Below are 72,089 nucleotides of genomic sequence, written 5' to 3'. Positions count from 1 at the left end.
TAATAGTTCCTAAAATATTTCATTTTTCTAGGAGAGGGTGCTAGCATCCTACAGATGGATGGATAAGAGATAGATGTCAGCTCAAGGCAGAGAAATACCCAATACTCCTGCCTTCTATGTTACCCACAATAACAGTCCTCCTGAAAGGCACAAAGCCACACAGCCAGCTTCCGTGCACAAAGAAGGCCTAAAACCCAGTGCCTCCTGATTTCTTTACCACATCGTCACCACTACACCAAACTGGGTCACCCAATTGCCTTGGCTTTCATGACCCACTAAACATAAACTACGCAGAGTTTGCCAAGGAGCCTAAACCGTAATTGACTGGCAATAATTCTGTGTGAGGTAGCCTTGATTTTCTCAGTTAATGCTGCAAAGGTGGGAAGCTGGAGAGGTAATTACTCAATCAGCGTTTTTCCAAATAGTCAAGTAGATAATCACTATCTCCGGGCTGTATGAAGAATGGAATGGGAAGAGGCTTAGCTGAAGGTAAAGAGAAGGAGAAAGTGAGTTATAAAAAGAAGAGAAGCGCGAATAGGATATTTCTTGGGCCAAATGCCAGGTCCCCTATCGACAAGGAATAAAATGAAGCTAATTCAGGGGTGTCCAAACTTGGGAACTTTAAGACTTGTGGACTTCAACTCCCAGAATTCCCCAGCCAGCAGAGCTGGCTGGGGAATTCTGGGAGTTGAAGTTCACAAGTCTTAAAGTTCCCAAGTTTGGACACCCCTGAGCTAATTAATCGTTTTTACCAGCTGAACGAACAGCTGCCAAATGGAAAATCCATAAAGCGTTGGTTTTGCTTTATGAACGACCAATCTTTGATCAAGAATATTACCGTGCAAAATAATGGCATTTATTTTTACCCCACTTTTGAAATAAAACAAGCCATTTGTTCTTGGCAAGCTATCTTTGCTCTGTTCCTGAATCGTTTTGTAAGCTCATTTGAGAGACATCCCTAGGTATCCATTGATGTGCCAGAACAACCCAATCACTGCAGGAAGCAGCTGGTCTCACAATCCTGGAGCTTCAAATAATAAAAAAAAATATGTAAATGTGTGTGTGAATGCAACCTATTTAACTCCCGTGGAGAAAAAAAACAATAATTAAGTTGGCACTTGTGGGTAAGATAGTCATTTATAGAGTAACAACCAGTTTGGTTTTATTTTTTACCAAACATGATTTCATTTTTAATTTTAAAAATGTTGGGACATTTTAACTCGCTCATAATTTTTGAGGTCAGGATGCTTTCTTCTCATAAAAACTATGAACTGCCACAATTTCTTGCAGAACAGTTATGACAACATGTCTTCTGAATGGCATTTTTTCCAGCTCTGTGTGTGTGTGTATGTGTCTGTGTGTGTCTCTGTGTGTCTGTGTGTCTTTAACAGTTTTTTTATAGGGACAGGGGCCATAGAGGCTTTATTTATTGTGCTGGTTTATTTATTTATTCAGGGTATGGCATATCATACATGTACTTATAATATATATTAGCATTCCACCTAGATTAAACACAATAAAATATAAATGTTAAAAAGATCTATATTCAGATATCGATGTCTACGCTGTTGTGGCCCGCCAGCGGCCAGCAGAACTGGCAGCAGAGTCAGACAGTGAGGAGGTTGGGGAGGAAAATGGGCCAGTCCCAGAAGGTTGGGGAAGGCTCAGACGTGGGCTCTGCGTCGGAGGCAGAGATGGGGCCAAGGCCGTCTGGCAGTTCTCAGCTGCCTTTGGAGCTAGACAGCAGTGAAGCAGAGGAACAGCTGGAGCCTATTCCCAGTGTGTGCATGCGCAGAGCTGCCAGAAGAAAAGAACAGCTAAGAAATCAGGGTCGACTTGGGAGTAAAGCCACCGGTGGATGGTGAAATGGCCCCTCCAATAGGAAATAAAAGAGGAGCTAAAGGGGAGTGGGCTTTTGCAGGATTTTGTTCTTTTGTTCATTCATTCATTTGTTCATTCATTCATTCATTCATTTCCGGAGTGTGAAGATCTGTCCATGAATCCCAAATTCTTTCCTTGCAAAGCACTGCGTTTGGAAAATATTTACATGGCAGCTTTCCAAGCTAGATGCGATCTGTGGTCATATATTCACCTTTGAGAGATTGTTTACCAGGCCTTTGCTGAATGTGAATGAGAGGAATTCACATTCGTTTAATAAAAGGACTTTTGTCGGGACCAGGAATCTGCTTCATGCTTTTTGGGGAAGCCTAGGTCAGAACACATGCCTGGGTGTCAAACACAAGGCCTGGAGGCCAGATCCGGCCAACAGGGTGTTTAGATCTGGCCTGTGGGGCCCCCCTAGAAACAGCAAAGGACTGGCCCACAGTGCCTTTGCCAGGAAAACGGAGCTCCCAAGCTCCATTTTCACTGGCAGAGGGTTGCAGGAAGCAGTTGTAGCTGAAGACAGATCTTGGGAGCCTATTTTCGCTGGCAGGGCCACCACAGCCCCCCCGACACAAGTGACGTTGAGCTGGCCACGCCCACCTCAGTCCCCCGAGGTCAAATGCAACCTTGATGTGGCCCTCAATGAAATTGAGTTTGACATCCCTGGTCTGCGCCATCTAACCATTGAACTGCAGCATCAGATCCTAGACCGGTATTTGCCCTCACCTTAGAGCTGATCATGTTGTGATCTTAGCTTGACGTGGGACCCTACAGTCAATCTGAGGGAAGGATACTGTACCCCATTCATACAGAGAGTCCCAGTAGACGCAGTGTGAGGTGCAAATCCTATTCAGGATTGTCCATTGCTGGTGTGGTCGTTCAAAACTTGGCACTTTTTCCTTAGAGTCATTTATTTGTCTTCCTGCATTGGTGGTGCAGCTCCAGGGGACATTTTGTTCCTCTTACCATGTACAAGAATATTTACAGGAATTGAAAACAGAACGATCTGTCCCAAACATCTGAGTAGAAAGTGTCTTCTGCAGGGGCTTGGACAGGGACGAGGGCATTGATTTACTCTCCAAAGAACCAGAACAAGCAGGATAAGAACTAATGGGTGGAAGCGTGTTAAAGAGAGATGCAACCTAGAAGTAAGGAGAAATAGCAATAGCAATTGCACTTAGAGACTTATATTCATCCCCATAGTGCTTTACAACACTCTCTGAGCAGTTTACAATGTCAGTATATTCCCAACAATCTGGATCCTGATTTTACTGACCTCAAAAATATAGAAGGCTGAGTCAACCTTGAGCCGGTCAGGATCAAACTCCTGGCTGTGGGCAGAGTTTGCCTGCAATGTTGTATTTTAACTGTTGTACCATCATGGCTCTGAAAATCTTCTGACAGTAAGAACAATTAATCAATGGAATAGTTTGGCTCCCTGAATTGTGGATGCTTCCACACTGGAGGTTTTCATTAATAGACTGGACAATCCCTTGACCGAAATTGTTGAGCTGGCGTTTGGGCTAGAAGATCTTCAGGGTCTTCTTCCAGCCCTATGATTCAATTGTCTATGTTCCCTCTTGTGTCTTGAAAGTTTCTTTCACCAGTTTTTCCCCCAGAGCTGTTTTCTAGCAACCACCCACTCCAGAGGTGGTATTCAGCCAGTTCTGACCAGTTCTGGAGAACCGGTAGTGGAAAGTTTGAGTAGTTCGGAGAATTGGCAAATACCACCTCTGGCGGGCTCCGTCCCCATCTATTCTCTGCCTCCCATGTCCCAGCTGATCAGCGTCCCAGCTGATCGGCTGGCTCTTCTTCTGTTGCCCTTTTGCCCTGCACAAGAGAATGGAGCTGGAAAGCAGGTTAGTGGGGTGGGAAGGGAAAGGAGATTTTACGGTATCCTTCCCCCAGGAGTGGGGAGGGAATGGGGATTTTGCAGCATCCTTCCCCCGCCATACCCACCAAGCCACGCCCACCATGCCCATAGAACCGGTAGTAAAAAATGTTGAAACCCACGACTCTATTACTTAACTAGCAAATTCTCTTTCTTCCTCCTCCTCAGCTTTCACTAGGAAAGAGATAAGAAGGGTTTTGGCTGAGTTACTTTGGTGTGTGCTTAAATTTTTTCTTCATCATGGTGTGGGCTTTTTTGAGGTGAGTGTCATCCCTCTGCATAGATCTTGAGTGATACATCTCCCTCTGAGTCTTTTGCTCCACTTTCTCAGAGTGAGGCTTCCTTAAAGGTCTTCAGGCTGCCTCTTTCTGATCCTGTTTACTTTGAGGTGAAGCACATTTGGGCCTTTGCTTCTTTTCTCCTCTCCCAAGGAAGCCTCCAGCAGATGCCTTCATCAAGGGGGGGGGGGCTTCAAAATTTTTAGCAAGGGGTTTGTTAAGTCCTCGAGGCTACGACGCCATTGACTATCATTGCCGGCCCCTGATTGGTTGAGACGCGAGCAGCCAGCTGGCGGGGGAAGATGCAGCCATTCTATTGGTTCAGCGTCTGACAGCTCTGGTATAAAAAGGGCTGTCAGCTGTCAAATGTTGCTGTTTGAGGTTCGAGGTTTGTCTTGCATTTTGCCGGGTGAAACTGTTAATAAAGGTTGTGCTAGCTTCAACCTGCCTTGCCTCAGTTCCTGCCTGCCTCGTTCTCCCTACAGAACAGGGTTCTCTGCCCAGTTGTTGGGTGGGGGTGGCCATAGTGGCCGTGGCCTAGTTGGCCTCCTGCACCACATTGGGGGGGATTTTTGCCCTCCCCAGCTCCAAAGTCTTTCTTCAAACCCCCAGGAGGGCAACAACGTCCTCCCCAGGCTCCGGAGACCCTCTTCGGGCCCATTTCTGGCCTTCCCAAACTTCCGGAAGGCCTACTTTCCGCCCTCCCTGAGCCTCTGCATGTGCCCTGCACTTATCTGCACCCAAAACCGGCCACGTGGGGACTCCTGGGAGGGGCAGGGCAGGGTGGGCAGGGCCAGCCAGGAGTGGGATTGGGGGTTCTTCGAACTGCACAGAATCTTAGTTGGAGGTTCTCCCGAATCCCCGTGAACCCCCAGCAGCCCACCTCTGCCTTCACCCCTTTTCTCCCTCTGGAGTCAGAAAAAAAGTTATTGCCCGCTCCAATGGCCCAGCATGTCACAATGGTGAATCTCTCCACACACCAAATTCCTGCAGAGTCTCTTCAAAGTCTTAGCCCGGGGTGAAGGATAGAAATGTGCTTCTCCCTAGTCCCAAAGGTGCTTTTTCAGGAGGCAACTGCACTTTCTTGGTTTTTGTTTTGAAGACATTTCGTTTCTCGTCCAAGAAGCTTCTTCAGCTCTGACAGGATGGTAAGGAATGGAAGGATTGCTATTCCTTGCAGACAGCTGGTTGTTTGGATTCTTTTAGAGGGTCGTTGAAGCACTTGGAGATTTATCTGTGTCCTGAGGGTCACTTGAGTAGTGCTCCTGGTTCCTGTGGTCTCCAATTTCTACTCCCACACCATTCAAAGGGTGTTCATCCCAAATTATATAGCTAACAGTCTGTAGAGATTGTCAGTCATCCAGCTTGTCCATTCCCTGCTATCCTGTCAGAGCTGAAGAAGCTTCTTGGATGAGAAGCAAAATGTCTTCAAAAGAAAAAACAAGAAAGTTCAGTTGCCTCCTGAAAAAGCACCTTTGGGACAGCCATGACTTGGATGACTGACAATCTCTACAGACTTCTGTCTCTCCATATTTCTTCCTCTTATTTCTTTTTAGTTCAAACGAGCAGCATCTCCCACAGAAAGTAAGGAGGTGGGTTTTCCCCATGGTTTTAGAGCAGACTTAGCAACTTTAAGACTTGTGGGCTTCAATTCTCAACATGGTTGGCTGTAGAATTCTGGGAGTTGAAGTCCACAAGTCTTAAAGTCGCCAAGTGAGATTGCTACCTCCATCCTCCCTCTCCAATCAACAGACATCTGCCCACCTGCATCTTCTTCTCTTCTTCTCCTGAATCATGCCCACCCAGCCACAGCCAGTCTGGCCACAAAACCTATAAGTCATAATAATTATTCATTATTTGCTTTGTTGTACAATGGCTTTTTCCCCCAGTGTCTTTCTAAAACAAAGCTTTACACCAGACCTCATCACACCATTAATCCATTCCGGTATTATTTTGATGTTTCTGCTATTGAGATAAGTAATTTACATGCAAGAAGTAAGAACTTAGTAAGTTTTTCTGTTTTTTTTTCTCCTTAGACCATCGCTTTTTTGTTCAGAGTAGCAGTAGCAAACCTAATTTTGGAGAGAATCCAATCTTTTGTTCAGTTATGTGCGACCTTTTATTAAACACCTTCTTACGAAAATCTAAAACTTTATCACATGCCCACCAGAGGTGGAAAAATATTCCATTTAATTTACAGCCTCGCAGCAACCTACTGTGAGGCTGCATTTAGAAGTTATTTGTAAGATTAATGGCATGGATGTATTTCCTGAATAGATGCTAATAAGAATCCCTCATGTTGCCAGAGAAATTGTCAAGGATGATCATCGAATTGTTTCTCTATGTAAAAGTCTCCGGTTTCCTTAAGAAAGATAGACTTCATCATCGTTTATTTCAAATAAAAACTGATATATTTTTTAAATGATTTTTTTAAAAAAAAAGATGTTTACAGATACCCATCTTCTTTACCACAATCTTGCCTCACAAGGAAATGTTACAAATGATACAGTCATTAAACCATCATGCCCCTACATCAGTGTTATGTAACTCTAGCATCTTTAAACTGTGTGGACTTCTACTCCAGGATTTTTTTACTTACGTCAGGGGTGTCCAAACTTGGGAACTTTAAGACTTGTGGACTTCAACTCCCAGAATTCCCCAGCCAGCATGGCTGGCTGGGGAATTCTGGGAGTTGAAGTCCACAAGTCTTAAAGTTCCCAAGTTTGGACACCCCTGACTTACGTATTTAGTTAGTTTGTTTGTCAAACATCTACAAGATAACAGGTATAAGAATAAACATGGACCGTGAACGAAGGAAATGAGTACAAATAAATGGGGGCAGTAGGACAGGGACGGTAGGCACACTGGTGCGCTTATGCACCCCCTCTTTACGGGCCTCTTAGGAATGGGGTGACGTCCATGGTAGACACTTTAAGGTTGAAGCTGTGAGGGTTAGAGGATGTAACAATGGAGTCCACACAGCTCCAAGTTGCTGAGGTTGAGAAAAAAGGCCACCTTATTGGGATTTAGCCTCACTCTACCCAATGCTTATGGGAGGACCGTCCACAAGGCTAGAAGAGTAGGGGCCTGCCAGATCTCAGGGGGAATGGCATTTCACAGGGCAGGGGGTTCTTCAGAGAAAGTATGTGCCCAAACTCCCATCGGATGACAACACTTAAAGATCGTGATGCACCCAGCTATCCAGTCTGGTGTCACAGGTTGATATACTCAAAGAGAGGTAGTCTCACAAATAATCTGGCCTCCTTGTGTCAGAAAGAAACTGGATATTTGTGAGCTCATTTAAAAAGCACTGTCATATGGGAAGTACCAGTTTTATCTTCAGAAGGTAGGTAGTTGGCAAGTAGATAGGAATAGATAGGTAGGTAGGTAAGTAGATCGATAGACAAACAGACAGACAGGGATGGATGGATGGATATAGATGGATAGATAGTTATAGATGGATAGATGAATGGATGGATAGATAGATAGATATCAAGGGATAGATGCAGAGAAGAGCAACAAAGATTATTAGGCAGCTGGAGGCTAAAACATACAAAGAATGGTTGCTGGAATTGGGTATGTCTAGTTTAATGAAAAGCTAGGGGTGACATGATAGCAGAACTCTGATATCGCAGAGATTGCTACAAAGAAGAGGGAGTCAACCTATTCTCCAAAGCACCTGAGGGCAGGACAGGAAGCAATGGGTAGAAACTAATCAAGGAGAGAAGCAATTTAGAACTGAGGAGAAATTTCTTGACAGAACAATTAATCAGTGGAACAACTTGCCTCCAGAAGTTGTGAATGCTCCAACACTGGAAGTTTTTAAAGAAGATGTTGGATAACCATTTGTCTGTAGTGGTATAGTGGTTTCCTGCCTGAGCAGGGGGTTGGACTAGAAGACCTCCAAGGTCCCTTACAACTCTGTTTATTCTATTCTATTCTATTCCATTCTAGATATAGTTAGATAGGTAAGATAAACAGAGAGATGATGTGTAGATGGATAGATAGATATTTATGATAAATGATAGAGATAGACAGACAGATACATTTCAAAGAGAAAGATGTCTGTTTGCAAATTCCATCACTTTGGTTGTAATATTGAAATGACCTCAGCCCATGCTTGGCATGGCTCTTTTGGCTGTAACTGTGGTTCAACTAGCTCTCTTGTTCAATGCTTTCAGTTGCACGGTTCTGTATTGAAACTGAACTACGTTATCAGTGGAGTTAAGGGAGAAATGCCTGGAATCTGTCTTGGAGACTTTTTTTCCTCCGTTATTGGCTCTTTACTCATTATGGAAGTAATTCATTGGATGAAGGCCTATCGGGAAGAGAAAGCAGAAGCTGCAAATTCTTGCCCCAAAGCTGAGTATCTTCCATTGGAACTCGGAGTTTTGTGGCCACTACTACTTGAAGAGGAATAATATTTCCTTGAAAACATTTTGCTTCTCATCCCAGAGGCTTCTTCAGTTCTGAAGCTTGTTAGATGAGAAGCGAAATGCTATGGATCCTGGAATCCCCTTTTGCGACCTTTTGACAAGCAAGTGAAGTCAACGGGGAAAAGGTGTTCACTTTACAACTGTGTTACTAAATAAGTGCAGTGATTCACTTAACAACTGTCTCGAGAAATGTCATAAAGTGGGATAAAACTCATGGACTGTCTTGTTTAACAACAGAAATTATGGGCCAAATTGTGGTTGTAGGTTGAGGGCTACCTGTACTAAGGACAGAGAACAGTCCTTAGAGTTTTCTCCTCTCCTTTCTTCTTTGCTTTGGTCCCTTCCCTTCCCTCCCTCTCCTCCCCGCCCTTCCCTTTCCACTTCCATCCCCCCTTCTCCTTCCTTTAGTCTCTTCCATTTTGGCAAACCTGGAACCAGCTGTTTTTTATATATCAATTCCTTCCACCTCCGGAAATAAGAATTTCCACAAGTCAACATCATCAGAAATTAATTCTAGTTATACTGTCTTCACTTTATATGGCTGTTTACCTTTTGCAGCCTGCTGTCCTTCTACACCCTTAGTAAGTTAGCCACGCCAATGTATTTTGACCTACAAGCTGGTATCAAATATTCCTATTAATGTCATTCTTGAATTTCAGCCATCATGCTATATTTATATTTGGATATTACAGCTGATGCTTTAAACTATTGTAGAGAGATATTTTAAATACAAACAAATACAATGATCTAGCCAATTTCTGAACGTGAGAAAAACTCAACTCCTAATAAGTGCATGGCAATGTGCAAATAAATGTTTTAATAAATAATAAATTAACAATAAATTAATAGTAAATATAAATAAATAAATCAACCAACCAGCCCATGGAAATATCAGATCCAGCGCAAATAGAAACTAGCAAAATGGAAAGAAAAGAAAAAATACTGCGCTCTGCATCATCTTAGATGCCATATAATTCATTCTAATTGGAAAAATAAATGAGAAAATTAAAACTAATCCAAATTTTATTAAGACACATCCTGACAATCAAGGCTTTTGGGGGGGTATATATTTTATTTGCAGTTTTCCTTTTACAACAACATATTTTGTGGACAATGTAATGACTGGGTCAAGACATTTTTACACAGTGCCAACAACAATAATAATGTAATTACATATACATAGTTTTTGTCTTCCAACTTCTAACCTTAATAAACTCTTTTAAATTATGAAATATTATCTGAGGTGGTATTCAGCAGATTCTGACCAGTTCTGGAGAAGCAATAGTGGAAATTTTGAGTAGTTCGGAGAACCGATGAATACCACCTCTGACTGGCCCTGCCCCCATCTATCAGGAGGAAATGGGGATTTTGCAGTAACCTGCCATGCCCACAAGCCATGCCACCCCCACCAAGCCATGCCCACAGAACTGGTAGTAAAAAAATTTGAATCCTACCACTGATCAATATATATAATACTATTTTCCCAATTAATGTTCATGAAATAAATAGAAGTGGTTCTGATTAGGATAGGAGTGTGGAAAACCGGGGCTCAATCTTCCCGGTTAGGCCAGAGGCCTTCTCCGGGGGCCGATTTCATGAGATGGAGAGTGAAGACACCACACAGGATTCCTCGGGATGAAGCCACGCCCAGAGTTGCCTCTGGGGACCTCTTTTATTGGTAAACAAGGAAGGGCAGAGTAAAGGGTACATACATAGGTTTAACACTACCATATTTGGTCACACTTCCTGTAATACGTTTACTACCATATTTGGTCATGCTTCCTGTAACAGGTTTAACACTACCATATTTGGTCATGCTTCCTGTAATAGGTTTACTACCATATTTGGTCATGCTTCCTGTACAAACATTCTATTGGTTCCTGGTGTCATGTTTACATTGGCTGCTCATCCTGGCATTGTGGTGATGAGATCCTTTTGTCTCCTTTGTTTTTCCTCCTAACGTGGTTCAGCCTCCTTCCAGAGGCCTACACGTAGTGGAAAATTTCCAGAGATAGTTCTTCTGAGCACATGTTTTTTGTTTAGCCCTTAATGGTGGATCAGCTACTACTGCAACATCGGAGACCCACAGAAACTTCAGAAAAGAGAAGCACTTAGCTGACTTTGGATGATCTTGGAGAATTGGCTGATCAGAGTCAGAGCCAATTAGTAAAACTAAAGTTGTCCCCGTCCAAGCGTGTCCGAATATAGGGCATGGTGTTCATCTCGGTTTCTTAGCCAAGGGAGCCAGGGTTGTCCAAAGACATTTTCCTGTTCACATAGCCAGCATGGCTATATGACACAGGCACATGGAACGCTGTTACCTTCCCATCAAAGTGGTTCCTATTTATCTACTTGTGTGCATTTGCATACTTTTGAACTGCTAGGTGGCCAGTTAGTATATGGATGTAATAAGTTGAATGCAATAGGAGTAGAGTACTTTTGTATACATGCGAACTAGACTGTGATGTTTCTCTGTGTCATGTATGCGTGTGTATGTGGGTATATGCATAATGGTTATCCTTTGAGAGCTGAACACAACAAAATTTCATTTTAATGTATGCTGATTAAAAAGGTAAAAGTTCCCCTCGCACATATGTGCTAGTCATTTCCGACTCTAGGGGGTGGTGCTCATCTCTGTTTCAAAGCCAAAGAGTCAACGCTGTCCGAAGACGTCTCCAGGGTCATATGGCCGGCATGACTAAACGCCGAAAGTGTATGGAACACTGTTACCTTCCCACCAAAGATGGTTCCTATTTTTCTACTTGCATTTTTTACTTGCTTTCAGACTGCTAGGTTGGCAGAAGCTGGGACAAGTAATGGGAGTTTACTCCATTATGTGGCGCTAGAGATTCGAACCGCTGAACTGCCGACCTTTCTGATCGACAACGTCTTAGCCACTGAGCCACCGCGTCCCTTTGTATGCTGATTAGTGTCCAGTCTAATCTAATCTAATTTAAAGTGTCAATAAAATTCTGTTCTATTCTATTCTATTCTATTCTATTCTATTCTATTCTATTCTATTCTATTCTATTCTATTCTATTCTAAACATACGGTATGTATAGTAGAACAATAAAGAGAATGGGTGCTGAAAGGATGTGGATAGAAAAATGTGGATAAACATCACAAAAGAAGTATATATTTACACTAAGTTTGAGAACTGTAGAGGACATGTATGAGAGAAGAGTGAATGGGTTGAGAGGAAGAGCAAGAGCAAGAATATTGTGGATTGAGTTGAGATCCTCAAAAATCAACATCTGAAAAGTTTAATGAATGGGCATGATGAAAGTTTACAAAGGTAGATATGCATGAAAAAGTATAATGAAGGGTATGATAGACCAAGCTATACAATATTTCCTAGGTTTTTGTCTTCTCCCACGTTGTATTCCTTTGATTTGTAGTACAGGTAGTCCTCGACTTACGACCACTTTGGAGCCCAAAATTTCTGTCGCTAAGCAAGACAGTTGCTAAGTGAGCTTAGCCCCATTTTACAACCATTTTTTTGCCACAGTTCTTAAGTGAATCGCTGCAGTTGTTAAGTTATTAAAACAGCTGCCAAGTGAGCCTGGCTTCCCCACTGCATATCAGAAGGTCGCAAAAGGTGATCACATGACCCTGGGACACTGCAATCCATCATAAATACCATCCCATTTCCAAGCATCCAAATTCTGATCACGTGACCATCGGGATGCTGTCATAAGCGTGAAAAATAGTCATAAGGCACTTCTTTTCAGTGCTGTTGTAACTTTGAACAGTCACTAAATGAATGGTTGTCACTCAAGGACTACTTGTATTTCTTATTTCATTTCTGCCCTTGACACTTTGCCTGTCCCCATCATGATAGCATCTATGTGTCAGCATTCCAAATATCATCCAGAATTAAATCAAGGCATAGCTTTCATCAAAGTTCCAATTTAATAAGAGAGGCATGTTGGTACAATCTGTGGAAAACCCGAATCTGAAAGCTTCCTGGGTTTTCCACCCAGTTGAAAGTTCATGATCTTGCCCCAACACCCACAAGTCCATCACATGGTCCAATCTTCCTCTGCCATGCTGGCATTTCCACCCATCTAGTTCTGGTCAGGTGCAGAGGTGCGGAGACAAAAGATGACCTTGGGCTTCTAGAAAGGAATGTTTTATTTTGACAACAACACATTCTACAATTCTACTCCTTACTATTCTCCCTCCCAATTACCCCACTAATGAAACAGCATAGTAAAATAATAGAGAGTGTGTGGCAGGCCAAAGATCCTAAAAGGAACATGACTGCAGGCCTGATACTATGTCTGTCCATATTGTTTTTGAATTTACTTTTAGACCTCATTTTGGGGGGTTTTTGCCTTCCTTCTCCATTGCCCTCCCTTGCCCTCACTGTATTAAATCAGATTATACTGCAAAGCTGATTGTTGCACTATAATATTACAGAGGAAATAAAATGGGACAAAGGGCAGGAAAATGAACTTGGCCTCATGTTCCAAGGACATTTAAAAAAACTTTCACAATATTTACAACCATATTAAGCCCAAAATATTTCTGTTGTTAAGTGAGACATTTGTTTGGTGAGTTTTGCCCCATTTTACAAACTTTCTTGCCACCATTGTTAAGTGAATCGCTGCATTTGTGTAATTAGTAACCCCGTTGTAAGGTGAATCTGGCTTCCCTGTTGACTTTGCTCCTCAGAAAGTTACAAAAGGGTAATCACATTGTGGAAAGTTATCACCCAGCCCTCTCCCAGAAAAATGAAATATCCTAGGAAATATTGAAAAGGCAGAATATTACATTTTTCCTGGATGTGAAAAGGAAGAAACATGTTTAAAGAGAAAATAGCTCCTTGTAGCTTCCTGCCTCCACCTACTTTGTCAATGGGCCATTAAGGTGGCCAAGCCAGTCCCTTTACATAATAAAGAGTTCTCCTTTCAGCTCCAGGGGGATGGGATTAAGGCATGATAATATTGGCCCTTTACCCAACTCACCACATGGCATCTGAGAACTCAACCAAACTTGGATTCAAAATGCAGCCTAGAGAGTTGCCCCTGAATGGCCCTATGGGAGTCTGACAACCAATCAGAATACAAGCTCAAGATCAAAGGCCAGAGAGGGCATAAACCAGGGACTAGGCATCTCAGTCCTTCCTTCTCCTTTTTTCTCCACCAACAGTGAAGCATGTGATCACCTTTTCTGTTCAGGACTCAAGCCATGTGGTCCTGTCCACCATTAAAACCATCTTTCCAAGCAGCCTCCATGTCTCCAGTGTCTTTTTTCCCACTTGGAGCTGAACCCAGAAGGACATTTCTTCCAACAACATGACCCCGGGACACTACCGTCATCATAAATATGAATCAGTTGTTAAGCATCTGAATTTTGATGACGTGATCACGGGGATGCTGCAAAGGTCGTAACTCTGAAAAACTAAATGAACTGTTGTAAGTCGAGGACTACTCGTAATGCTTTAGCATTCTTTTGTTGGAAGAAATATCCAGTTCCAGTTCCACACCAGGAGAAAGGCACTGGAAACAAAATGGAGGCTGGAGGCTGATTGGCAAGAGGGTCCATTTATTGATGAAGCAGAACCACCAGCCACATGTGGTTCTGGGCAGCTGACCAAATGGAGTTGAGAGTGGGGGGTATTTATACTTTCTCTTGGGCTTTGCACTTGAGCTTCCTGTTCCTGTGCAAGAACACGTATCCTATTGGCTGTTGTCAGATACCCATGGGACCATGTCAGTGTTATGCAGAGGTCATAGCTGGCTCTATAGGCAAAGTACAAATCCTAGGTGCTTGTCTGAGCTAAGTTTGGTTGAAGTTTGGTCTGCTTTGAGATGATGCAATGAAGGAGCTTACGTTCTGAAAGGGTGTTGAGCAATTCCTACTATGGCTTAATGCTTTGTCCTGGTTTGAGGGGCTAATCCTATCACTCTGCCTTTGTTCAGACTTTCCTGCAGGGAGTAAAGGATTACCAAATCTGCATTTCTAAAAGCTGCCCCAGCTCAGTATCTGCTTGGGGCCAGGGAGCTGGGGTTCTGACTCCCTTAACATTTTTTATTTCTCTTTTAGAGGAAATATTTTATCCTGCCTTTTAAAAAATATTCCTCAAAAATTTTCATTCCTCTGGGGTGGGGATTTGGCTTTCCACACTTTCAACAAGCCGTACAGATGGTGCTTTCTGATGAGAAGAAGTTTTTACCGTGAGTAATTCAAGTTCCCGATAGATAGCTCTCCAAAATTAACTCAGGATGAGCACTGTGAGTTTCAACAAGTTTCAAGGATGATGAAGGTCACGTCACAAACATTCGCAGCCCAGAAAGGGTAGGTTTCAAACATGATTAAGAGGAAACGGGATAGGCTGTTTTTCCCTTGGACTCTGACTATACTGAAGTATAAAAGTCTTTTGATTCCCTTTTGTAATCACACAGAAATAGCTAGCCAGAAGAGGAATTGCAGATGAGTTCCTAGTGTTTTATTTATAAAGCTGTAGCAGCATAGAAATGTGGATGGAATTGAAAAATAGGGCATAAATCAGAAGGAAGTTCTACTTAGTTCTTTTTCAAATAAACTTTGTATATTCCTTTAAAAACCACAATGCATTTTTGAGGTTCAAATATATCTGTAGTCCTTGACATAGAACAATTCATTTAGTGACTGTTTGAAATTAAAAACGCACTGAAAAAAGTGGCGTTTTTCACACCTAAGACTGTTGCAGCATCACATGAACAAAATTCAGACGCTTGACAACTGACTCGCATTTATGACGATTGCAGTGACCCGGGATCATGTGATCACCGTTATGCGACCTTCTGACAAGCAAAGTCAATGGAGAAGCCAGATTTCACTTAACAACCATGCTCCGCACTGAACAACTGCGGTGATTCACTTAACAAATATGGCAAGAAAGGTTGTAAAATGGGCCAAAATTCACTTAACAAATGTCTCACTTAGCAACAGGAATTTTGGGCTCAATTGTGGTCGTACGTCGAGGACTACCTATACAAGAAACAAATGAAAACCTCACTCAGTGACAGATGTAGTCAAATGTCATCTTAAAAGCAAACCGATTCAATTGAAATTCCGGGCCAAGAAATTGGCATAGAGATAACAGGGGATAGGGTGTGTCTTATACACTGAATACAGCATTTTTTGTCTCCCAAAACCCCGCCCCCATCACCAAAATGGCTGTGCAGAGCCTCTAGGAAGCTTTCAGAATGCTCCTGGGGGCTGGGAAGGGCAGAAATGAGTGAAAAATAGGCCGATTTTTGCTCAGTTTTGCTCCCCCAGCCCCCAGGAGCACTTTACAAGCCTCCTAAAGGCTATGCATGCCCTTTTTGTGACAAAAAACGGGCCCATTTTTGAGAAAAACAGGCCGTTTTGGGGAGGTTTGTAGAGTGCAAAAATTTGCCTCTTCAAAATCTTGGTGCGTCTTATACTTGGAAAAATACGGTAATGATTCCAGGACATTATACGGCATGGCAATGCAAAGAAAGGTTTCGATACGGTCTCAAACTCTCTTCTGAAATTTGTTTAATATACTGAAATGCTCAATACTCAGGGGGATAAAGATTTGGGAGATAAGTAAACCAAAGGCGGGTTGCTAATTTTTTACTACCAGTTCGGGCGCACTCGCATGCGCAGAAGTGTCCAGGCGGGTGGGCGGAGACTCCTGTCACTGCTACTACCAGTTTGGTTGATTCGGGCCAAACCAGCAGCAACCCACCTCTGATGTAAACCAGGGGTCTCCGAATCTTGGCAACTTTAAGCCTGGTGGACTTCAACTCCCAGAATTCTCCAGCCAGGGAATTTTGAAAAAAAGAGAATATCTATGCTCCAATATAGAGGTAGTCCTTGACTTAAAACAGTTCGTTTAGTGACTAATGTTACAACCACACTGAAAAAAGTGACTTATGACCGTTTTTCATGCTTATGACTGTTATAGCATCCCCATGGTCACGTGATCAAAATTCAAATGCTTATGAAAGTTGCGGTGTCCTGTGACCATATGATCTCCTTTTGTGACCTTCTCACCAGTCAATACGGAAGCCAAATTCATTTAACAATAGCACTAGCTCTTAGCTTTATATACCGCTTCACAGTGCTTTGCTGCCCTCTCTAAGCGGTTTACAGAGTCAGCCTATTGCCCCCAACAATCTGAGACCTCATTTTCCCCACCTTGGAAGGATGGAAGCAATGGTAGGTTCCAGTACGGTTGGAATGGGCCCAGTGGCATCCATATGGATGTGCGCACTGCGCGCGCACACACGCAGTGCGTGCATACATCTTAGTGCCTCTGCGAGCCTCTGCGACGCTCAAGCTGCTCAGTGGAGCATCGTGCAGGCACTGTACGTGCCGTGCGCGGAAGCCCTGAGGACTTAAAAGACCGGTAATGAGCTCGGGCAGGCAGGTGGGCCCTCCTGGGTTGCCACCAGTTCACACCAGTTCAGGTGAACCGGTAGTGTACACTGGGACTGGGTCGCCAAATTGGTATGGATGGCGGGTTGGCCATGTCCTCAAACCGGTTCCCCAGTCGCCCATGCTATTGCGGGCATGTTTTTTACTCCGTTTTTAATGTTCTGTGCAGGCGCAGAAGAATTTGCAAGCAACTGCGCATGCACGCACGGGCATAGTGAACCGGCAGTAATGCCGTCAGCAATCCACCTCTGAAATAGATGCTTTATGTAGTGGTTCAGAGAGCTTGAAATAATGTATAACCTACATAAAGGAAGATAAAGGAAATTGCTAGATTAGGAAAGATGGACCCAGAGCGAAGGCCTGTAATATATACGTGCCCCTGTACAAAATCATATCAAGCATGCTTGGTGCTCAGTGGGGCATTGAGACTGAACAGGAGTCAGCTGCCCATTTTCGTTTCTCACTCTGCCCACCACCTGCAGAGTAGGCAGACCTATCAGATGATGTTAGCCAGATTCCAAAGTATTTACTAAAAGGTTAAGCAAAATTTAAATAGACGTTGCATTACGCAGCCAGAAAGGAAGCTGACTTTTGCAGAAAGTTAATGTTGAACCTTGACTCTAGAGATCTAATTAACCTGTGTTGTTGCAAAAAACCAAGAATCATGTGGCGTCTTAAAGACTTAACATTTTTATTATGCCCTACCATTTCGTGGATTATAAAATGAAGAGAATGTGTTCTCAAAATATGTTGTCTTGAGAGAAGATCATTATATATACATTATATAAAAATGCACAAAGGTGTTTTTTCAAGAGTCATCCGTAACCTGGATGATTGAGAATCTTCATAGATTTTCATATAAAAACTTTTGCATTAAGGAAAATTGAATTGGTGATTATGTGTTTGTATGTGTGTGTGAGGGAGGGAGGGAGAGAGGAAAGGAGGGAGGGAAAGAGAGGGGGGGACAGAGAAGATAAAGGAAGATAAAATCTATTAGATTATATATTTAGCAAATTGCATTAAATTAAATAAATGAGGGCATCATCATTCAATGAAATATAATTGAATAAATAACCTGAGGCTACACCTTCTGTTTTTGGCATGTATTTCTAAATTAGAGAAAGATTTTCAGAAGTAAATAGGAAATGAAGAATACTCTTTATTTTAATCAAGGTCTAATCAGTTTGTACTGATCGATTTCAAATTTAGCCTATGTGAAACAAAATAAAATATAGAAAATGTAACAAGATATGCCTGGCATAGAACTCTCCTTTCCCTGAAAATTTGCCGGAAAGGTTTAAGGCTTTCTTGATGGGAAGAATGATAGCAACCAGGGTTAAGCTGGGTATCAATAAATCTATGGCACACAAAAAGAATATAAGGACTATTTTGATTAACTAGGCTAAACATTTTATTCCTGGAAGCTAAAAACTGGATGTGCTGGGAACATTTTCAGAACATTTTCAACTCCCAGAATTCCACAGTCAGGCATGCTCAGTTCCGATTTAAAGCAACAGCATTTGTTTTTCTTCTTTGCAAAAGAAGTTTCCTTCTTTCTTTTTCTTCTCCCTTCCCCTCTTCCTGATTCTCCCACTGTATTGGCAATACAATACAATACAATACAATACAATACAATACAATACAATACAACACAACACAACACAACACAACACAATACAATACAATAGTAGAGTTGGAAGGGACCTTGGAGGTCTTCTAGTCCAACCCCCTGCCTAGGCAGGAAACCCTATACCAGTGGTGGGCAACCTTTTTTTTCAACTGAGCCAAATCTCGCCAAAACCACGATTGAAATTTATTTTGAGAGCCACATTTTTAAAACCGAAAATACATAGGATGGTACACTGTTTTTAGTTTCAATAAACTCTGGCATTTGAAGCACGCAAGTCTTAAAGCTGTCAAGTTACAAGATCCTTGCATCCCTAACCCTTTAGAGAAAAAAACCCAGGGTCTTCAAACCTGACAGCTTGAAAACTTGTGGACTTCAACTCCCAGAATTCCTCCTCCAGTCATGTTGGCTCAGGAACTCTGGCATTGAAGCATGCAAGTCTTAAAGCTGTCAAGTTGCAAGACCCTTGCACCCCTAACCTTTTAGAAAAAAGAAAAAACCCAGGGTCTTCAAACCTGACAGCTTGAACACTTGTGGACTTCAACTCCCAGAATTCCTCCTTCAGTCATGTTGCGGCGACGTCATCTGCGTGGATCCATCTTCGGCTTTTTTCACAGGGGGCAGGGCTGCTGCTGAAGATGTCGACGAGCCCCTGCCGCCACCAGAATAACAGCTGCCTCATCCTCCTCCTCCAACAGCACCACTACATTTGGAGTGAAGCCGCCAAAGCTCCCGCTGGCGCCCCCCTCCACTCGGAGCACCGCGTTACCCCTGCTGCCTTCTCCGCCGCCGCCATGCTTTTGAGAAGCCATGAGGCTTTTTTCCCCTGCTCCTGCCCCCCCCCCCGCCGCCTTCCTACTGGCTTCCACGGCCTCATGGCTCCTCAAAAGCACAGTAGAGGAGGAGGGGGCAGGGTAACGCAGGGCCCAACTCAGGTGCTCCGAACGGAGGGGGAGGCGCCGCTGCCATAGGCGGGGGCGCCGGCGGGAGTTTTGACGGCTTCACCTCTGCCGCAGCGTCGGGTGCTGTTAGAGGAGGAGGAGGCGGCAGCAGATATTCCGGTAGCGGCAGGGGCTTTACTTTAGCTACAGCGCCGGGCGCAAGCAGCTAGGATTGGCCACCCACAAAGGACCTCCTCCCCGGGCTTGCTTTCCTGGCGTCAGTTACCCCGCGTGCACCAAAACAAGTCCGGGGAGGTCCTTTGCGGGCGGCCAGTTCTAGCAGCCGTGCACCTTAGAGGGAACAGTGGGAGGAAGGGGAGCGGGCGCCCGGCACACAGAAGAGCCGCATTAAAATGTGTAAAGAGCCGCATGTGGCTTGCGAGCCGCGGCTTGCCGACCACTGCCCTATACCGTTTCAGACAAATAGCTATCCAACATCTTCTTAAAGACTTCCAGTGTTGGGGCATTCACAACTTCTGGAGGCAAGTTGTTCCACTGGTTAATTATTTTAACTGTCAGGAAATTCCTCCTTAGTTCTAAGTTGCTTCTCTCCTTGATTAGATTCCACCCATTGCTTCTTGTTCTACCCTCAGGTGCCTTGGAGAATAGTTTGACTCCCTCTTCTTTGTGGCAACCCCTGAGATATTGGAACAATGGCTAGTCCTTCTTTCTCTTAAGCTAAACATACCCAGTTCCTGCAACCGTTCTTCATATGTTTTAGTCTCCAGTCCCCTAATCATCTTTGTTGCTCTTCTCTGCACTCTTTCTAGAATCTCTACATCTTTTTTACATCGTGGCGACCAGAACTGAATGCAGTATTCCAAGTGTGGCCTTACCAAGGCATTATAAAGTGGTATTAACACTTCACGTGATCTTGATTCTATCCCTCTGTTGATGCAGCCTAGGACTGTGTTGGCTTTTTTGGCAGCTGCTGTACACTGCTGGCTCATATTTAAATGGTTGTCCACTAGGACTCCAAGATCCCTTTCACAGTTACTACTACTGAGCATGGTACCACCTATACTGTACCTGTGCATTCCATTTTTGTTGCCTAAATGTAGAACCTTACTCTTTTCACCATTGAATTTCATCTTATTAAATAGTGCCCAATGTTCAAGTTTGTCAAGATCCTTCTGTATCTTAAGCCTATCTTCTGGAGTGTTGGCTATTCCTGCCAGCTTGGTGTCATCTGCAAATTTAATGAATTCCCCATTTATTCTCCCTCCCTCCCTCCCTCCCCCCTCTCTCAAACACACACACACCCCTTCACTGATTACAAGTTGGATTGGAAATCTTTTCCAATGGCTTGAAAGCAGCTCCTCTGTCATCTCCCCCCATTCTCCAGCTGCCTTCCCCAAACACCTCCCCCATTGCAAATGCAGCCTGTTGTCTGTGTAGGAAATGCCTGGAACACAATAAAGCCCACCTACTCACCTCCTGCTGGCAGGCTGGGGTGAGAGGAGAGGCAGAGAAGCCGGAGGGCTTCCAAAAGAAAGGGGCTGTGGGAAAGTGTGTGTGCTAGCTACAGCATGGCTCTTTGCCTGGCTTCCTGCCTCCTCCTGTGGTCTCCTCAGTGCTCGCTTGTGCTCTCCCTCCTCAAGTGTAGTTTGATTGCAGGAGGAGTCACGTTGCCTTTTCAAACTTGTAATCAGTGAAGCTGGGCTGGATTTTTACATAGCTTTATTCAGCTGTGTGTGTGTGTGAGAGAGAAAGAGAAATGAATGGGGGCCTGGGGAGGAAGTCACTACACTTGGGGAGGGAGAGCATGAGCGAGCACTGAGGAGATAACAGGAGGAGGCAGGAAGCCAGGCAAAGAGCCATGCTGTAGCACACACACTTTCCCTGGATCGGCTATGTAAAAATCCAGACCAGCTTCACTGATTACAGGTTTGAAAAGGCAATGTGGCTCCGCCTGCAATCAAACTACACTTGGGGAGGGAGAGCACAAGCGAGCCAGGGTCCTTCCCTCCAGCCTTTGACCAAAGCCCCGCACAACACCAGGAGGATGAAGTTTGAATTCCTCCCCCTCCCTCTAACCCACACGTATCTTTCCCAGCCACTTCAGAGAGGGCTTCAATGCTGCTCTTGCCTCGGGTCCTCTGAAGAAGCCCCTTCTTTCCTTCCTTCCTTCCTTCCTTCCTTCCTTCCTTCCTTCCTTCCTTCCTTCCTTCCTTCCTTCCTTCCTTCCTTCCACAGATGGAATGGGTTCTAACTGGCATGGTAGATTTATGGAACTTCTTCTACCGAACTGGTTAGAACTGGCATGAACCCACCCCTGGCACATACAAGGTCCTATCGATTAAGCAGTGTCATCTTGTGGGAACTAGGAAGTGTACCATTTCAGTGAGAGTTCCTGCCCCGTAGAATAATATACCCCTTGAAATTGATACTGCTCCCACCCTTTTGACTTTCCCCAAACGGAGACCTACTTATCCTCCCATATCCTAAGCTAGAATGGTGGTTGAGTTCCTTTGGTTTACTTTATATATTTTATTATCTGAAGGCTGCCCAGAGTTGCTCTGGAGCAGGTTGGCCTTGAAAATGAAATGATGATTACATAAAATACCATGTTGTTTGTGCTCAACTTCTGTTCAAGAAGACTTCTTTGAGTGGAACTCCAGTGGCCCATTGACCTCATAGACACGTTCATGTAGTTCTCTTAGCTACGATAGCATGGTTAGCCATTCTCTTCTCTTGCAATGGTTCCTCAACTTTCTAATTTTAATCTATATCCCTAATACTTCTTGTGAATTCCTCATTGAGTCCAAATCTACTTAATTTTTCAAGATCAGCCAAGATCTTCTTATCTGTGCCCTGAGTCCTTGCCTCCTTGCTCCCGACTGTTCTCCTTCGTCTTTCTCATCCTCCTGCCCAACAAGAGTATTGTAAAAATCTTCTGCTTGTTCCATCGTGTCTATTCTGAATCTTCTATCTCCCCAAGTTACCAGTACGCCCTCCGGCATCAGCCATCTGAAGTTAATTTCAAATTTGTTCAGGACAGACGTTAAAAATTGATAGGGCCTTCTTAATTCTCTAATTCTCCTCGGTACCTGTTTTAGAACTGTATATTCAAAATATTTCTTACATTCAGCATGGATCACCTTGGACTAAAATAATAAAAGTCTGGGAATGAGTTAGTCAGAGTTAAACATGCTCAGAATCCTATTGATTGTAAAGAAAAGCTTCTTCACAGGATTAAATTTATTCTATTTGGAAAATATTGCTAAAGTGCTTAACTTTTATTTGAACGTGCTAAAACGTTGCAGTGTTTCAATATCACAATACAACATCAACGCTGTTAAATTTTGATAGGTTTTGCACCAAGCCTTAATGCCTTACTTAACATCAATTAATCAGTTAATTAATCAATTAATCAGGGATGTGGTAGCTCAGTGGCTAAGTCGCTGAGCTTGTCGATCAGAAGGTTGGCAATTCAGCGGTTCGAATCCCTAGTGCCTCATAATGGAGTGAGCTCCTGGTACTTGTCCCAGTTTCTGCCAACCTAGCAGTTTGAAATCAAGGAAAAATGCAAGTAGAAAAATAGGAACCACCTTTGGTGGGACGGTAACAGTGTTACATGTGCCTTCAGCGTTTAGTCACGCCGGCCACATGACCACGAAGACGTCTTTGGACAGCGCTGGCTCTTTGGCTTTGAAACAGAATGAGCACAGCCCCCTAGAGTCAGGAATGACTAGCATATATGTGCGAGGGGAACCTTTACCTTTAACATCAATTATAAGAGTTTTCTTATACAGTAAACTGATGGGTCATCCCTGAAGATAGGAAGAGCGTTGTACCTTTATGATTCAGCATTATAATTTTTTTCCTGTTATTGGCTTTCTTGTCAGTTAGCCTAATGTTGAATTTTTAATGTGCCTCCTTCATTCTTTGTTTTTATTCTGTTTTTTTTTCCTAGACAGAGCAACAAGAAATCAATGCTGAAACATCAGCCTCAATCAGCAATGACCAAGAACGATTTATAATAGATCCTACAGTGGACGAGAGGCTTGTTCTTGCACCTTCTCATGGGGCTACTGAAAATTCTGCTTTGCCAAAGGTCCACAGGAAAACTGGATTTCAGACAGATAACATCACCTTGGAAAACTCTGTAGCTCTCGATGGAAGGGGTGGAATTCATGAGGCTGAGGAGCCGAAGGCAAGATGGAATCAAGCTCCTCATCTCCCAATGGTGGATAAGAGGGTAAGCTGTGATTGCCTTGATGCCTCATGTGATATTCCGGTGTCCATGCTTGATGGACAAATGGAAGAGGCACATGCAGGAAAAGCCCCTGAGCTCAACAGAATAAAAATACACCCTGACATTCCTAAGACTCAACATCCATCCAAAGAAAATTCCCAGAGCATCCTGGAATCTGCAGGACTTAAGGACAGAGATGCTGGTTTATCAACAATGTGTGAACTTTCCCAGAGACTTCTTTATGAGAATGACGACTGGGATGATGACTTAAGTTGCACCAGCAGGGAGGTTAAGAGGGTAGCAGCTGAGACTGCTAATGCCAAGAAAGTCAGAGGGTTGAACATTGCCACAGATGTAAGTGGTGGGCAGCAGGTGCCAGAAAATTTAACAGATAATCAGCATGTCTCAGAATTGACAACAGAGATGAAGGGCCTTACTGATTTTAGCTTGCTAAAAACAGATGACACCTATAGCCATACATCCAAGGTCAATTCCATGATTCTACCTGTGGAACCAGATTACATAGATCTATGTTCTGTTTTTCAACATAAAAGAGAAAAGCCATCTGTTGACTTTATAAAGAGTGATCTCCAAAAGAGAAAATATCCAAATAAGCAGTGTGAAGCTCAGCACGGTCATCATGGATCCATCCAGAAGTCTGTTTATCATGAAGACACAGTTTTGACTAAAAAGGCTTTCCAAAGTTGTGAACAAGAACCTACATATAGATTTGTTGAGGTTCCAGACAACCCTTTAGAACCAAGCCAAGAATTTTTATTAAAACAGCTTCCTAATAATCCTGGTCGGTTCTCTTATACCGAACAGAATGTTGATTGGGAAAGTGGCCACATAAAAAAGCAAGCTGACGAGATACCTTTGAAAGAACACCAAAGTCCCGTAAATCGGTCAAGGATAAATGATCGTCCTTTGAAAGAGGATCCATCTAGTAATTTCTGCCGGAAAATTATGGCTCCGGTAATAAGTAGAAAACAAACTTCTGTTACAGCAATCGATAGAAGTGGCAAGCAAGAAAATCGGGGAAAAGAAAGTAAGTTGGAACTGAGTGCAAAAAGAGACAGGAGTTGTGGTATTTATCCAAATAAAAGTAACAATAGAGATTTTAAGACTGTATCTGATGCACGGAATCACACCTACCACATTCCGGAGTCAAATTCACTAATGGCTACGGAGCCTAAAAATGATTGGCAAGCGTTAGAGACAAGCCAAGAAAACCGCATAGAAAGAGATGCATCGAGACCCATATTCACAGCTTCCTACAAAGTTAGATTTTTCACTGAGGTGCTGTTAGAAATTAACAAAAATGTTAAAACCAATGCAAGCCAAAAGTGCACAGACTGTGTTGCAAGTCTGAAGCCAACTCTCCTGGGCTCCCAACATGTCGCAAAGTTGCCACCACACGATTCCCAACAATTAGTATCGGAGAGAAATTCTGCTCCTGCCAAACATTTGGATGAGAGCATGAAAAGCTTAGGCTTGGACCTGGTGTGCTCTCCATTTGAAATGAATACATTGGCTGGTCCAAACACTGTGCAGTCTTCAACTCTTACCAGCAATGAGGATTGTGGCCTAGGCCAAAAGGCTCAGAATGGTGGGATAGGCAATTTAACAGCGCATGGTCAGGATATAAGTAGCCTAAAAAGAGCATCAGAAAGTTGCAGTGCAGATATACTGGCGCTTTCTGAGCATGTTGGGCAAACTGAGTCCACCCAGTCTCAAATGGACAGTAGCATGGAGGCAAAGGCAGTAACATCACAGCAAGATAAGTACAAAGGGACAGAAGAAAACCAAAATGAAGAAAGAATGCAATCCGGGAAAGAAAGGGGCCCGCTTGTGGCATCTGATTTTGAGGAAGCTGAAATAGAGCCTAATATGAGAGCTCTACTTGATTCAGAAGAGGGGCATCCTCTTATGGTGAGTCATGGCGAGTATCAAAAAATGGAAAGACAAAGTCAGAGCAAAATTATGCCAGATGAAATGGACACCAAGGAAACTGAAAAGCTGATTGAAGATGACCTGGAGATAGTTGAAGTGGAGCCTTACATGAGGGCACTCCTTGATTCAGAACCAATGTACTCTTGGCACAAATGCTCAGACTGTATGCCTCCATTCATGGAATTTTGCAATGAGCAAGCTGCTGCTGTTCTGGTAGGAAGATTAAAGAGTGGAGGTACAGTTGCAACCACTGACCCCAATCAAGGCAGAGACTTCACAGATGGTGAGAGACGAAATTCATCCACGGGCGGAATGGGGATTTTAGAGAGGCCCTTGCCTTCTGCTTCTGAGGACAACTGTCCTTCTGAAAAAGCATTGCCACTGGTTCAAACGCAGCCATGCACATTAGGAACAAGTGAAGGAGATATTTCTGCATTAGAAAATGAGAGGACAGTATCACTAGAAGCTTCGGAAATCTCCAAGCCATTGCCACCTCACAAAAGCGCTGATGCCACGAAGAGCGGGCATGAAATAACAAACAACATGATGCCTAAGATGCCCAAGAAAAGATGTCTTGAAACAAAAGGAAGTATCTGTAATGATGCCAGCTGGAAAACAGAGGCCGATTTAACTGCAAGGGAAGAGAAGAGAGAAGAACAGAAAATGCTACGCCAAAAGGACAACAGAGGTATGTGTAGAAAGTGAGGTGGGTTTTTTTTTTTATCAGTAATCTCTTTATCAACAGTAGTTCCCTGTGACAATTCCCCTAGATATCTGGCAGAATTTGTTGCTTCCTAAAGATCTTTGTAAGTAAAGATATGCCAAATACGGATTCTGAGTTTGTCTCCTTGGTATTTCTATACTCTACTCTCTAAGGTATGAACTGTTCCAAATCCCAAATTATTTAATCAGTGAGACACTGAGATGCTTTTTGGGGGGGCACCAAGGGCCCTTTAGCAGTGGATCATAAGCTGCACTCCAAAATTAGCTGTTTTTTTAAACTAATTAACTTGAATTTATTACTTCAGTTAATATGGTTTGTCCTCATTAGTGGAATGCAAAGCATTTTAAATTCAGCACACCTTGTCTGAAATTTGAAAAAAAGTTGTTTCAAGGGCAAAACAGCCTAGTTGTGGAAGTGATTTGAATTTAAAACAGCTTTTTTTTCTAGTTTGGAATGCTTTGTTTCGAGATCAAAATACTCCCCAAATAATTAAAAGAGCTGTTGAGCATGTGGAGGACTAATCTAAACTCATAATGGGCATTTTAAATTAGAAACTTGGAATTCAGAACACATTTATACACTTCTGTTCCTTTGTATTTAATGCCTCCTTCCATTTGTCATGTTAAAATTACAATTCAATGGCTATTTGTGGAGCTCTAGGATCTATCCTTAAAAATCTGTTGCACACCTTTAGTGGATGAGTTGCCATTGCTTGATCAATTATCCCAAATATGCTTTTGTTATCTCACCAAAACAATTCTCTACAGTTCAGTTATGCAGTAACAAGAATCTCCACCTAGAGATTCATGCATGCTCTTTTTTTAAATTTAAAAAATGCAAGTATGGGCTCAGAGTTAAATGAGATCTAAATTGACTTAATGACAGTGTTAAGTTCCTTGGTCTTTAGACGCCACAGCTTCATTGCACTTTGAACTTGGTCTTCTGTTTGTGAACCTTAACAGTCTTAAAGGGACAATTTTAGCGGTCTTATCTATAGCCTAGGTCAGTATTTCCCAACCTTATGAACTTTAACATGTGTGGACTTCAACTCCCAGAATTCCCCAGCCAGCTATGGCAGACAACCTCCCAGAATTCTGGCAATTCAAGTCCAAAGCCCTTAAAGTTCACAATTTGAGAAACACTGGTCTAGGTCAATATTCCTCACAACGTGGTATCCTCTAGCTGTGTTGGGACACAATTCCTGTCATACTTCATGTAGTATGGACCGCAAGAGAGTAGACAAGGTTGTTGAAGGGTGACATGCCAGATTTTATTTCTTCTGAATTAAACTCTAAAACATCGATGTTGTCTCTAGATTCAATATATCGTTAAGGAATAAGTATATATACCCAGTGGTGGGATCCTGCCGGTTTAACAACTGGTTCGGTGATTGTGTATTTCATGCGCACAAGTGCATTTCACCCGCGCCCGCACCTGACACGCGCTGCATGCGTCTGCACAGTTTTACCAAAACTTAACTTCCACGTTACTTCTTGTGGAGTAACACAGATGAGGCGTGGCAATCCACTCTGCTGCGCTAATCAGCTGAGAGGATATAGATAAGTAAAGTACAGAGGCGGGCGGGCCAACCTGATTGTCGAAATGAACTGGTTCACTCTCAGCTGATGGTCGGAGCTACCGGTTTGCCCAAACCAGCCCCAACCAGCTGAATCCCACCCATGTAAATACCCAAAGCAATAATCAATTGAAATGACTCAAGGACTGATCTACTATAGAGAATAGCCCAAGCTTGAAGATGGCAGGTGAGATCCTGCCGAAACGTTGCAAAGACAATCTCAACCTTACTGGGAAAAGACCCGAATACAACAAAACTAGCATATATATATATATGCTGTTTTTGTTGTATTCGGGTCTTTTCCCGTGTAAGATTGAGATTGTCTTTGCAACGTTTCAGCAGGATCTCACCTGCCATCTTCAAGCGTGTGCTTAAAATGGGAACGGAGCTGCCGTCTTTCTGTAAGTCTTGGTGGGAGGGGATGGGGTGCTGGCTTTGTTTCAGTAAGTGGAATGATTGGTTGTGTGGTTGTATCATGATTGGTAGATTGGTGCTGATTGGTGCAGGCTGTGTGTGCATTGTTGTTTTGTATTGTAACGGCTTGGGTGGTGGGTGGTGTTCATTTGTTGTCTAGGGCTGGTTTCCAGATGTTTGGTAGGCGGGAGGTATCATCACGTTTGTTCATGCTGTGGGGGTGTTTCTCTATTTCGATGGCTTCCATGATTATTCTCTTGTGGAGGTGTTCTGTTTTGGAGATTAACCTGGCTCCTTCAAAGTTGATTTCATGTCCTGTAGCTTTAAGGTGCTGGAAAAGGCAAGAAGTTTTTTCTTTTTTTCTTACTGCGTTCTTGTGTTCTGTGATGCGTGCATTTATCCTCCTGTTTGTTTGTCCTATGTATATTGCTGGGCAGATTTTGCATGGTATTTCGTAGACTCCTTGGTTTTCTAGCTGGATTTTGTCTTTGGAGTTTCTTAAGATGTTGGCTATTTTTTGGTCAGTGGTGAAGGCTGTCCTGATATTGTGCTTGTGGAGAATTTTGCTGATTTTATCTGTGGTGCCTTTGATGTAAGGGAGGAGGGCAATGCCATTGTCCTGTTCTGTGTCTTGGTTTTTTGGGGGAGTCTCCTCTTGGATTAGGTTGGTGATTGTTTTTCTTTGGAATCCATTGGAGATTAATACGGCAGCTCCGTTCCCATTTTAAGCACACGCTTGAAGATGGCAGGTGAGATCCTGCCGAAACGTTGCAAAGACAATCTCAACCTTACACGGGAAAAGACCCGAATACAACAAAACCAGCATACCTACACCCGTGAAAATCTACGAAAACACACACACACACACACACACACACACACACACACACACACACACACACACACACACACACACACACACACACATATATATATATATATATATATATATATATATATATATATATATATATGTATTTATGTTACAACTCCTGGTATGCCCAAATATGGGAGGAAGGTCACTACTCCCTCTTTCTGTCCTTCGGCTCATCACAGAAGACCATGCAGGCAGAAAACCATATTTTTATTTTTAATGTTGGCTTTTTATATTTGTGTTGTATTTGTACTGATAAATAAATAAAGGGAGACTAGTATAGATCTATTTTGAGCTAATTAGCTCTCATCAGCTAGCCATACCCTTACTGGGATTTGAACCTGGGCTGTATTATATATTAGGCAGGAGTCTTAGCCACTACGCCACTACTCCTATATATATATGCAAATTAACCCTAAAATGCTACTGTACATATGTTCATCCCCAATAACTCATCATTTTTTAAAAAAACAAATTCAGCACCCAAACTGCTAAGGAAAATCCATGCAGAACTGTTTCCTGATTTCTCTGGAAATGTCAAATTATGTTGCCAGTTTGGAGAAATTCATTCAGATTCCACCATTACCTGGTCAAAAGATTCTAAGCTTCTTGCTCGAGTTCACAGAAGGTAAGACATATTAACATGTTTTGCAAAGCTTTTGGGAAAGGAAGGATGCGGGAGGAGTATATATTTTATTTATAACTAGCCGATAACCCGGCATTGTCCAGGTAGTTATTTATAGGGGGGAAATGTCAGGACCAAACGTAATTTCTAATGTTTGATTTTCCCCCTTACCAGAGGGTGCCCCCTTGTGGAGTATTATGAAGCTGTTACTATGGCAACTTCACTGCGCTGCACAGTAGAAGCCATTTTATGGCAATACAGTAGAAGCCATTTAAGGCACAATAGGCTGTATTTTAACATAACACACACCCTGAAGGGTTTTAGGGGTGTCTTACCTACACAGTATTTGTTTCCAGAGGGTAAGTCATCTGTGTACCAAATTTGGTTGAAATTGCTCAAGGCATTCCAGAGTTATGCTGGAATATAGACACCCACAGCCATTTATATATAGAGAGAGATTCTTATGTATGTTGAGGTTGTGAAGATAGTTGCTTTTCTCTTGTTAAACCACTAGCCGATAGAGCCATCTGTGGTTGCAGATTATAAATTGCTAGGACAAGAAGATATTAGGCACACTATATTTTCAATATTTATTAACCTAAGTATACCTATTTTAGTGTTTACAAATTCTAATGCGAACCATATTGTTGTATCTGTTCATTCATACAATATTTTTAAGTTTCTGACTGGTTCTCCATAGGAAGGTAAGATTTAATCCCAAAGAAGTTAATAATCATGTTATGGTTTATAGAATAGAATAGAACAATAGAGCTGTAAGGGACCTTAGAGGTCTTCTACTCAACCCCCTGTTCAAACAGGTCACCCTAGACCCATGATGGCGAACCTATGGCACGCATTCCCGAAGTGGTACACGGAGCCATGTCGCCTGGCACGTGCGGCATCACCTGCTCCTCTTCCGGGTTTCTGGCACGCATGCGCACGAGATGATAAGCTGGCCTTTGTGCCTGCGGCAGTGCCAGAGAGTGGAAGAGCTGGTCTTCTGTTTTCCGGCATGAGCATGCGTGCCGGCCAGCTGATTGTCGTATACAAATGCGCGCCAGTAACCAGAAGTCTAGCTAGCCAGCACACATACACAAGCCGGAAACCGGAAGTTCGTTTTCCAGCGTACACATGCCCCCTGGACAGCTTCTCTTCCGGGTTGTGGCCCAGACGAGCGTTCACGCTCCGTTTTCAGCATTCGGTTCTGAAAAGGTTTGCCATCCCTGCCTTATACCATTCTGGAGAAATGGCTGTCCAGTCTCTTCATAAAAACTTCCAGTGATGGAGCTCCCACAGCTTCTGAAGGCAAGCTGTTCCACTGGTTAATTGTCGTCACTGTCAGGAAGTTTCTCCTTATTTCAAGGTTGGATTTCTCCTTGATTGGTTTCCATCCATCGTTTCTTGTCCTGCCTTCAGATGCTTTGGAGAATAGGTTGACCCCTCTTCTTTGTGGCAGCTCCTTAGATATTGGAAGATGATAGATATCACCCCTAGTCCTTCTCTTCTTTAGACTAGACGTACCCATTTTCTGTAACTATTCTTTATAGAATACCTGATTTGCAGTGACGTGCGGTGAGGTTTATGACTGGTAAGGCACAGTGCTGGGTTTCAAATATTTTTAGACTTGTGGACTTCAACTCCCAGAATTCCACAGCCAGGCATGCTCAGTTCCAATTTAAAGCGACAGCATTTGTTTTTCTCCTTTGCTCCTTCTTTCTTTTTCTTTTTCTTCTCCTTCCCCTCCTTCCTCCCTCTCTCCCTTCCTCCCCCTCTCTCAAACACACACACACACACACACACACACACACACACACACACACACAGAAGTTGGATTGGATTATCTCTCCTACCCCTTCCCTCTCTCACTCACTCTCAAACAAACCCCCCCACACACAAAAGTTGGATTGGATATCTTTTCCAGTGGCTTGAAAGCAGCTCCTCTGCCATCCCCCCCCCCATTCCCCTGCTGCCTTTCCCAAACACCTCCACCATTGTAAATGCAGCCTGCTGTCTGGGTGGGAAATGCCTGGAACACAATAAAGCCCACCCACCACCTCCTGCTGGCAGGCTGGGGTGAGAGGAGAGGCAGAGAAGCCGGAGGGCAGCCGAGCCGAGCCTTCCAAAAGAAAAAGGCTGGGGGGAAGTGTGTGTACTACAGCATGGCTCTTTGCCTGGCTTCCTGCCTCCTCCTGTGGTCTCCTCAGTGCTCGCTTGTGCTCTCCCTCCCCAAGTGTAGTTTGATTGCAGGTGGAGCCACGTTGCCTTTTCAAACTTGTAATCAGTGAAGCTGGGATATATTTTTATATAGTTTTATCCAGCTGTGTGTGTGTGAGAGAGAAATGAATGGGGGCCTGGGGAGGAAGTCACTACACTTGGGGAGGGAGAGCACCAGTGAGGTTAAGCAGAGTTGATTGCAGGTGGAGCCACGTTGCCTTTTCAAACTTGTAATCAGTGAAGCTGGGCTAGATTTTTATATAGTTTTATCCAGCTGTGTGTGTGTGAGAGAGAAATGAATGGGGGCCTGGGGAGGAAGTCACTACACTTGGGGAGGGAGAGCACCAGTGAGGTTAAGCAGAGTCATCCACGGTGAGGCAGCAACTAGCTCAGCTTTTTCCTTTTACTTTTTTTTTCATGATGAGAGTGGTGAGACTGTGCCTCACCTGCCTCACCTGACTGCACGTCACTGCTGATTTGTAAGAAAATAGGAGAATGTAGTTAATAGAGTGGTTTTTAGGTAACTAATTAACATGCAAGCACGTACGCAGCCCAGTTCCCCTCCCTCCCCACCTGATTGCCAAGCCACAAGGATTGGGGACTGATGATCTAAAAGACATGCATCTCTGAAAAGTTAAGTCGTTCTGTGTTTTGGGATTGTTTGAAAATGTGGATTTTCAAATGTTGATGTATTTTCTAGTGCAAGAGATGACCTTCCAGTGTCTCTGGCAATAGTTCAAGCTGGGGTAAAAGACCAAGGCCTCTATCTTTGCTGCCTGAAGAATGTGCATGGAAAAGCCATTTCAGAATTTAACCTGACCTCTGAAGGTAATGTTGGAAGATATGTCCTTCTGGGTTCAGCTCCAAGCGGAGGAAAAGACACTGGAAACATGGAGGCTGCTTGGAAAGATGGTTTAATGGTGGACAGGACCACATGGCTTGAGGTCCTGGGTAAAAAGGTGATCACATGCTTCCAGATGTTGGGTGAAGAAGAAAAGAGAGAGAGAAAAAAGGGGACTTGCTGGGTTTTTTATACTCTGTTTGGCCCCACCTCTCTGTTTCCTGTTCCTGTGTAAGAAATGTATTCTGATTGGTTGTCAGACCCCCCACGGGGGCCATGCAGGGGCAACTCTCTAGGCTGTGTTTTGAGTCCAAGTTTGGTTGAGTTCCCAGATGCCACGTGGTGAGTTTTGGTAGATTAATCCTATCTTTGTTATGTAGAGTAAACTAGCTCAGGGCCCCTAATAGCCCACTGAGAAAAGTGGGGGCTATTAAGAGTGAGTCCGTTTCCTGCCTTAAAACATGTTTCTCCATTTCTGATCCAGGGAAATGTAATATTCTGCCTTTTCAATATTTCCCAGGATATTTCATTTTTCTAGGAGAGGGGTGGGTGCTAACTTCCTACAGTAACATATGATGAATTCTTCCTTAAACATAAAACACAGCTGCAATTAACAATGTGTAGCCTACATTCTGAATATATTTCTTTTCATCTTTCTACAGTTTTGGAACATCTGTCCAGTCTCCAGAATGTTGAAGGTAAAACTGTGATTCCCCCCCCCCCATATAAACTCCTGAAGAATGATGCAAAATTATGTATCTATCTGTCCAAAGGAAAAAAAGCAAAGAATTATCTTATGAAAAGTTTTCCTCATATGTTCCTGATTCTTTAATCACATCAGTATGTGGACTGCAGTGTCTGTGCTAAACATAGATAACGCTTTGGCCAACAGGTTTTGTCAATGCCGTACATAACGTGTTACTCAACTTTTGCTCATTCAATCAACCGAATGGTGACTTGTCCGGACTCCTTAAGAAGCAGGATTAATTGTTCCATTCCTTTTAAAACAGGTGCATGGCTTTTCATTTACTAACTGCAAATGTTTCCTTGTGTACTTTCAGTCTTGAGATGTGATCCATGTTGAGTGCTCTTAAAAGGGAATTTGGTGTAGCAATAGTGTGCAAGTAAAAGAGAAGACAACTCTTTTAGCACGAGATAGTTGCAAGTAATAATCACCGTTGATTTTTAAGTTCTCGGAAGCAAGGAGTCATAGGGGGTGGAAATGATATGTCTTTTGGAGAAGACTTATTCTACAACTTTCTAGTTGCCCTTGGCTCAAAATATGAGGAATTTTGTCCAGTGCCCTATCACAGTTCAGAGGGATGTTCAGAGAGGATCCCTCAAAACAGAGATATGCAGGTGGATAGCCCATGGATATGTAAGAGGAGTAGAGATGGTATTCACTTACTTTCCCTACCGGTTCGCAAATGTGAGTCCACACATGCACTCAGCTTTCTGCGCATGCGCTTTGGCTTGAAAACCTGCCTAAATAGGACGGCATAGAGCCAGGGTGGGTGGGCAGGCCCACCCGCGATTTCCACTACCGGTTCAGGCAAACCGGTCCAAACCGGCTGAATATCACCTCTGAAGATGAGGTGGAGTGCGTTCCCCCCACCCTTTCCTCACCATGGCAACTTATAACTGACATGCAAATGCTTTATGAGCTCAGAGTATCATAGCATTTGAGAAACTAGAAATTGGTATTCTTCTTAATATAATAAATGTTGCCACTCATTTATTTGGTGAATTCATTTATCTTCAAACTGTCCAGAAAGCTATAACTGTTGACCAGAAAGAGCAGTGTAATTAATATCTAGTTGGTTTCTTAAGATGCATGAAAGATGTGATTTTCATGCAGAGATAGAAATAGAAACCAAGTTCTTCTTATGATCTTTCCATGTTTGCATCCTATCCACTTGGCTTTCTGATAGAGTGGATTACAACTCTCTCCACTTCCTCCAGCAGAACCATTGATTATGGTACTGGGGGATATGGGAGTTGAAATCCAACATCCAAGTTGGAGAAGGGTAAGGGATGTCCTTATGGGAGGTCAAAAAGTCAACTTGATGACCATGGCCATGCAATCGAAGCCCCATCTTTTTTTAAAACACGTGTTGCACACATGCTGCATCAGTGGTGGGTTCCGGATCCCATTCCAACCAGTACGGTTGGAATGGGCGCTCGCACATGTGCGCAGCGTACAAATGTGTCTTAGCACCTTTGCGAGCCTCCGTGACGCTCCAGCTGCTCAGTGGAGAGTCACACAGGTGCTGTACGCGCCGTGCACGTGCGTGGATGTGCCAAAGACTTAAAAGACCAGTAAGGAGCTCAGGCAAACGGGTGAGCCCTCCGGAGCACCGTACCGGAACGGTATCCGGTGCTCCGGGCAGGCTCTGGTATGCCTGTACCGCCCGCAACCCACCACTGTGCTTCATGTAATAAAATAGTAGGGCTTTGATTCCATGGCTGTACTGCCATCTTGACTTTTCTGACATATCAGAGGCACCTCCGAAAAGTTAACATACTGCAAAGTAAAACAGTAGAGTATTGAAAGAGCCATGGATAAAAATCTACAATGATTGGATCTAGGAAATATAATAAAAGATCTGATTATTGTATTTCCCCCCCCTCATTTTGGGGATCATATGAGTGAAATAGACAGTTTTGCATTAACTCACCTGATGGAAGTCTTCCTATTTTTTATTACTTTATCGTAAGATCTATGCTGTGACTTATCCTGTTGGAATAGCAGTCACTACATGAGTACTCTATATACTTAGTGCCAGGGAAGGCAAGGGTGGATAGCTCTGACCTACATTGCAATATTAAAGGAACATGAGAGAGGAAGGGAGGGGGGCAGGGAGAGGGAGAGAGAGAGAAGAAATGAAAAGAAGAACTAGGGTTGATATGATAGCAAAAATCTAAAGGGTTGCCACCAGTGATGTGCAGTTAGCTGAGGCAAATGAGGCAGAGCCTCACCTCTCATCATAAAAAGAAAAAAAAACATACGAGATCTTGCGGCGAGGCTTTAGCCAGCTCAGCCTCTCAGGCGACAGCTGAGGCGAGGCTGAGCTAGCTGCTGATGACTCTGCTTAACTGTTAAAAAAAGCCTCTAAAAAGCGCCCTCTACTATGAGGCAGGAGAACTGCATGCCTTACTTAGTCTGACTTTTTAGGTGTTTTATGATCACTATAAAATGTTTTGAAACCCACCACTGTGTCAATGCCTCACCAGCCATAAACCTCACCGAACATCACTGGTTGCCACTATGATGGCAGAGTCAAGCTCTTCTCCAAAGCAATTGAAGGGAGGACAAGAAGCAATGGATGGAAACTATTCAAGGAGAGAACCAATCTAGAAATAAGGGGAAATGTCCTGACAGTGAGAACAATTAATCAGTGGAACGACTTGCCTCCAGAAGTTGTGGGTGCTCCATCACCAGAGGCTTTTAAGAGGAGATTGGACAACCATCTGTCTGAAATGGTATAAGGTCTCCTTATGAACTGGTATAGGGTTTCCTGCCTGAGCAGGGGATTGGAGTAGAAGACCTCCAAGGTATTTCCAACTCTGTTATTCTATATTCTGTATTCAGGCAGAGATGAAATAGAAGGTTTGGTGATAGCAACAAAGCCAATACAGATAATTCTATTTTGTTATAATTATGTTTTAGTGCTAAGATAAAAATGTAGACACCCACAACAGAAAGGATGTATGACAATCTTTTTTGCGTCTTCATTTGCCTTCATGTTGCAATCCATACAAACATGCTACTTTTTCTTTCTTTGGATTCATACCAGAGGCGGGTTCTTACTGGTTCAGCCCGATTCAGCCCGGTTCAGCCGAGTAGGTAGTAACTCGGCCAGCCACCCCCCCCAAACTTGTTTTTTACTTCTGCGTATGTGCAGAAGTTTTTTTTTTGTTTCAAAAACTCCAGCTTCCGACTTCCGAGTGGCTAGTTGCTATTTTCCACTTTCACTATCTCAGGCTTCAATGAAATAAAGTTCTTTAATAAAATTTAATAGCAGGTAATAGGAAGGATTGTTAAAGAAGGTGTTAGTCCAGAAATCAAAAAATAAAGTAACAAAGAGCAGAGGAAAGAAAAAAAGGTTGATCCGTTCACTTTAAGAGAAGAAACGAACAATGTTATGAGCATTTCAATCCACAAAATATAGTTACAGGAAAAAAAGGCTTTCCAATGGAATCCAGTGTTAATTAATTTCGCAGCTTAATTCTTGCTTGAGGATCTGATTTAGCTTTTTTTTTAAAAAGGTTTCTTTGGGCAGTTTTTCCAAAATAGTAAAAAAGTCTCACCAGATGGACTCACTTTCTCTTTTTCACTTCCTTCCGGAGCGTCCCGACTTCATCAGCCTGGGGGCTGTCTGTTTATCGCCGGCTTGAAGACCTTCCCTTGGGTCAATCAGGGACTTTGTGATGTTCCTGAGATCAGCAAGGCTTTGTCTTCCTGGTCACCGTCTCTACGGGATGGTTTAGGTGCAGCTGGACCATCCAGCAGCAAAAGTGTCAACGGCAGTCTTGGAGTGTCGAGACTGCACATTGTGACATCGCGACATGGCTCCTCCTTCCATTTTTAACCTACTGTGCATGCATGCGCACATGGCCAAAGCATGTCCCTGAGCAATCCGGCAATAGAAGAAGCCGGAATCCACCCCTGATTCGTACACGTATTTACTCATTTCACAGGCCTGGAAGAAATAGAATTCTTACAGCTGATGTTCAAAGAAGACTTCATCTGTGACAGTTATTTGAGTAAAAGTCTGCACGGAAGGATTACCACGGAAGAATTACATTTCGGGGAAGGGGTGCATCGAAAAGCTTTCCGAAGCAAGGTGTTGCAAGGCTTGGTGCCTCCGCTCATCCCAGGTCACCCCTGTGTTTTGAAAGTGCACAATGCCATTGTGTACGGGACCAAAAACAATGACGAACTGGTGGAAAAGAATTACAAGCTGGCGCTACAGGTAAGTGCATGCAGGAGCCCCTCATAATAATTGAGATTATCAGAATATTGATATCCGTGGGAGAGAGAGGTCAAAACAGGTGAGATGGGTGGTCACAACATTGTGATATGGAATAGAATAGAATAGAATAGGTCAGATGTGCCTCTTTCAAAATCCAAGAAAGGAAACCCCCAACTCTATTGTCTTAGAGATAAAAGTACTTTTGCTGGATATGAACTGATAGCAACGAAAATAAAGCAAGATCTGAGGCTTAAAGCACAAAATTGTACATATCAAAAGTTTACCCAAATCCCTCCCCCCAACAACCCCAAGCTGAATGTCCAATCTCCAGACCCCAAGCGTGTCATGTGGGGTGCATCTTCAGGTGGCTTCATCCATATGATATTTAGAGACAGTTGACCTTGACCAGGCCTAAACAAGTCCATTCAGCATGCATAGAAGATGGTGAGGGCAAGATGTCCTTGACTCTCTGAGAAAATAAAGTTATTTTGACTATATCTCACCCATACTCTATACAATCCCCCCTCCTATTTTCCCACAGCAGAAAATGTGGCAGGCCTGAAGGCCCAATGCAAAAGATGGCTTCCAGGTCTGACAGCTTCAACTTCAGTATCTACCCTTCCAAAGAGCAAACAGGGTTGACTTCCTTTAAGAGTTTGGAGATGGCTGCAAAGATCTCACCTCTACCTTGTCTACACATTGGCTTTTTATCTGTTTTAATAGCAATGCTAATGTTTTAGCTTTAAACATTTGATGTTTTAATTTTTTAATCCTGCCACTGTTTTATTCTGTTATTCATGGTATAGTAAGTCACTCAGAGCTGCTCGATAGTGAGATGAGTGGCGTACAAATTTAAAAAATAAAATAAAAATAAAGTCTTTTTTTTTCAATGGATTTTCTTCCACCAAGGAATGTTATGTTCAGAACACAGCAAGAGAATACGCCAAGATCTATGCTGCCGAAACACAACCTCTCGAAGGCTTTGGAGAAGTACCTGAGTGAGTAGACTTTTACAACTTCCTGGAAAAATAAATAGAATCATTGCACGACAGATGTCATTTAGAAGAAGCTCTGCTGTTTGATAAGGATGGATGCTGAAACTAACATGTGTCAGCTGTTCTGTGCAAATATCTCATATTTATTCCTAAGCAGTTATTAGGGAGAATTTATTGGTAAAAGTTGGGAAAATTTATACTTGCACAATTTATTCTTCCCTCCATCAACTTCCTTGATTGGACAAATTGGTTTCATTTTGTTTTTCTGGTCGGGTCTTCATGTTTGGTGAATTCAGAAAAATGTAGAAGCCTTTAACTTCCCAAACTTCCCAGTTATTAAGTTTAATCAAGAAATAGAATTTTTAGAACATTTGGTAAGACAGCTTGTCTAGAGACCTGGGTGTCTATGGAGATTCTCAGTTATCCAGGTCGTACTTTGTCAGAGTTTTTGCAGCGTGACTATTATTATGAGATAAGCCCAGGAGCAAAACACAGTACATAGCACACAGAGCCTTTAGACAATCAATAGTGGTTTATCTACAAATATATACAGACATACATATGGAGAAAAAATCCCTTTCCATTCACTATGAACACAAGGAGAGAAATGAGCTACACAATGAGAGAGAAAGGCCCTCTAATAATCATCTATATCTGTGATGGCGAACCTATGGCATGGGCACACGAGCCATCACCCCAGCTCAGTTCCACCACACATGTCCACCAGCTGATTTCCTGGTCTCAGCTGTGCAGATGGGGGGGCACATGCAAGAGACACGCAAGCATGCATGAGGAAGGTTGCGGGGTTGCATGCGCGGGGGGCGCTGCTGTGCCCCCCATGGCCCGTTTTTGGTCCCAGGAGGCTGCAGGTATGGGTGGGGGGTAGGGGTAGTATAGGGGGGTGTCGTGAGTGCATGTGCAGGGGGCGGGGCATGCAGGGATGTCGCTCACACATTGCATTATGGGTGCAGGTGCAGGCGGCTTTCAGCACGCAACAACAAAATGGTTAGCCATCATTGACCTATATATATATAGACACCTTTCATGCAATGAGTTCTCCTCCTTGCCTCAGCCTACAAATTACATCTTACATTAGCCGGCAGCTATTAAATCCTCAGTACCTGACATAGTTGTCCTGATGGTCCTTCTCCCCTTCTCCTTCCCTTCCCTCCCCTTTCTCCTCCCCTTCTCCTTCCTCCCTTCCCATCCCCTCCCTTCCCTTTGCTCCCCTCCCTTCCCTCCCCTTCCCCTGTCCTCTCCCTGACTTCCCCCCTCACCTCTTCTTTCCCCTTCCTCCTCTTCTCCTTCCCTTCCCTCCTCTTTCTCCTCCCCTTCTCGTTCCTCCCTTCCCCTCCCTTTCCTTCCCTTCATTCCCCTTCCTTCCCTCTCCTCCCCTTTCCCTTCCTTCCCTTCCATTTCCTCCCCGCCCATTCCCCCTTCTCCTCCTCCTTCTTGTATGCCCTCTTCTACTCAACATTTCCTTCCCTGCTTAACAAATCCCAGCATACCATTCAGTATAAAGGGGTATTCACTATATAGATGTTTTGTACTGTCATTCTAATTGTTTCCTAATTACTGGCCATGCTGAATGGGGCACATGAAGTTAGGGAAGCATGTTTTCTCCATTAAAGCATTGAATATACCCCACGTTTTAACTTAGTAAGTCCTCAAAATACATTTTCTAAAATTCTTCCTGAGACCATAAGTTTTCACTGTGTATGTTTCTTTTTTACTGGCTCTGCTTTCAGAATCATTCCTATTTTTCTTATTCATCGGCCCAAGAATAACATCCCTTATGCAACAGTGGAACAGGAACTCATTGGAGAATTCGTGAAATACTCTGTTAAGGATGGGAAGGAAATAAATTTCATGAGAAGAGACTCGGAAGCTGGCCAGAAATGTTGCACGTTTCAGCACTGGGTGTATGAAAAGACCAGCGGCAGCTTACTTGTAACAGATATGCAAGGTAAGAATCTTCCTGTTATAAAGTGGTTAGTGGTAAATGTAGTATTATAGCCGGTATACCCACAAACAGGCCCACAGAGAAATAGCGATTCTCAATTGCAAATCTGGGACTTGAAGTCCACATGTCTTAAAATTGCCAAGTTGTAGAAAGACTGCCATAATACTAACCTTGAACAGTTGGCATTCAGTTCCTACCAGGGCCATTTGTCAATTGGGTGTAGAAGTAAAAACAGTCAACAAGACAGCCACACTTATATGATTGAAGACTTCACCTGTGTCATATACACACCAGTGGTCAAGGCTGCCATATTGGCCCTCCAGGAATGCCCCCAGTTCCTGCTATTTCCCATAGTCCTTCAAACTGGTATGCATGGTTGTGAACTTCCTCAATACATCTATTAAAAATGCCTTTAATCTTCATTTTTTGGATTCAGGTTTTAATCTAAATATTTTCCCACGATTGTCAGGCTTGTTGGGGATTCTGTTCACAAGTCTAAGACGGTGGCAGTTTTCTTGTGAATGTCTGAAGTCTTCTTCACAAAAAATCATGTCATATTTATTTTACATTTTGAAGCTGAACATATATATATAAAGCACAACATAAAAGCAAAATATTTAATAGTAGTAGTAATAGTAATAGTAATAATCATAACAATTTTAAGGAGATGCTTGGTTGATGCTGGCAGCAACCCCTATCAACCATCAGCGCCAATCCATGATATTTGTGATACATTTTTAAATGTTTAGTTGACTGAGTTTCATGTTTAATGAATAAAAGCGATAACAACAACAACAGCTCTTGTGAGCTATATGTATGTATGTATGTATGTATGTATGTATGTATGTATTTGTGTTACAACCCCTGGTATGCCTAAATTTGGGAGGAAGGTCACTACTCCCTCTTTCTGTCCTTCGGCTTATCACAGAAGACCATGCAGGCAGAAAACCATATTTTTTTATTTTTAATGTTGCCTTTTTATATTTGTGTTGTATTTGTACTGATAAATAAATAAAGGGAGACTAGTATAGATCTATCTCGAGCTAATTAGCTCTCATCAGCTAGCCATACCCTTACTGGGATTTGAACTCCTGCCTAAGATATATACAGCCCGGGTTCAAATCCCAGTTTTTATATATATATATATATATATATATATATATGTATGTATGTATGTATGTATGTATGTATATATATATATATATATATATATATATATATATATATATATATATATATATATATATATATATATATATATATATATATATATATATATATATATATATGTCTTTGGTTGTTCGGGTTTTCTCAAATTGCTCCTGGAAGCACCAAGCCGGAAGCACCAAGCCAGAAGCACCAGCCTGAAGATGATGAATGAGACTTCATCGAAACGTCGTGAAGATACTTCCAATTCTACGCGGGAGAAAACCCGAACAACCAAAGACATACATACAAACACCCGCGAAAAACTCAGAAAACATATATATATATATATATAATATATTTATTTTCGTAGATTTCGTAGAGTTCCAATCATGATACAACCACACAACCAATCATTCCACTTACTGAAACAAAGCCAGCACCCCATCCCCTCCCACCAAGACTTACAGAAAGACGGCAGCTCCGTTCCCATTTTAAGCACACGCTTGAAGATGGCAGGTGAGATCCTGCCGAAACGTTGCAAAGACAATCTCAACCTTACACGGGAAAAGACCCGAATACAACAAAACCAGCATATGTATGTATGTATGTATGTATGTATGTATGTATGTATGTATGTATGTATGTATATATATATATGTGTGTGTGTGTGTGTGTGTGTGTGTGTGTGTGTGTGTGTGTGTGTGTTTGTGTTACAACCCCTGGTATGCCCAAATATGGGAGGGAGCTCACTCCTCCCTCTTTCTGTCCTTCGGCTCATCACAGAAAACCATGCAGGCAGAAACCCATATTTTTATTTTTAATGTTGCCTTTTTATATTTGTGTTGTATTTGTGCTGATAAATAAATAAAGGGAGACTAGTATGGATCCATTTCAAGCTGTTTAGCTCTCATCAGCTAGCCATACCCTTACTGGGATTTGAACCTGGGATGTGTTACATCTTCGGTCACTTGTCCACTGGACTGCCTCGGCGCCATTCTGGCTACCTCCGTCCATCCGCGCCCGGGAGCTGCGGAGGCAGATATGTTATCGGCCTCCCGATGACGAAAGCAAGCGACTGGTTCGTCATCCGGAGGCGCCGACAACATTTCTGCCTCCACAGCTCCCGGGCGCGGATGGACGGAGGTAGCCAGAATGGACAGAAAGAACCCTGTGGCATAGTGGCTAAAACTCTTGCCTAGTGTATAATACAGCCCAGGTTCGAATCCCAGTAAGGGTATGGCTAGCTGATGAGAGCTAAATAGCTCGAAATGGATCTATACTAGTCTCCCTTTATTTTATCAGCACAAATACAACACAAATATAAAAAGGCAACATTAAAAATAAAAATATGGGTTTCTGCCTGGATGGTTTTCTGTGATGAGCCGAAAGGACAGAAAGAGGGAGGAGTGAGCTCCCTCCCATATTAGGTCATACCAGGGGTTGTAACACACACACACACACACACACACACACACACACACACACACACACACACACATATATATATATATATATATATATATATATATATATATATATATATATATATATATATATATATGTTGTATTTGTGCTGATAAAATAAAGGGAGACTAGTATGGATCCATTTCAAGCTGTAATATATATATAAAATTTCATTCCCACTAGCAATAGCGCTTAGACTTATATGCCACTTTTCAGTGCTTTTACAGCCCTCTCTAAGTGGTTTACAGAGTCAGCATGCATATTGCCCCCAACAATCTGGGTCGTCATTTTACTCACCTTGGAAGGATGGAAGGCTGAGTCAACCTTGAGTCTGGTGGGATTTGAACTACCAAATTGCAGGCAGCCAGCAGGCAGCAGAAGTAGCCTGCAGTACTATGCTCTAACCACTGCACCACCATGGCTCAATGACTCCAGGGACACCTCCTTGACCTTTTCTTGACAATTATATGGAGAGAGTTTATCAGTAGGACATTCTCAGCTTACAAACATGGGAATCTCATCCAAGTCGTACACAGAATTGGCCTGCTTAGCTTCCCAGCTCAGACAAGGTCAACTAAGTTCCCCCACCTGATGAGACATTTGACATCTTCACGTATCCTTAAGCTGCTTGTTTCCTATGTGTAAATCACCTGGAAATCCCTTTCTGAATGTCAGGTTGTTTACCGTATTCCTGATTGGTGAATTTCTTGCTTTCCTGCTCAGGAAATGTAGACAGTAGCAGAGGTTACCATTTTTCCTCCCCCATAAAGGAAAAGTGGCAGAATTCTTTTCAATTTCATCTGAGTCTTTGCTTATTTCATCAGAGAACCTCTTAAAAATATAATTTTCAACTGTACCACTGATGAACTTGTGAAAAAAAGAGCCATAGGGACTGGGGGTTTCCTTTAAAGCAACAATCCTAAACCTTGGATTGGGGCGGTGTGTGTGTGTGTGTGTGTGTGAGAGAGAGAGAGAGAGAGAGAGATTGAGAGAGAGAGAGAGAGAGAGAGAGAGAGAGAGAGAGAGAGAGCGAGAGAGCGAGAGGCAGGTGCATGCACACATGTACAACACCATTTGTGTGAGTGGCAGATGAGTGTGTCTTCTGCTCACGCAAGTGGAGCTTTGTGCATGCATATGCTTGCCCGCCATTCATGGTTACTTTTCATTGTAACCAAGACCTCCACTCAAATGGCCCAGTAGTGAGTCGTGGCCAGTAGTGGGATTCAAATAACTGAACAACGGGTTCTTTGCCCTAATGATTTCTTCCAACAACCAGTTCACCAAACTGCTCAGAAAGTTAACAACCGGTTCTCCCAAAGTGGTGCGAACTGGCTGAATCCCACCACTGGGCGTGGCTCGAAAGCACAGTAGCCAATTGGAGTGGAAATCTTGGTTACAATGAATGGTAGCACAGGGCCAAACTGGATAACACCCACTGAGCCAGCAAATCATAGTTTTGCTATAGCAGGTTTGCTATAGTTTTGCTATAGCAGGAAAGAGACAGGTAGGCCCTGCCTTCTTGATGCACTAAGTATCAGTAGAAGATATCATCCCACTTTCTCTTTGCCCTTCAGAAATGGTTGGTGGTCTGTACTGGGGCAAGATCAGCCCAAAGTAACGTAAGCTGTGAAAACACCCCAATCTTACCAGGTTGCAAGAGATGGAGTTTCGTCAAACATAGATTTGTCAAAACGTAGAAACAGATTCTATTGTAGCTGAATTAGGCCAAAAAAGCATTCTTTATAGTCAGGAAGCTCATTTGCACTGTTCTGATCTATTAGTGCAAACTTAAACACTCAAAAGAGCCACAAAAGTCCTAACCGGAAGCCCCTTGTTCAATTCTGGAGCTGACCGGAAGTCCAGTTCCCCCACCATAGAGTCTCGTGGCATCCTTTTTCCTCTACCTGTCCTAACTGAAAGTCCTATCAATTGTGGAGCCGAGGGATGAAAGAGCCACAGGCAGCTCCAGAGCTGTGGATTGCTGATCCCTGTATTAGTGCAACGAGGCTCCTTGGCTGATTTCCCTGGGATGCCATCCTATGGTCTGACTAAAATGGCCGACAGAATCTGAAAATCAGATGGCTACCATCAGGTTTCATTTTCATTTGCCTATCCAGGGTTTGAGGTCTGCAAATAGAAAACCGCCAGTGACGTGCAGTCAGGGGAGGCAGGGGAGGCAGAGCCTCACCGCTCTCATCATGAAAAGAAAAAAAATCTCCCCTTTTCTCTTTTATCTCTTTCTTGCGTGTGCAAGCTAAATACCCCAGAATCACGGTGGCAGGAATAGCAACTCCTTCCGCTGCCCTGCAGAGAAGAGCCACAGGAAGGAGAGGAATGGGACCACGTGTGCAGGAGGCTCCTCAGTGCCAGCCTCAGATCAGTGCGAGCCGCGGTCCCCTTCATGTTGGCTCAGGAAGGAGGGGAATGGGACCACGTGTGCAGGGGAAGGGGACCCCGGCTCACACTGATCTGAGGCTGGTGCTGAGGAGCCTCCTGCACACGTGGTCCCATTCTCCTCCTTCCTGAGCCAACAAGAAGGAGACCATGGCTCGCGCTGATCTGAGGATAGCGTTGAGGAGCACTGCGTGGCTCTTCTCTGCAGCGCAGCAGAAGGAGTTGCTGTCCCCGCCACTGTGATCCTGGGGTATTTTGCTTGCACGCTTGCAAAGATCAAAGTTGTCACAGTCCTCCCTTCATGATGATCATTTGATGGCATCACCAGCCTCACCAGCCATAAACCTCACCGCACGTCACTGAAAACCGCCTACATAGCAATAGACACCCTTCCTCAAGATAGTTGGGTATTTCCTTTATTTGGACCCATTCAAGTTTGTAACAACATTCAGAATGTGTTGCCTACTTTATTGGCAAAGACAAGGAATCAATTAGCTGCCTACTGTGCCAGACATTCACTCTCCCACTGATACTACATTGAACCAATATAACAAATGCAGCAATTCCTAAATTATGCCCCTGCTAGAAATAGATTGAAAACAGGATCAAATACTGTAATATAATGTGTGCCTATATTAGATATGCAGTGTGTATTTCAGCTCACTTGCTATTCCTCTGTTAACTCCTTGAAATAATCAGGGGATACGGTCACGGAGATACTAGTTTTACTCATATTTTAACAGGAAATAGAACCATTCTAGGACTGAATCACACCCACACACACACACACACACACACACACACACACACACGGCCATTTCTAATTAAGATGGATTGGAGATAAATTGCAACTAATTTTTAGTCCGCTAGGGATTAGTGTCTAAAACAATCAATGTTCTATAATCTTAGAGGAGATGGAAGGCTGCTGGTTACAGAATGTTGGCATCTATAAATTTAAATGCCAATTCCATGTTATGTGTGAGAGGCGCTGTGGCTCAATGGCTTAAAAGACACCAAGGAAGGTCTATACTCCGATAGTTTGAATCCTAGCACCGTGTGACAGAGTGAGTACCCGTCACTCGCCCCAGCTCCTGCCCACTTAGCAGCTCGAAAACATGTAAATGCAAGTAGATAAAGAGTACCACTTTGACGGGGAGATAACAGTGTTCTATGTTTCAGTGCATGTTTTGCACTGCGGCGTGAAGCCATATGACTGTTGAAACATCTTTGGACAGTGCTGGCTCAGTGGCTTAAAGAAACAGAGGAGCACCATCCCCTAACGTTGGCTACAATTAGAAGAGTAAAACCCATAGGGACTCCATTACCTTCACCTTTTTCCATGCTATGCGTAGCCAATATATTGAGGTGGGAGAGATACAGCATCCACCATTCCCTGTGCTTTGGATCTTTCTGGTTTGGGAGATTAGTCTTCTGTTTACTCTAGCATCACTTATCATGAGGGTGAAAGTCTTATCAAGAGGTTTAAATGTTTTTGGAGGCAGAGAAGATGTGTAGTTCAGGGTTGAATGTTGAGTTCTTGGTCTTCTCTGAGCTGGGTTGTTGTGAAATCGGAGGCTGATTTGCAGGACGCAGGAGTGAAGAGACAAATCAGTGTTGAGTCATTCTTATGTAGGAAAAGACCCAGAAAATATATTTCCTAATTCTGCACAACATTTATTGAATAATTACATAGTCTGGCACGATTCCTGTGTATAGGCAAACAGCAATAAAGAAAGTACTTTGAGTAATTCATCATGTTGTTTTTGCTTTCCTTGTGCCAGACAGTTGTTTTCTTGCAGATATTTCTTGCAAATAGATTTAGAATACATCCTCTCTAGCAATAAACACCCAAAGAATCAAATAAAGAATTAGGAAAGAATCAATATTGTGATCATAAAATCATCAAGAAAAAAAAGCATACATCCCAACTGAAACCATCAGGGCTACCTATACCACCAGTAAATTCCTCTCCTCTATCCACTGATGATGTTACCCAGCCCGGTGATGAAATGTCTTCAGGAATACAACCAAGCTCAAAGAATACCAAGAACCTAACAAGTTTAAATGTGCCTATTGTTTGTTTGTTTGTTAGAAATGGGATCCTGCACTTCCAGTCTTCCTCAGGGCAGCTTGTAAATAGCGTGCAATCAACCATGCTGCAGTGTTATATATGCTTACATGGAAATACGTTCTGCAAATGAGTTTAGGATAGATTCCTAGAGTGGCAGTGGACATCCCAGGGGTGGGCTACTGGGGCTTTGCAGGGGTTTGGGAGAACCTCTAGCTAAGATTCTGTGTAGTTTGGAGAACCCCCAAATCCCACACCTGGCTGGCCCCGCCCATCCCTCCCCTCCCAGGAGTCCCCACGCAGTCCGTTTTGGATGCAGGTAAGTGCAGGGCACGCACGGAGGCTCGGGGAGGGTGAAAAATTGGCCTACTGGAAGTTTGGGAAGGCCTCTGGAACCTGGGGAGGACGTTATCGCCCTCCTGGAGAATTGAGGAAAGCTTCTGGAGCCCAGGGAAGTCAAAAATAACCCCACCCCTGCTGTGGTGCAGGAGGCCAACTAGGCCACGCCCACCATGTCCATGCCTACCCAGCAACCTGGCAGAGAACCCCTTGCTAAAATTTTTGAAGCCCACCCCTAGACATCACTGAATATAGCACATTAACTTCAAGATAGTCCTTTGCTAATTCCCTCCTTAGCTATTATGAAACAAGCAGTAGAGACGGCTATATCTTGTTGGTGGGCTACGGAACCAAACCTGCCCTACTGAGTTTTTTCTTCTGCTTATCCATTTCTTGCTTCTCCACCTTGCCTCTCCTGTCTGCAGTGTTCTCACACTTTCTGTGATTTATTCTGGTACTAGCCGATAACCCAGCATTGCCTGGATATTTATTTTTAGGGGGAAAATGTCTGGACCAAACGTAATTTCTACCGTTGGATTTTCCCCCTTACCAGAGGGAGCCCCCTTGTGGCGTATTGTGAAGCCGTTACCATAGCAAATCCACTGCGCTGTACAGTAGAAGCCATTTTACGGCAGTACAACAGAAGTCATTTTACAGCAGTACAATAGAAGCCATTTTACGTCAGTACAATAGAAGTCATTTTACGGCAGTACAGTAGAAGCCATTTAACATAAGTACAATAGAAGTCATTTTAAGGCACAACAGGCTGTAAAGTAGAAGACACACCCTGAGGGGTGTTAGGGGTGTCTTACCCCCACAATATTTTTTTCCAGAGAGTAAGTCATCTGTTTGGTTGAAATTGCTCGAGGCGTTCCAGAGTTATGCTGGAACATTACGCCACATTGAACACATATTGGAAAACCAATATATGCATGAAAATGAAGATAATGGCAATGGAGATAGCGATCATACATTTTGGGCAAAAGTAATAGGTTAGTCAAGCTCCTGCTTAGAACCCAGAAGCAGCAATGGTTGGATGCCAAAACTGTAGGAGAAGTGCCAACACTGCATAGAAGCTGTGCTCAGTAGCAGCTCCAGACAGTAGGACCTTAAGTAAGAGATATTGAGTAAATAAAATATGACCGTAGTCTTCAAACAGACATGGATTAGCTCCCAAAGTTATGAATAAGATTGCAAGGAAACTATTCAGTGCATCCAGCCATCATTAATCATAAAACACCTCCATAAAATCCAGGACAGGATGTATAGAACAAGGTAGGTGTACATCAGTCTGCAAAATTATAACTTATATGGCTCCTGTTCCCTCCCCCCCCCCGCCACCTCCCAACCCCAAGTAATGCATCTTCCATGCCTTTTTTTTCCCAGCAAAGGGCTAAACTGAGAGCAAAATAAATTGCTTGCCCTGGAGGAATTAAATATTTGTGACAACAGATACATCATATATAAAAAGCGATGGATAGCATCTGTGATCAGTAGCAAAACCACTAAAAATGACATTGATGCATTAAATGTTTTTGTACCTGATCTACTTTATGGTAATGCTAATTTGCTGTTTGGTTTTTCCAGGTGTAGGAATGAAACTAACAGACGTTGGCATAGCAACACCGGCCAAAGGGTGAGTAGGGGGGGGGGAAAGCACATTTCTCCCAGGTCTGATTTGTGAGTTGGGCATCAAACATGTGGTGGTGTGCAGCCTGCAAAATGAAAGGTTACAGCACAAAGCATCCATTTCGTATCGCAGCTCTTAAAAGCAGGCAACATCTCAGACAGCTTTTCCTATCAACTACCAGTTGATAAAATGCTAATGGGATGGATGCTGAAAGTTAAGTCTTCTGGAAGGGGAATAATGATACACACATCACAAAGAGAGTTCATATTTATCATATAGATTTATTTCTCTGCTCGTTAAAATGATGAGTAACTTAATTGGCAGGCTTCCTTGGAAGACAATGAAAAAGAGAACCAAAAGAATTAGTTTTATTGTTTGACTCAAGTTATAATCTAAGAGTGAATGCTTAGGCAAAGGTAAAGTTTCCCCTCGCACATATGTGCTAGTCATTCCTGACTCTAGGAGACGTGAAATTCTCCCAGTTTGGCCCAGTTCGAACCGCTGAACTGCTGACCTTTTTGATCGACAAGCTCAGCATCTTAGCCACTGAGCCTCCACGCCCCTTGAATACTTAGAAGTGAATGCTTAGAAGCATGCAAAAATCAAAATCATACGTATAATTTGAGGCCCAGCACAGACCCAAATCCTTGTTTATAAACTGTAATGGGACGAATGTACAAAACAGTCTGAACTTAAACCTACCAAAACTCTTTTTGAATTCATTGAAAATAAATGAATATCTTTCTGATAATCAGGTTATGGGTTTCTTACATATTTAGCACTTGATCAATTTAGACCTAAATTGTGGCTAACCTTAAATTGTGGCAATGTTTTCATTGCCACAATTGATTTTCAGATCTTCAATGTACCATGATGGTGATGTGGAAAAATGCATTCAATATGCAATTTAATCTTAGTTTCTGAACTCTTATATTTATTATATGTTATTTTTGGGGGTGAATTTACAGAGCGAACAACGTTCCACATCTATACAACTGTTCGGTTTAGTTTTAACTAGTTGATGAATGACAATTGTAATGAAAAACAGATTTTGGGGGAAAATTGGGGTATTAAAGCAGGCTTCTTGATCTATTTTGATAAAGAGCCAGAAATATTCACAGGAAAAAAAATTTGATTTTTTTTTTCTCTTACTGTAAAGGTTGTTTTTCATGTACTGCTAAACAGTTTCGTCAACTGTTTTATCAATTGGAGACACAAAACTTAGATCAAGGTCTCTGCCATTACTGTAAATTTTTAGATTCAGCAGCAGCCTTACAAATTGTGATAAGAAAATAGGAAATATTTAAAGGACAAAACTAATTGTGGGACTCAAGAGATAGGAGTATTTTTTTGAAACGATCTGTAATGGCAATGATACTGCCTTTCAAATAACCAGAAGGAAGATTCAAATGATTGTAGGAAGTTAGCACCCACCCGTCTCCTAGGAAAAAATGAAACATCTTAGGAAATGTTAAAAGAGCAGAATATTTCCTCTGAAAGGGAAGTAGATACACAGCTCCCACCAGTGACGTGCGGTGAGGTTTATGGCTGGTGAGGCTGATGACGTCATCAGGAAGGCAGGGAATGGGACCACATGTGCTGGAGGCTGAGGCTGCTTCAGCCTCCAGCAAACGTGATCCCATTCCCCGCCTTCCTGAGCGTGCTCCACCGGCTCGCGCTCCGCAGTCCTTGAAAGCGACTGGGGAACGACGAGAACCTTCCTGTCTCTGCTGAACTTTGCGCGCTCCTCGTGACTGCATATTGCAGTCGCGAGGAGCGCGTGAAATCCAGCAGAGGCAGGAAGGTTCTCGTCGTTCCCCAGTCACTTTCGTGGCTTCATCATACGGGAGCGCCGACAACATTTCTGCCTCCACAGCTCCCGGGCGTGGACGGATGGAGGTAGTCAGAGTGGCGCCGAGGCAGTCTGGCGGGCGAGCGACCGAGGATCAGGCTGCCTGATCCTCCATCGCTCACTTGCTCGCTCTTTCGTCTGCCCGGACCGCCTCGGCGTCGCTCTGGCTACATCCGTCCGTCCGCGCCCGGGAGCTGCGGAGGCAGAAATGTTGTCGGCACTCCCGGATGACGAAGCCACAAAAGCGACAGGGGAACGACGAGAACCTTCCTGCAGTCACTTTCGTGGCTTCGTCATCCGGGAGCGCTGACAACATTTCTGCCTCCGCAGCTCCCGGGCGCGGACGGACGGATGTAGCCACAGCGACGCCGAGGCGGTCCGGGCGGACGAAAGAGCAAGCGAGCAAGCGATGGAGGATCAGGCAGCCTGATCCTCGGTCGCTCGCCTGCCAGACTGCCTCGGCGCCACTCTGGCTACCTCCATCCGTCCGCACCCGGGAGCTGCGGAGGCAGAAATGTCGGCGCTCCCGGATGACGAAGCCACAAAAGTGACTGGGGAACGACGAGAATCTTCCTGTCTCTGCTGGACTTCGCGCACTCCTCGCGACTGCAATATACATCCAGAAGTGGCTTTTGTGGCTAATGGGGTTTGGGCTTTCAGCCCAACAGCCCTTGCCACTTCTGGACGTCTATTGCAGTTGTGAGGAGCGCGCAAAGTACAGCGGAGGCAGGCAGGTTATTGGCGCTTCCGAGAACCCTCCTGCCTCCGCCGGTTGCCCAGCTTGCACCACCCCGCACGCGCACCTCCTCCTCCTCCTCCTCCTCCCTCCTCTTCCTCTTCACTCCCCAAAAGCTCTTCTCCTTACCGGAAATTAGCGGGAGCCGTGTAAAAGGGATGGGACGAAATATATATTATTATTATATACTATTATTTCATGAAGAGAGGTGAGGCTCTGCCTCCCCTGCCTCCCCTGACCGCACGTCCCTGGCTCCCACCATCCTCAATAACCCACAGCAGATGTCCTCATTTAAGAGATAAAGAGATAAGTAGGTCTATTCATAGGCAAATGCCCTCACTTAAGATCCAGCAAAGGTAGGATTAGCCCTCTACCCATCTCACCACATGGCACCTGGGAAGATTACATCACCCAGCAAGGCTCAACCAAGCCTGGGACTCAGGACAGCCTACAGGAGTGATGGCAAACCTTTTAGACACTGAAGTGCCCAAACTGAAAGCTGTACGCTGGACATGCGCGTGGACCAGAGGTGGGTTGCTGCTAGTTCAGCCCAGATCAGGTGGTAGTAGTGGCGGCAGAAGGCTCCGCCTACCCACCTGGATGCTTCTGCGCATGTGCAAAAGCGTCGCACGCGAGCATGCGCACACACACACGAGACAACTGGTAGTAAAAAAATTAGAAACCCACCACTGGCATGGACATGGGTGCATGCGCAGCAGAGACCCGAAGACCAGCTGGCTGGCAGGAGGCAGGGCACCCAAAACCAGCAGCATGGCAAGAGATCAGATCTTTTTCTTTCGTGAGCTTCTGTTTCGTTGTTTGCAGGGAAACAGAAGCTGATGAAAGAAACGCCATGGAGACCTGACCTGGGGCGACGGCGTGCATGCCAGCAGAGAGGGCTCTGTGTGTCACCACTGGTATACGTGCCATAGGTTCCTCATCACGGGCCTACAGAGTTGCCCCTGCATGGCCCCATGGGAGTCGGACAACCGATCAGAATACAAGCTCAAATTCAAAAGCCCAGAGAAGGCATAAAACCCAGGCACTCTCAGCATCTCTTCCCTTTTCGGCCAGGACCTCAAACCACGTGGTCCTGTCCAGTGCAGGGACGTGCAGTCAGGGGAGGCAGGGGAGGCAGAGCCTCACCTCTCTTCATGAAATAATAGTATATAATATTATATATTATAATATTATATACATCCGTCCGTCCACGCCTGGGAGCTGCGGAGGCAGAAATGTTGTCGCTTTCGTGCCCAGTCGCTTTCGTGCCTTCGTCATCCGGGAGCGCCGACAATATTTCTGCCTCCGCCCTCCGCAGCTCCCGGGCGCACAATGGCGCCGGGGCAGTCCGGCAGGCGAGCGACCGAGGATCAGGCTGCCTCGCTCGCTCTTTCGTCCGCCTGGACCGCCTCGGCGTCGCTGTGGCTACATCCGTCCGGCCGCGCCCGGGAGCTGCGGAGGCAGAAATGTTGTCGGTGCTCCCGGATGACGAAGGCACGAAGGCGACTGGGGAATGACAAGAACCTTCCTGCCTCTGCTGGATTTCGTGTGCTCCTCGCGACTGCAATATGCAGTCACGAGGAGCACGCAAAGTCCAGCAGAGTCAGGAAGGTTCTCATCGTTCCCCAGTCGCTTTCAAGGACTGCGCAGCGCGAGCCGGCGGAGCACGCTCAGGAAGGCGGGGAATGGGATCACGTGTGCTGGAGGCTGAGGCAGCCTGAGCCTCCAGCACACGTGGTCCCATTCCCTGCCTTCCTGATGACGTCACCAGCCTCACCAGCCATAAACCTCACCGCACGTCACTGCTGTCCACCATCAATAAACCTTTTTTCCAAGCAACTTCCATGAATCCAGTGTCTTTCCCGCCCCCCGCCCCCCTTGGGACTGAACCCAGAAGGACATTTCTTCCAACAGGATGTTGTAGAGAAGTCACAAGAAACTGATCATTGGAAGGAAACCGAAAGAATAGGCTTAATGACCCTTTGACCTTACATGATAGACCCCCTCCCCCAAGAGCTACTGCTGACCCATTTCAAAGTTGCAATGGTTCCCCCCCCACACACACACCCATGGTCACATGATCACATTTTGGGCACTCGGCAACTGGCTCGCCTTTACAGACCTCTGGTCACGTGGCTGTTAATGTGCGATATTTCTTTTGAGTTGGTTTCTACAATTTGCTTCCAGTTTCTGGCCAAAAAAAAAAAAGAAAATGCCCAGTGAGGAAACTTGATTCACTTAACAACAACCATATTTGCTTAATGACCACCGTGCTCATGTAACAACCATAGTGTTTTCTTAACGACTGCTGCAAAAATTGTCAAAAAATCATGTCCCGTCAAGCAGTGGAGGAGCTTTGTGGATGCTCCGTCGTTGGAGATTTTCAAGAAAAAAATTGGACAGCCATTTGTCCAAAATGATCAGTGGTGGGTTCCTACCGGTTCGGACTGGTTTGGCTGAACCGGTAGTGGTTTGGCAGCCTGGATCGTTGAAACCAACAATGACCCAGGCTTGCCACGCCCCTGAACCTTTTTTCCCAGTGGCGCCATAGGCACCGCCATCTTATCTTTTGCTTCTGTGCATGCGCAGAGCAATTTTTATTGCATTGTTCCTGTGCTCGCATCAAGCGCACACATGTGGCGCGGCCATAAGCGAATCAGCAGTAGTGAGTGTCGGAACCCACCCTGAAGACGATACAAGGATTCTTGCCTTGGGTAGGGGATTGGACTAGAAGACCTCCAAGGTCCCTTCCAACCTTACAATTCTATGGCTTCTATGAAGCCGTTACCATGGCAATCCACTGCGTTGTACAGTAGAAGCCATTTTACAGCAGTACAGTAGAAGTCATTTTTAGGTACAACAGGCAGAACACACATTCCAAGGGGTGTTTGGGGTGTCTTACCCCGACAGTATTTGTTTCCATAGAGTAAGTCATTTGTTTATCAAGTTTGGTTGATATTGCATTGTGCCTTTGCTCGCATCATGCACGCGTGTGTGACGCAGTCATAAGCGAATCGGCAGTAATGACTGTCGGAACCCACCTTGAAGACGATACAAGGATTCTTGCCTTGGGCAGGGGATTGGACTAGAAGACCTCCAAGGTCCCTTCCAACCTTACAATTCTATGGCTTCTCAATTCCTAGTTCATCATTTTAACCATAGCAGCACTGATAAATCACCAGTGTCCTTGATGGAGTTCAGAAAGCCACAATGAGAGAGTGAGACATATGACGACAGCCCTGAAACCCATAGAAGGTGATATTTCACCATGGACATCTGGAACTGCCTCAGCTCATTTCCATGCTGGTGACTTAAAGTGTCTTTAAAGTACTATGTATAGTATCTTACCATAACTCATTATTCACAGATATACTGAAAGCATTATGAATAATGCATGAATATTTATTTTCCTTTCTCTGATGTAATACATTTCAAATAAGCACATCATAGAGAATTACTCTAATTAATATTCTGTATGTCATTCCCAGCAGTAGCCAGAGGCTATTAATCTCTTCCTAAAGCAAACAGGAATATTCTGGGAATGCAGAAAGTGGTTGTAGAAGCAAACTTTTGGTGGCTCATTTTTCCCCTCTCAAATCTCTCCCTCCCTCTCTCTCCTTCCCTTGCTCTTTCTTCATTCTTTCTCTCCCTCTTTGTCTCATTCTCTCTCCCTCCATCCCTCTCTCTCCCTCCCGCTTCTGATCCTCCCTCAATCCTTCTCCCCCTCTCTCTCCCTCCCTTCCTCTTTCTCTCATTCTCTCTCTCTCCCTCTTTCTCTCATTCTTTCTCTCTCCCCCTCTTTGTCTGATTCTTTCTCTCTCCCCCTCTTTCTCTCTCCCTGTCTCCCTCTTTCTCTCACACTCCCTCCCTACCCCTATTTCTTTCTCCTTCTTTCTCTCATTCTCTCCCCCCTCTCTTTCCCCCTCCCTCTTTCTCTCATTCTCTCTCTCCCCCTCTCATTCTCTCTCCCTCCCTCCCTTTTTCTCTCCCTCACTCTCTCTCTCTTTTTCTCTGTCTCACCCAATCGATTGATCTGTCTGTCTGTCTGTCTGTCTGTCTGTCTGTCTGTCTGTCTATCTATCTATCTATTCTATCTTGCTAATATCTCTATCTATTTATCTATGATGCATTTAGTCCTCAGCTTAAAATAGCTCATTTAGTGGCCATTCAAATTTACAGTGGTGCCAAAAAAGTGACTTGTAACCATTTTTTGCACATATGACTGTTGCAGCATCCCCATGGTCATGTGATCAAAATTCAGACAGTTTGGCAACTAACTCATACTTATGATGTTGCAGATTTGATTTCCAGAGTTGAAGTAGACACCTCCAAAGGGACACATATTTGAAACTAGAACCTTTGGGTGGTAAAATGTAAAGATACTCTCCTAGACCAGACTTCATTCTTGAGGATGGAAATAAGAGAAGCATGTTGCAGTAGTGATGATGGAGACTGAGGGACCTTGGTGGGCCCATGGTGGGCAATCTTCTTTGATGGCCTTGGTTAAGTGCAGGGAAGGGCGAAGCCATACTTTCTTATCTTGAGAGCTCTCTCTCCTATGCCTTGGCATAGTTTGTTTAATGCATGCTCCTACATGATGCTGTTGCACTCACATATGCAAAGAGAGGTTTTGCATCCTGAGGGCACAACACTTTTGAGCTTATGAATAGTCCCAAGGTTGCATTTTCAAGAGGCAACTTGTTTTTCTTTGAAGATGTTTTGCTTCTAATCCAAGAAGCTTCTTCGGCTCTGACAGAACAAGAAAAGCCTAGTTGCCTCTTGGAAAAGCATCTTTGGGACAACTATGACCTGGATGCATGAGAATCTCCATAGATATTAAGCTTATTAATACATTTAAGCATGGTGTGGAAACAGTGGTGGGATCCTGCTGATTTAACAATCAGTTCAGTGATTGCATGTTTTCATGCACAGTTTTACCAAAACTTACCTTTCACAATACTTCTTGGGGAGTAACACAGCTGAGGTGCAGCAATCCACTCTGCTGTGCTAATCAGCTGAGAGGATATAGTTAAGGTTGGGCAGGTGGGCCGACCTGATCATCGGAGCAAACCAGTTTGTTCTCAGCTGATCGTCGGAGCTATTGGTTCACCGAACTGGTCCAAACCAACCGAATCCCACCCCTGCACAGGTTTTACTTGCTTGCATGGCCCTGTTTCTTGCATGCCACGGCCCAGTTCTGATCCACAGACTGGGGCTTGGGGACCCCTGATCTAGAGGGCAGTTGGGAAACCTATGTCCATTGCTAGCCTACAAATCAAGCAGTCAGAGACAGCACTGCTAACGGTGGAGTATATTCAGTTTTGTTGTTAACAAATTTAGAAGGCTATAACAGAGAATCAAGGCATCTGAGTTGATGAACTGGAAGCCTTCTAGGTATCTTCTCCATGCAATCAATGCCTACTGTTATGAAGAAAGATGTGCTTGCGAAAGCTTCCTCTTAACAGTTCATTGACTGCCAGCTGGCAATTCTTTGTTGGATGATCGTTGAATGCAATTATTTTTATGCCATTGATGTACATATTTTTCTCCTTTCCTCCCGGGTCAACACACATAGACTGCTGCACTCCTTTTGCTGGTGTAAAGGTGAAAGAGCTGCTTTCGTTAATTTAAATAGAGATTTAGTCTACTTCACCTGTTTATCTGTGGTCGCCTTTTAAATTGCTTTGAGGATTGGCATAGTTTATTGGAATGTTTCTAATATAAATGGAAATGCCTCATTCAAATGTTATCTTTTGAACTCAAGTGGATTTAGTAGAAGAATGTTTGCCAACTTCCAGATCTGAGGATTTCGGCTCCCAGAATTCCCCAGCATGGCTATTGCTGAGGATCCTGGGAGTTAAAAGCTTTAATTCAATTGGAAATATTCAATATTGATAAACAATGAATTAGACCATGTTTACTCTTTCTAGAAGGAAGAATTAACAGCTTGCCAAACAGAAATTTCTTTCCATTCAGCAGAGGGCATACTTTCTCCCCTTTTAACAAAAAGCAGTTAAAACACGGAGCGGCAAAAGTTCCCAGATGTTGGGAAATCAAACTTTTGTTAACCAAATTACTAATGAAGTTCACTCTGCTAAGTCTAAACAGATGGATTCTTGCAAGGGCCAAATGGAAACAGGCAGGATGCGAATGTATATAGGAAACAGGTCACTTCCAAATAGCTCATGTAGATCACCGTATCTAACTCACTGCTTAGTGCTGAAATCTAACTGGAAGCTCTTGATTGATGAATGTCCAACGCATCAAGTGAAGGGACGGCTGCCCTCTCTCTGCAGAACTGGTTCTAATATTGAATTATTTACTGTTTGGGAGGTTTTTCTTCATGCTCATTGAGAGTCTGCTTTCCTGTAATTTAAGATGATTATTCTTTATCTTGTACTAGCTGATAACTTGGCGTTGCCCGGGTATTTATTTATCCCAATCCTGTTTTAGACAGGAAAAGGAATGAATTATAAGTGGCAACGTAAGTGCGGAATGGACTGTCCTCCCTCCTTCCATTAACCGTCTCCGCAATTCCTGAAGAGGTGTTGACAAGACCAACTTCTCCCTGAGCCCTGATTTCGGCGACAATTAAATTAGTTTAAAATGTTTTCCCTGTCCCCCCCAGAAGTGTCAAGAAAAATGATTCCACCATGTTGAAAATGTGTGGAACAAATGTAATTTCTAATGTTGGATTTTCCCCCTTACCAGAGGGAGCCCTCTCATGGAGTACTGTGAAGCCGTTACCATGGCAATCTACTGTGTTGTACAGTAGAAGCCACTTTACAGCAGTACAGTAGAAGTCATTTTAAGGTACAACAGGCAGAACACACACTCCAAGGGGTGTTTGGGGTGTCTTATCCCGATAGTATTTGTTTCCATAGAGTAAGTCATTTGTTTATCAAGTTTGGTTGAAATTGTTTGAGGTGTTCCAGAGTTATGCTGGAACACACATACACACACACACACACACACCATAATTTGTTATACTTCTTCATAATGGTCTGTCCTTGCAAGCCTTACTTCAGCCATAGCTCCATAGATGACCAACAACTTCACACTGTATTTTGTTCTTTAAATTTCTCATGTCTCTCTTTTCCAAAATGTCATCATCTCTTTCCATCTTCCATTTCATTTCCCTTTTCATTTCATTCCAACTCAAGCCACTATTTTTATATTGGTGGTCAGTCAATCATTTTGACGTTCAGTTCACATACTTTAACCTTATTATTCTTGATCCTTTATCTTCCTATTTTACTACACATGGTTCAAAAATGTCCCCTTCCTGTGGCACCCTTGACTTATCCAACTCTCACTTCCCTTAACATGTAAGCACGAACTTGCTCTTCAGGCAAATGCTCGCTCCCTACAACTATTGTTAGTATGTGTTATTAGCCTTAGTGGTACTTATGCCACATGCAGTAATCTCCGGGTAGTGACATCGAACATAGAACCTAAAATATCAGAGTTTGTAAGGGACCTTAGAGGTCTTCTAGTCCAACCCCCTGCTCAAGCAGGAGATCCTATACTATTTCAGACAGGTGGCTGTCCAGTCTCTTCTTAAAGGCCTCCAGTGATACAGCACTCACAACTTCTGAAGGCAAAGTTGATCCACTGGTTGATTGTTATCACTGTCAGGAAATTTCTCCTTAGTTCTAGATGGGATCTCTCTTTAATTAGCTTCCATGCATTGTTGTCTTGACTTCTGGTGTTTGGAGAATAGGTTGACTCCCTCTTCTTTGTGGTAGCCCTTCAAATATTTGGAACACTGCTATTCATGTCAGTCCTGGTGACATGAATATGTTCATATGTCATGAATATGTCAGAATATCAGCCAATTTTAGCACATTATAATGCTAACTTTGTACATTAATGTAAGCAAATATCAATGCTATCCAAAGCATGCTGATTACTGAAAACTAGGATCTCTGATTTAGGAATTATCTTGCAAGCCAAAAAACTGTTTTCTGCATCCCACCAACTAAGAAGTATATGGTCATGACGAGGATGTACTGTGCTCTAAAAGCATAGTATAGTATAACCTTTAGAGACGGAGTGGCTCAGTGGCTAAGAGGCTGAGCTTTTCGATCAGAAAGGTCGACAGTTAGAATCCCTAGCGCCGCATAACGGAGTGAGCTCCCGTTACTTGTCCCAGCTTCTGCCAACCTAGCAGTTTGAAAGCATGTAAAAATGCAAGTAGAAAAATAGGGATCACTTTTGGTGGGAAGGTAACAGCATTCCGTGTGCCTCCGGCATTTAGTCATGCCGGCCAGATGACCACGGAGACGTCTTTGGACAGCACTGGATCTTCGGCTTTGAAACGGAGATGAGCATCGGCCCCTAGAGTCAGAAATAACTAGCACATATGTGCGAGGGGAAACTTTACCTTTTGTATAGCCTTTATTGTTATGTATACAATGAAATTGGTTTCAGCCTCACTGGTGCAATCCATGACAAAAAATACAAACAACATAAATAGTATAAAGAATCATCCCTATGCAAGTAATTAGGGGGAGGGGGTAAGAAAAATTAAAATAATTAAACGTTTCCGTGTGTGTGAAGTGGAGTGTGGAGTGTGTTTAAGAGCCTTACAGCCCATAAACTATTTTTTTTAGCAGTCTTGTACCATAGCCAACTCCCATTAAGATAATGCTCAGCTAAATTTCAAGGACTTTTCACAGAAACCCTTATCTACCCAGTTAGGGTAGATATTTATTTTTCTTATGTGAAAAACCTGGCACGAGTTTTTGGTTAGATTTCATTCTGTGGCTTTCGGCTCAGTCCTTTGAGCTATTAGAATTATTTTGAATTTTGTTTTGTTCGATTAAACGCTCCCTGCATGGTCCAGTTTCATAATGGCAGGAAGACGGCCCTAGTTTACTTTAGGTCTGTGGAAGTGCCAGGAATCTGCAGAGTGTACAGATGTTTTTCCATTGCACCTGCTGCCCCGTGGAGAGCTGCCTTGGTAGGAGATTGTTCAAAATGACAGGCATGTTCTTAATAGGAGATTTGTCTTGACAGAACTGGGGCTGGAGGGGGGAGAGATTTCTTGCAGCTGTTAACATCAAACCACATTTGTAGCTTTCGTTTCCCCTGGATTTGCGTACGGCATCGTCTGTTTTTGTCACAGAGTGCTGTGAATGTCTCTGACAGAAGAGAGATGGAGAGAAAAAGAGGAAATATTAAAGGGAAAAGTAAATGCAATTACGATATTTCAAGAAGTGGTTTCCTACTATTGTCGCCTTTCCAAAACAATTGTTATCCCCCCACTCCCATTCCTGGAGTGTGTGTGAAAAAGTGGGGGGGGGGGGTAGGCAAACAACAAAATAGTTTCTGCTTACAGCATGATTTACGGTATTTTTCAAAGTATAAGAGGCCCCGGAGTATAAGATGCACCAAGATTTTGAAGAGGTAAATTAAAAAAAAGTTTTTGCACTCTGCAGACCTCCCAAACCCTCTGCACGCCTCATTTTTTGTGAAAAACAGGGCATGCATAGCCTTTAGGAGGCTTGTAGAATGCTCCTGGGGGCTAGGGCAAAAATGAGCAAAAAAATGGGCCGTTTTTCACTTGTTTTTGCCCACCCCAGCCCCCAGGAGCACTTTGCAGGCCTCCCAAACCCTCTGCATGTCCATTTTTGTGAAGGGGGTGGGGTTTCAGGAAGCCAAAAATGCTGCATTCAGTGTATAAGACGCACCCAGATTTTCACCCTCTGTTTGGGGGGGGAGGTGCGTCATATACTCTGAAAAATACAGTAGCTTCAGCTAGGAAAAATGTAAGCTGCCATATTTCCTCGTCACAAATCCTGGATGGGTTTTGGGGTTTGTTTTATTTTTTTGCAACAGTCACCAAAATGCTTGAATAAAGACTTCTTTTGAAAATGGAAATGGTTGAATGAAAAATTAACCTAGGTAAAAATGAGATAACGCCGTTATATAACATAAGCTGGTTGGTGTGGCTTGGTGTAGTAATGATACCAGCAATGGCTTATATGGGTAAGTACAGAGAACACCCATTTTTGTCATTTCAATCTAGGAAGATTAAGCATTTTAGTGGAAATCATTTTTTTTTTAAATATATGAAGCTAGAGGATTTAAATCCATTTTTTTCCTGTCTCTCCTTTTGCAGGTACAAAGGTTTCAAAGGCAATTGCTCCATCTCTTTTATCGATCAGTTTAAGGTTCTCCACCTGTGCAACAAATATTGTGAGATGTTAGGACTGAAACCCCTTCAAAGCAATGGTCTGAAACAGAAGAAGCCTGCAGTCTCCAGAATCAAGGCGCAATCCAATCCAACGGTTGCAAAGAAAAGATTGGTCAATGCGCAGACTTCCAAAAAAACATAAGATCGTCAGTTTCCCCCCCCCAAGGAAATATTGATGACTTTTATCTTCACCGCAGGACATCTTTGGAAATGTATATTGATTTTGTTTTGTTATTTTTCTGCAATGTGCCTACGATGGCCCTTCTTCCAAGCAACCTTTGTAGCATGTGGGTGGATGGCATAAATAGATCAGAGAAGATCTACTCCGCATCTCTTGGTGGCGGCGGCGCTAAACTTGGGAAAAATTGGATTTAATGGATTCCTTCTATATAAGTCAGCTGCTACGAAACCAGAGACATACATGTAGGGTATTTCAAAACACTTGTGAGAAATATACTCCACGTTTTTCTTCTTGTGGATTTGCTGTATCTTCAGGTACTGCTTTTTCTAGGTCTTGCTAAATGCTTGCCTCGCCAAGTAGAATAAAAGATTGGCAGAAACTGTACGTAGAAGAGGAATATAACTCTGGTGTTCATATGCATTTTGTTTTATTTTGCACTACTTGGAATTGAGAGCTGTGTCAAATATGTAATAATTGTATTTATAAAACTCAGAGTGGTTGTCTTCAGGTGATCTGAGAGCTGCATGGAACTCATGAGTACGATCATGTTGTTTTATAGAGTCCTAGAGTTGGCAGTGACCTCAAATGGCAGCTAGTGTAACCCCCTGCTCAGTTCAGGATCTGTCATTTGTAACCTCATATCCCTAACTTTCCTGGATACAAGTCCTAGCGCCTGCAGATGCTGCCACTAGCTTTAATGTAGCATAGTACTACGCAGTAGATCCAGACATTTCCCTGTCTCATTGCTGGCAAGTATGTAAATGAAGAAAGGAGGAAAAGAAGAGCAACTGTAGGAACAGCTGCACAGACGAAGGTATATCTGCAGTAACTATACTGTAAATCCCATTAGATCTATGGAGATTCTCCATTAGTCTATGGAGAATTAGTCTATAGTCCATTAGTCTATGGAGATTCTCAACCATCCAGGTCATGTTGGTCCCAAGGGTGTTTGTTTTTCCTAAAGGCAACTGGACTTCCTTGATGTTTTCTTTTGAAGTCTTGGAACTTCAGTTCTCTGAACTGAAGAAGCTTCTTGGATGGGAAGTGAAATGTTTTCAAAGAAAACACCAAGAGAATTTAATTGCCTTTTCTTTTTTTTGGGGGGGGGGGGAGAGGAGAGATCCTTTGGGATCCCATTAGATCCAACAGAAGTTCTGTTCAATCTGATATCCTGTTTTGTGCCATAAACGAGAAACGTCTAAGACAGGGGTGTCCAAACTTGGCAACTTTAAGACTTGTGGACTTCAACTCCCAGAATTTCCCAGCCAGCTGCTGGCTGGGGAATTCTGGGAGTTGAAGTCCACAAGTCTTAAAGTTGCCAAGTTTGGACACCCCTGGTCTAAGATGTTGACAACCAATATCTGAAACCAACATCCTCCTTGCCTTGCGAGAAATGCTGTAAAACATGGCGTTTCCATCAATATATTTCAGGACGAGGAGATTCCCAGTTCAAAGCAAATTATGCATCATGTCAATATATAGTGTAGAAATCTAGCATTATTTTGACTCTTCACAGATCTCAAAAGAGACTCAATTGATTTCAAAAGAGACTAAATCATTTTACTACATCTGTTAAGTATATCTTCGATCTTAACCATCTCTGTTTTTGTTCTTTCTTAATGGTTTGCACAGTAAATACTTGTTACTGTTACTGTTACTTGTTACTGTTATGCTTATGTTCCCAATTAAATTCTTTCCTCCAATTAATTAGGATTTCACTTTATATGAGGCAAGGCTGAACCAATATTTTCTGTTTCCTCTGCATACATTAATGGCCTTTGATAATGAATTCCTTATTAAATTCTGTCAGTCATTTTGATCATTTAAAGCAGTTGCTTCTGGTAAAAGAAATATTAACCACGATTCAGACATCATATTGATTAGTTTCAGAAAAGTCTTAAGTGTAGACATAGTAAAATATTTCATTTGTGACTGTAGGGTAATATGCCTGTCTCAACTTATTATCAACTGTAGCTGTAGCTATAGCCGTAGCAATTATTATTAGATTGTACTAAATCAGCTATTCAGCAGTATAAAGATGTGCAGAGAAAAAGATATCAGTAGAAAGCTCTTTTAATATCTGTGTGTCACTATTCTGCAGGTTTAAAATGATAATTATTTCAACATTAAAACAAGTGTGCAGGGCAAAACAGATGGAGTTCAGCTAATTGTTGCACATAATGGTGTTCTAAAAGCAACATTGGTTTATTTGATTTGTGCTATTATAAAGCACACACTAAAAGATATCTGAAGCACCTTTTAATTTTCTATTGGATGGCTGATTGGCTTTTGTAGATGCTCATGTACTTTTCAATTAACAAGAGGTGAATAACAGTGGACACTGCATGCTTTGTTGAACACAAAATGATTGATATGAGAGGGTTAGAAAAATGCCCCTTCTCCGTAATTGTACAACAGCACCATGTTTCTCAGTCTCAACAACTTTAAAATGTGTAATTTCCTGTGGGCTGAGGAATTCTGGGAGTTGAGCTCCCCATATTTTAACCTAGCTGAAAGTCACCGCAATGTCTCAGAGCATCTGTAGATCAGAGGTGGTATTAGCAGGTTCTGACTGGTTCTGGAGAACCGGTAGCAGAAATTTTGATTAGTTCGGAGAACCGGTAAATACCACCTCTGATTGGTATTACCGTTGCTCCCTGTCCTTGGTTTTTAGCTCAGCTGATTCGCGCGGCAGAGTGGATTGCCGCACTTCAGTTGAGCTAACAAACAGCTCAGTTCACCAGTGCTGACACACCAAGGGCGGTTTTAGAGCACTGCGCGTAACCCTAACCCCATTTATTCTCTGCCTCCCGAGTCCCAGCTGATTGGGAGGGAATGGGAATTTTGCAGTAACCTTCCCCTGGCATGCCCACCAAGCCACGCCCACAGAACTGGTTGTAAAAAATTTTGAACCCCACCACTGCTGTAGATGGAGATCAAAGAAGTTGAAAAGGCATCCATGACTGGGTAAGCACCCCTGTCAAACCGGCCACACTCAGCAACCAAGAAAGAAATCACTTAACTCCATTTTGCAGAATTAAGAGTATTTTTACTGGTTCTGTAAAGATAGCAGCTAAGCAAAGAAAGATCTGAGGCAAAAGCGCGTGAAATCATATCAATATGTGACCAAACCCCCTCCCCCTGGTAACCCTACTTTGTACTCCCTTTGCTTCACCCTCTTTTTGTCAGCCTGTTTCTTGTGCGCCTGGTGAGCAGCCTCCAACGCCTTGCTGGTCATGGGCCAAATTTGATGAAGCTGGTCACTCCACTCGGAAAGGGACAAAATTTGCGGTTTTTCTCAAGGCAACTCAGAAATTGGAACAAAGTCCTGTCCAAACATAACTCTAAAAGGGGTCAAGCTGGTACTTCTGTGCACAGAGTTGTTGTATGCCACCTCAGCAAGTGGTAACAGTTCAGCCCAGTTATCTTGTTAATAATTGATGAAACACCGGAGCTACTGTTCCAAAACAGAATTAGTCCGTTCACAAGCCCCGTTAGTCTGAGGATGGTGGGCGGAGCTTAGCCCATGGGCAGAGCCAATTAGCTTCAGAAACTCCTTCCAGAAGAGGGAGGTAAACTGGACCCCCCTATCCAAAATTATGTGTTCAGGTACTCCATGTAACTGGTATACATGTGAAATAAACAACTTAGCTAACGACTTAGCTAATGGGATTTTGGAACAGGGTACAAAATGAACTTGTTTGGAAAACAGGTCAGTAATTACCCAAATCACGGTATTTCCTAGACTCTCTGGCAATTCGACAATGAAGTCCATCGATATCTCCTTCCGTGGGGCCTCAGGGCGGGCCACACCTTGGAGAAGGCCCTGGGGTTTTCCCGGTGGGCGCTTTGCGGCAGCACAAACGGGAGAACTGGCTATGTAGGACTCAATGTCTTTTTTCAATGAAGGCCACCAAAATTGTCTCTTAACCAGATGTAAAGTCTTTACAAATCCAAAATGGCCTGCCATTCTTGAATCATGGGCCTGTTGAAGAACAATAGTTTTCAGGTCAGCAGGATCATATAATTTAGCCCCTACCCAAGCCAGTCCATCCTTCATAGTGCATTCATTTGAATGTTCCTTGAACCAATCATCGGACTCAAGGCCCTCCTTGAGTTTGCACATGAGGGCCGTTGTGACCTCTAAATTCGAAATGCCTTGGCTTCTAGTAATCACCTGGGCAGCTAGACTTTTTGCTGGGATGACTGGGATACGCTCAGCTTAGAGCTGTTGTATTGGGGAAGTCTAGACAAAGCATCAGCCATGAAGTTCTTACCCCCCGGAATGTACTTGAGGGTAAAGTTGAAATGGTTGAAATGTTGCGCCCAACACACCTGTTTAGGAGATAGCTTATGTGGAGTCTTCAATGCTTCCAAATTTTTATGAACAGTCCATACTTCAAATGGGTGTTTCGCCCCTTCTAGGAAATGTCACCAGGTCATCAAAGCCCATCTGACCGCAAAAGCTTCCTTTTCCCATATAGCCCATCGTCTCTCCGTCTCTGTCAGTTTGCAAGAGGTGTAAGCGTATTGCTACAATTTTCCATCAGCGTTTGTTTGAAGTAATACTGCCCCCATGCCACATCACTGACATCAGCTTGAATGATAAATGGTGCCTCCATATCTGGGTGTTTCAAAACGGGTTCAGCTGCAAAGAATCGCTTTAATTTCTCGAAAGCGGCTTGACACTACATAGTCCAATTCAAAGGCTTACCCGGTCTAGGCTTGGCCTCCCCTTTTGACTTTAGGAGATTTGTAATGGGCAGAGTAATGCTGGCGAACGAAGGGATAAATTGACGATAAAAATTTGCAAATCCCAAAAAACTTTGTAATTGTTTGCGGGCGCGAGGTGGTGCCCATTCAGTTACAGCCTGGACTTTTGCTGGGTCCATCTCGATGCCATTGTGGGAGATGCAGTAGCCCAAGTTATCAATTTTGTCTTGATGAAATTCACATTTAGACAATTTGGCATAAAGTTCTGTGGCCCGGAGTTTCTTGAGTACTGATCGTACTAAAGTCACGTGTTCATCATGTGTTTCCTTAGATAAGGATGTCGTCAAGGTAGACCATCATGCCTTTGTACAGGTGTTCATGTAAAACTTCATTTATTAATTGCATGAAAACAGCTGGCGCCCCCTGTAGGCCAAATGGGAGTACTTTGAATTGAAAACACCCACGTGGGAAGTTGAAAGCAGTTTTCCATTCATCTCCCTCTTTGATTCTGACTCTGTAGTAGGCCTCTCTTAGGTCCAATTTTGTGAAGATCTTCCCTTTACCCAATTGGGCCAACATATCCTTCATCAGAGAGAGGGGGTATACATTTTCCACTCACACACTATTAAGATTCTTGTAGTTAACACAGAGATGAAAGGAGCCATCTTTTCTCTAAACAACACAGGGGCGGCCACATATGGCCTAGCAGGTTCAATAAACCACCTTTTCAAATTTTTGTCAATAAACTTCCGTAATTCCTCCATTTTGCATGGGGTCATTGAGTAAATCTGGGGTTTCGGAAGTTTTACTCCTGGGAGGATTTCAATGCTGCAATCCATCACGCGGTGAGGGATTATCATAGGATTTTTTTTTACTGAAAACGTACTTTAGGTCCCAATATTCCTTTGGGATTTTTTCTTCCCCCTCAATTTTTTCCTGCACCGCGGCTGCTAGGTAAGGTTCAGCATTGGTAATATTGGAAACCCCCCATCTAACTGACAAAAAGCAATGGGGACTTTCAAAGTTCTCAGTTTCAAGCCCATTTTTTCCACCACTTCCTGGCTAACAATGCAGCATGTGCATCCCGAGTCTAAGAGGGCCAGCATTTTTGTTTGGGCGCCAGTAGAGGGCACTTTAAGTTCTACTGGGATGGTCATGGGGCCTGATCGGGAACTTACCAGACAGTCGTCATCGGATTCGGTTTCACTTTCCCCCGATGAGGAGGACGGTTCTTCTTCTCTTGGGATGGGAGGGAATTGCGCAACAGGTTCCACCCCTTTCATGGTGGTGCCCCTTCTCTTCCCAGGTTGTTTGTCTGACTTCCTCTCCCCCCTGGCAGAGGGCTTAGGGCCAATCTTGGAGTGGCAATTTGCTACTCGGTGCCCCTCCTTTCCGCAACAGAAGCAGGTGGTAGATCGGGGCTTGCTTGTAGACCAACTTTTTCCTCCTTTCGGAGTTCCTTTGGGGAGGTTGGGAGGGGTAGCTTTCTCTTTCTCACTGTCTTCATGGTACTTGTCTCTGGCTAAATCGATCTCCACGTCTGCTGCCAATTTGTACCAGCGTTGCAAGTTACTGTTTACACAGTTTTGGTATAGATCTTTGCTTAAGCCATCCATAAAACTGTCCAGTAAAGCTTCTTCTGACCTCTCCCGCATATAAAAGGACAATTCGTGAAACTCTTGTATGTAATCAGCCACTGGGTTCTTCCCCTCGGTAAGGGTTTTCATTCTGGTTCTGGTCTTCTGCTCTGTGAGTGGGTCATCAAAGCGTTTCCTCAGGGCGGCCATAAACCTATTATAGTCTCTCAGCAGAGGGGAGTCATTGTTATGCAGGGCAACAATCCATGCCGCTGCCTTGTTCTCCAGCGCCATGGTAACAACTCTTACCTTGGCTTCTTCTGTGGGGAGATCCTCTCTGAACTGTTACATGAAATTCCAGACTTGGACCAGGAAAAATCCTAATTCTTTTGGGTCACCTCCAAATTTCACACCAAGCAGAGGAACTTTTGCCATCCCGCGTCTGCAGGGGGGCCCTCCTCCTCTTGGAAGGGCTCTCACGGCTGCTGCTGCTGCTGCCAGGGCTTCCCCATCCTGATGAGCTCCACTGTCTGCCCCCAGGGCCTCCCTTGGGGGGAACAGGGCTTCTGCAGTTCTCTCTTCTAGGTCTGGGAGATCAGCTTCTCTTTCGGGACCGCTCTCATGTAAATGTTGCCTCTCCCAAGTTGCATAGCCTGGGACATCATAAGGTTCTCCTCATCGGTGTCCTGCCAAGTAGCTGCCGGCCGCCGATGTCGCTTTGTGGTAACTCCAGCCGGAATTTCCTCAGGGTCATACTTGTGTCCCACTCCCAACGACCACCTGGGGCAGACGGATCATTCTTCCAAATTCAGATGCACCATCCGTTCCGTCTCTAAGGGACACGAGGATGCAGCCACCCCCATGTCGTCCTCCTGGTTGCTGCCTGGGTAAGACATTCCTTTGAAGGTTTTGGTTTTATTTACACTCTCCTTGGAAGGTGTTAGCTCCGGGATGAGTGTGGAAGTGAGATCTTGCTTAATGTCAAGCCGGCCTCCCTCAGCAACCACGAAAGAAACCACTTAACTCCATTTTGCAGAATTAAGAGTACTTTTACTGGTTATGAAAAGATAGCAGCTAAGCAAAGCAAGATCTGAGGCAAAAGTGCGCGAAATCATACATATCAATATGTGACCAAACCCCCTCCCCCTGGTAACCCTCATCCAGTGTCCAATCTGCAATTCCCTTAGGTGTCATGTGAGTTCCATCTTCAAGGAGCATCATCAGGTTGGTATGCAGGACGGTTGGCCTTGACCGACACCAAGCACTAATCTCCAGCATGCGCAGTAGATGGTGAGACCAAAACTCCCTTTTTACAATCTCTCCTGTACTTAAACTTCCCCTCCCAAATACCAGCCCCCCCCTCTCCCCGTTTCAATGGCAGCCAAAAGCAAATAGCAAAACAGAGGCTGACACGCCCCTTTTTTATATGCATCACAGATTTTAAAAGGGGGCACGGCTCCAACTGGAGATATTTAGCTGCCATCTTGGGTTTTTTGGTTCCCTCTCCAACAGTGACCTAACAAAATTCCCTTTTGTTTCTAAACCTGCGGAAATATTGTATGACCAGCAATCGGATTGGAATAATTTTAGAAATGTGGACTGCATTTACTAATTTATATGTTTAATTAACTATTTATTTTTCTATTGTTAAGATAAAATATTTAGATGTTGATAATGTCATTATACAATTATAAAAAGTATATGTATGTAAGACTAGATTTTATTAACATATGACACGTTTGTTTTTGTGGGCCTTTTCTTTTTGCATATCTAAGTAAGTCACAATATATAAAGAGTCTCAGGATAGTAATTATGAGTAATTTAAAAGATGGAAGAAAATAATTAGTTGGGACATGATTATATATACTCATCTATATTTTTGAATGCTGTGATGCAATGGGCAGTCTTAAAAATGTACAAATTGCATGTATTAAAAGTCAAGGTGCTCAAAATGCATTGTGTGAGGATACTTCAGTTGCAAAATCTTATATTAAGAGGCATGATTTTTTCTTATATTCATACAAAAATGTGAAAATAAGAAGAAATCATTCATCAAAGCAATTGAAGCACAGATCATAGTAATGATTGAGTGAAAATGTGCCCGCAATAAAATGATTCAGTTAAAATAGTTACTGTATGTCAATTGTACTTTATGAAGAAATTCACCATACCAGCGAAGAAATTGTAGATCTGGATTTACAATAAGTCCTGACTGTATCTGATGCAATTTTCAGAGTGCCTAAATGGACAGATTTCTGATCCAAATCATTCTAAGCAATTCAAACCCTTTTCAAAATTTGAATGGTGATATTTTGCATATTGTTCACTATATAATTTCCAATAATAATTAATCTTGAACCAGGTATTTAAAATGTTGCTCCGTTTGATGAATCATTGAGGTATATGAACCAGACACATTCTCCATAATTGCTATCTACCCTAAGAAAGAGTTCTCCACAGTATCTAAAATATCCCTTAAATTATAGTGATTTTCTCAAGGTAAGCTTGACTCCTGATACCTACATGTCTGTATGCGTGTACTCTTCTTGTTAACATATAAAAGTTATTAAATATTCTCCTTCTTGATTAAGGTGACCAGACGTCCCGCTTTTGGCAGGACAGTCCTGATTTTTAACAATTTGTCCCATGTCCCGCAGCATTTTTAAAAAGTCCTGATTTTTGGTAAGGTGCGCAGCCGCGCACGTGGCAAGAAAAGACCGTGCAGCAGTTTGCAACTGCTGCGCAGTGATTTCTACTGTCACAGGCTCTGGAAGCAGGGGAGGTCCTCTGCGGGCGGCTAGAACTGGCCGCCCGCAAAGGACCTCCCCAGACTTGTTTTGATGAACGCAAGGTGACTGACGGTAGTTTGCGCCGGCTGCACCCACTCAAACTATTGTCAGTCGCCCCATGTTCAGCAAAGCAAGCCTGGGGAGGTCCTTTGTGGGCAGCCAGTCCTAGCCGCTTGCGCCTGGTGCTG

The 72,089-nt window shown here is 43.5% G+C and overlaps 1 protein-coding gene across 1 annotated transcript; it reads left to right on the top strand.

Moving 5' to 3' along the window:
- The first annotated feature begins 21,392 nt into the window (after window positions 1-21,392).
- Window positions 21,393-63,953, top strand: ALPK2 (alpha kinase 2). Its single transcript, XM_081942145.1, has 10 exons — window positions 21,393-21,465; window positions 23,372-26,294; window positions 29,675-29,822; window positions 32,734-32,861; window positions 33,537-33,572; window positions 37,576-37,850; window positions 38,760-38,848; window positions 40,594-40,811; window positions 49,810-49,858; window positions 62,567-63,953. The coding sequence occupies exons 2-10, from the start codon at window positions 23,642-23,644 to the stop codon at window positions 62,781-62,783; spliced, it is 3,813 nt and encodes a 1,270-aa protein (XP_081798271.1). The 5' UTR covers window positions 21,393-21,465; window positions 23,372-23,641; the 3' UTR covers window positions 62,784-63,953.
- Window positions 63,954-72,089: the final 8,136 nt, after the last annotated feature.

The sequence above is a fragment of the Natrix helvetica genome (assembly GCF_964273705.1).
Source record: "Natrix helvetica genome assembly, chromosome: 2".
Taxonomy (NCBI): Eukaryota; Metazoa; Chordata; class Lepidosauria; order Squamata; family Natricidae; genus Natrix; species Natrix helvetica.
The sequence above is the reverse complement of the archived record's forward strand: the minus strand, read 5'-3'. Positions and strand labels throughout refer to the sequence as shown.

What these genes read in the sequence shown, in the direction of transcription:
- ALPK2 (XM_081942145.1), top strand. Translation starts at nt 23,642, where the DNA reads ATGGTGGATAAGAGGGTAAGCTGTGATTGCCTTGATGCCTCATGTGAT. An exon ending in CAGTCTCCAGAATGTTGAAG is followed by an intron (nt 33,573 to 37,575) that starts GTAAAACTGTGA and finishes CTCATTTCACAG; the next exon opens with GCCTGGAAGAAATAGAATTC. An exon ending in GGCTTTGGAGAAGTACCTGA is followed by an intron (nt 38,849 to 40,593) that starts GTGAGTAGACTT and finishes CTCTGCTTTCAG; the next exon opens with AATCATTCCTATTTTTCTTA.